A 72,089-nucleotide genomic window follows, 5' to 3' on the forward strand; every position below is an offset into this window, starting at 1 on the left:
ATTCCATTGGGTAGTTGTCTTGGGAAAGAAACTACCCATAATTGGAATCCTTCGGAACCTTGGGAAAGGAATGATGGATTCATGCTAGAAAAGCTTTCTAACAGTGAATTGGATTGGGATTTGGATGGATATTGTGACATGTAATCCTACCAAATTGTGGTTCATGAAACTATGTGGTATAATCAGTGATCGAGCATCATCTCTTCTTATGAACATTTAAATCAAGGGATTGGGAATTTGTTTGTTTTTAGAGAGAATTGGTGAGCCAAGGAATTGGGATCCAATCATATAAGATTGCCAAGCAAGATTCAATGAATGCATTGGTTAAGGAAGAGATGAAAATGTTTTGATTCGGAGATTTCAATATCTCCTGACCCCAATGAACCCCTCTTTCTGATCTACACTTTCTATTTACATTCTGCAAATTTCAATTCATGCAATCACCCCAAGTCCCTTTTAATTTCAGCAATTTACTTCCTCGCACCTTAATTCTCGAAATTTAAGTTTATGCAAATTTCAATTCCTTGCAATTTACGTTTCCTGCCACATTTACTTTATGCAAATTCACATCCAAAAGTTGATTCTGCTCAACTAAACAAACTTCTAATTCGAATTGCTCATTCAACCAATCCTTGTGGGATTCGACCTCACTCTATTGTGAGTTTTTACTTGACGATAACCGGTGCACTTGCCGGAAGGAATTTTGCCGTTCGTGCAATTTCCTAAATCGTAGCATAACAAGTTTATGCAACATCAGGTCTAAACCTTGTCTGTGGTATTCTGAGTAGGATTCAATGATTGAATGACAGTGACGAGCTTCAAACTCCTGAAGGCTGGGTGTTAGTGACAGACGCAAAAGAATCAATGGATTCTACTCCAACCTGATTGAGAACCGACAGATGATTAGTCGTGCCGTGACCGGGTGCGTTGAACATTTTTACTGAGAGGACGGGACTGTAGCCACTGACAACGGTGATGCCCAACATACAACTTGCCATGGAAAGGAGTAAGAAGGAATGGATGAAGACAGTAGAAAAGCAGAGAGACGGAAGGGACAAAGCATCTCCATTCGCTTATCTGAAATTCTCACCAATGAATTACATAAGTATCTCTATCTTTATGCTTTATTCATATATCATTCATAACCATTTGAATCTGCCTGACTAAGATTTACAAGGTGACCATAGCTTGCTTCATACCAACAATCTCTGTGGGATCAACCCTTACTTGCATAAGGTTTATTACTTGGACGACCCAGTGCACTTGCTGGTTAGTTGTGCGAAGTTGTGATAAAGAGTTGAGATTTCAATTGAGCGTACCATGTTGATGGTGCCATTGATGATCACAATTTCGTGCACCAAGGAGCAGAGAAAGTAAAATACAGAGAGTAGTGTTATTTTCCAACTTCCAGAACTGCTCAAATAATTCAAAGCTACTCCTATATATACTACTCTTCTCAGCTTCTAGTTGGCTCTTCAAGTCTTGGACCTTTGGATCTTGAAATTGAAGTAGTTCTCTTCTTCATTTGTGCTTGGTTTTACTTGCAGAGAGAAAGTGTGAAGTGGGCAGAGACTTTAGCGCAGGACGTTAGGGGTGTTAACGTTTAGTGAAAGTATGAGTTCGAGAACGTTAGTGACACTCAACATTGTCACTAACGTTCCAATGTACCCCTTTGCCTCACGTTAGAGCCCACGTTAACTAGGTTAACGTGGCTTCTAACGTGGCCTTGCCAACCTTCGAGAACGTTAGTGACACTTAACATTGTCACTAACGTTCCAGTGTTCCCCTATGTTCCACGTTAGAGTCCACGTTAACTAGGTTAACGTGGCTTCTAACGTGGCCTTGCCAACCTTTGAGAACGTTAGTGACACTCAACATTGTCACTAACGTTCCAATGTGCCCCTATGTCTCACGTTAGAGTCCACGTTAACTAGGTTAACGTGGCTTCTAACGTGGCCATTCTTAGCCATCCCCAACGTTAGTGACAATGTTGAGTGTCACTAACGTTGGCTCATCTTTCACTCATCAACGTTAGCTTCCACGTTAACTAAGTTAACGTGGAAGTTAACGTGGCTCCTTGGGGGTTTTGTGGGTGCTTCCAACGTTAGTGACAATGTTGGGTGTCACTAACGTTGTCGACCACCCTTGCCTCTTACGTTAGCTTCCACGTTAACCAAGTTAACGTGGTACATTGCACCTTAGGCCAACGTTAGTGACAATGTTGAGTGTCACTAACGTTGGCTTCCTTCCCCCTTTTAACGTTAGAGGCCACGTTAACTAAGTTAACGTGGACTCTAACGTGGCCACTTATGATCATTGGCCACCGTTAGTGATAATGTTAAGTGTCACTAACGTTGGCTCAAAGTCCCTTCTTCACGTTAGAGTTCACGTTAACTTAGTTAACGTGACTCTTAACGTGGGCAATGATGGCTTCGAGAGCGTTATTGGCATTCACTTTTCTCATTAACTTTGCAAGTCACCTCTTATTCCACGTTAGTGGTCACGTTAATTAGATTAACATGACTGTTAAGTGGTTCTTCCTTGCTTCATTTGGTCCTGAAATCAAGCAATAGAGTACATCAAAGTTCTAGTCCAAGTACAATTTGTCACTAAATTCATGCAAAATCCTCATAAAATCATGTAAAATGCACAATGTATGCTTGAATCAAGGTGTAAGTGAATATCTACCCAAAACTAGCTTATTTCCTAAGGAAATGCATGAAACTACCCTAAAAATAGTAAAGAAAAGGTCAGTGAAACTGGCCAAGATGCCCTGGCATCACAACACCAAACTTAAAGTTTGCTTGTCCCTAAGCAAGTACTGGAACAAGAGAATGATGAATGAAATGCCAAGAGAAATGAGTCATTCTTGTGGAAGTCATGTCACTGATTTTATGGTGGTTTCATGCATAGCAACTTAGGTTCATTCCATTACTAGCTTTCAGACCTTTATCATGTCCTAAGAACACTGGCTTTGCTTACATCCCATGAGACTTTTATTGATCCTTTATTGTCATTTCAGGGCTTATTTGTGTTCTTCAGGCTAGGTGCTCTGTAAGGGGGCAACTCTTTAAGATAAGCTTTCAGCCAACACTCCCGAACCAGTTGGTTCAAGGTGCTAGGTGTTAAGACACCCCTAAGGACTTACTCCCTCAAGTCTCTCCCCCATACATACACACCATAGGCATCTGGTTCATTTATTTTCCTTCTTGAGACCTTGGTGTCCAGCACCTCTTTGGGTTACTAAATGCTCTGTAGTGAGGGTTACTCTTGATAGTGGACTTTCAGCTGATAATCCCGAGTTAGTTAACCCAAGTTACCAAGTGATAAGGCACCCCTAAGAGCTTATTCATCCAAGTAAATCCCTCACACAGGAACACCACAGACACATGCCTCAAGATTAAAACCATTGGTGCCTAGCCTTATTGCTTACTCTTTTTCTTTTGTTTTTCACTTTAAGTGTTCTTTCCCTTTCTCTTATTAGGATCTTGTTATTTACTTAGTCTCATGGGTATATTCAAAGCAAAGTACTCAGGACAGATAGTTGTCTTCCCACCTTATGGTTGAACCAACTTAGCTAACTTATGATCACACTAAAGACTCATGAATGCACTTCCATATTATGAACTCCACTCTGGTCTTTTTAAAATACAATCATTCTCTTTTCATTTGATTTAAAAGACAAGCATACAATAAGTAAAGATATGATGCAGTAACATAAAGACTAGCAAGCATAGACTTTTTCAACAGAAAACTTAAATTGCATAATTCAAAGTTGTTCAAACTAGTATGGAAGCATGTTCTATTTCATACAAGATCTTCCTTATTTCAAAATGGAAAAAGAGAGACCAAAGAAGGAGCTCCACCACCTTTTACTCATGTGGTTGCCCATGCTCTCCTTCTTGCTTGTCCTCTTGGTGTTTTTCTTGAGTGCTTGTGCTCCCACTTCCTTTGCCTTTCCCAAGCAGTTTCTTCCAGAAGCCAGCATCTTCCATCTTCTTCTTTAGTGTGTCCTTCTGCTGTTTCACCTTCCTTTCTTCTTGTTCAACAAACTCTTTTTGGACCTCATCATATGTGGGAATGGCATAATGTAGATGATGCATATTGCTGGACATGTAGTTCAACCTGGCCTGAGTGTTTACGTTGAACTCCTCCCTATGTAACTGCCTTCCTTCATTCAGCACATTGAACTCATTGAATGATTTCATTTGAGCTAGTTGCCGCTGGTTGAGTTCTTGAAGACGTTTATCTTTACGCTCTTGCCTCTCAGTAACTTGGTGGATGGCTTGAGTGAATTGGGAGTATTGCTCCTGTTGCTGCTCCATGTGTTGTTTCTGCCACTTTTCTTGTTGTCTCATCCAGTTGGACTGAATGTGAAGTATTTCCTCTTGTCCCTCCATATGTCTCATTCCCAAATCTTCAATGGCTCTTAGAAGGTGAGTCATATTTAGGTTGGCTGGGTCATGATGCTCTTCTTGTTGATATTCTTCCTGATGATATTCCTCTTGATGAGTCCCTTCCTTGGCTTTTTGCTTTCCTATATGTGGCCTTCTTTGTTGCTGAGCAGGTGTGGTATAGACCAATCGCTCGAGTGTAACTGGCCTCCCTAGGTTCACCCAGTCTGGATTGCTGTCCTCAAATACTACCTTGGCCTTGTTGCACAACCTGAGAATGGTGCTAGGGTACCAGAGCCTGGCACCTGAATCAGCCTTCTCAGCTGAATCTTGAATCCCCTCAGCGATGAGTTCATGCACATTTATCTCCCCACCCTGTACTAAGCAATGCACCATAGTAGCTCGATTGATGTTTACCTCTGAATTATTTGCAGCTGGTAGAATGGACCTCCTAACAAGTTCAAACCACCCCTTGGCTTCAGGGCTAAGGTCTCCCCTCTTGATGAACTTAGGTCTCCCATCTGCGTACCTCTCCCAATCAGCTGCTATAACACAGATGTCCATCACTATCTCTGTGAGCTCATCATTGATAGCTGGCCTCATCAAAATGAGGTGATTTCAGGTGAAGAGCTCTTGTTATGGCATTTGGGCTAAAGTCCACCTCCTTTCCTCTCACATAGCTTTTGAAAGTTGGGGCCTTGGTCTTGTCTTCTCTTAATACATTTGCATAGAATTCTTTGATGAGGTTTCCATTAATCTTTCCCTCTGGACTTGTGAGCAATTGCCACCCTCTCTCTTCGATTTTCTCCCGAATCTGTGGTGACTCATTTGCATTGATTTGGAAGATTAATTCTGGCAATATCTTTCTGACCCTTATCCGCTCAAATTCACGCTCATGAAAGGCAGTTTTGAATCTCTTCTCATCGAATGGAACACTCTCCATGGGTTCCTTTCTCTTTTGCCTCTTTGAGCTTGATGATGCCATGAATTTGAATTGCTATTTTGAGGTGATTTGAGGATACGGATAGGTGAAGAATGGGTTGGCTAGGACAAATTGGGATGAAGGGGTTTAGCACGCCAAAAGTATGAAGTGTGGAGAGTGGGGATTTGAATGTGAGGAGTGAGGCTGCACTAAGGTTCCCTTATATTGGGAGATCATGAGAGAACGGGAGGTGTGGATTGCAAGAATGGTTGCTTGATGGACGGTTGGGGTTGTGCATGAAGGAAGGACAAGGATCATCACTTAATGAGAGTGAATGGTTCGGTCTTCAAGGGTCTCCTTTCTTCAATGTTGCATGGCAACGTTTCCCCATGCGTTCCTTCTTGAGACAAGTGTGTAGTTCTCTTCATGAAGTGGCCGAACCTCCCCCATTTAATTGTCCAATCAATCCCCATCAATGCTCCTTTTCTTTTCCTTATAAAGACAAAATAAGAAAAGTAAAACATAATATTTAAAAAGACAATTTAGCCTTTACGGCTATAACTAATAAAGAAAAGAAAAGATTAGATTGTTTATTTATGAATTTCAACTAACTAACTAACTATTGGTGGGTCCTTATGTGCATTTTGGTGGCACCATGGGGTGACACCAAACTTAGTTTGGAGCACTGTGATGAAAAGTTTTTATTCAAAGCTCCCAAGACTAGCATGCATCTTGGTTTGCTTTGAACACCAAACTTGTTCCTTACTATATGCTGCACAAGAAGGTTTTCACCAAGTGTTTGTCAAGGTTGGGTTGAAATTCATAAATATTGACTTATTCAGTATCTTCTAAAATCATATAAAACATGGGTTGCCTCCCATGAAGCGCTTCTTTAGTGTCACTAGCTTGACGTTTCTCCCTCATCAGGGTGGTTGGTAATGCTTGAAGTCCTCCCCTCTTGTTGTGGACTTGTATCCATTGGTTGTATCAATGATCTCTACATGTTCCAGGGAAAGAACTCTGTTGATTGTGAAGACCTTAGGTAACTGAGATGGTACAGTAGGGAGATTAGGGGGAATATCTGGGAAGTAAGCTGAGATCACTCTATCCCCTGGAGAAAAGTCTTCCGTAGGGATTTTTTTGTTCCTCCACCTCCTTGGTACCTTCTTCCTTGTGTCTTTTGATATTGCCTTGCTCTTGCTGACTTCTTCCTCTAAGGGGGTTTTGATGTTGTCTTCACATCCCTCTAGAGGTTTAGGTTCCTCCAACTTTTTCTTGAGCTGTGGTGGTTGCTGTTTCCCTTGTTTATCAACCAAAGGGGTCTCCAGATAGGTTGGGTGTGCTTCAGTACTTGCTTCCTCCTTCAACATCTCATTATGATCTTTGCTTGGTTCCTTGTGCTCTTGGTCTGCTTCTTGTAAAAATTTGAAGATATTAAAGCTGAGTCGTTCATCATGGATCCTCAATATTAGCTCCCCTTGCTCCACATCTATGAGTGCTCTGGCTGTAGCTAGGAAGGGTCTTCCCAATATGATTGGGTGAGTGTGACTCTCTTCCATGTCCAGGATGACAATGTCTGTTGGGAGAAAGTATTTCCCAACCTTTAGCAACACATTTTCCACCACTCCTATTGCTTGCTTTTGAGTCTTGTCAGCCAGTCTGATGACCACATCTGTGGGCATTATCTCATTGATTTGCAGCCTCTTTACCAAGGATAATGGCAGTAAGTTGATGCTTGCCCCTAAATCACAGAGTGCTCTATCGAACATTATTTCTCCTATGGCACAGGGGATGTGAAAACTCCTTGGGTCTTTTCTTTTTGCAGGCAACTCAAGTTGAATAAGGGCATTACATTCCTTGTTCAACACTATAGTTTGGCCTCCTTTGAGTGAGCTTTTCCTGGGAAGAAGTTCCCTCATATACTTGATGAATGCAGGCATTTGTTGGATGGCCTTGATGAATGGTATGTGATGAGCGGATAATTTATACGCTTTTTGGCATTATTTTTAATATGTTTTTAGTATGATTTAGTTAGTTTTTAGTATATTTTTATTAGTTTTTAATTAAAATTTACTTTTCTGGACTTTACTATGAGTCTGTGTGTTTTTCTGTGATTTCAGGTATTTTCTGGCTGAAATTGAGGGATCTGAGCAAAAATCTGATTCAGAGGCTAAAAGGACTGCAATTGCTGTTGGATTCTGACCTCCCTGCACTCGAAGTGGATTTTCTGGAGCAACAGAAGCCCAATTGGCGCGCTCTCAACGGCTTTGGAAAGTAGACATTCTGGGCTTTCCAGCAATGTATAATAGTCCATACTTTGCCCAAGATTTGTTGGCCCAAACTGGCGTTGCAAATCAGCTTCAGAATTCCCAGCGTTTAACGCTGGAACTGGCATAGAAATTGGAGTTAAACGCCCAAGCTGGCATAAAAGCTGGCGTTTAACTCCAGAAAGAGCCTCTACACGAAAATGCCTCAATGCTCAGCCCAAGCACACACCAAGTGGGCCCGGAAGTGGATTTTTCTGTCATTTACTCATTTCTGTAAACCCTAGGTTACTAGTTCACTATTAATAGGATCTTTTGACATTGTATCTGGGCCTCATGACACTTTACACGTTTCTCATTGTATCTTCTACAGCATGAGTCTCTAAACCCCATGGTTGGGGGTGAGGAGCTCTGCTGTGTCTTGATGGATTAATGCAATTACTACTGTTTCTTATTCAATCATGCTTGCTTCCGTTCTAAGATATCACTTGTTCTTAACCCGGATGAATGTGACCCGTGACACTCATCATATTCTCAACTATGAACGCGTGCCTGACAATCACCTCCGTTCTACCTTAGATTGAGTAGATATCTCTTGGATTCCTTAATCAGAATCTTCGTGGTATAAGCTAGAATTGATGGCGGCATTCAAGAGAATCCGGAAGGTCTAAACCTTGTCTGTGGTATTCTGAGTAGGATTCAATGATTGAATGACTGTGACGAGCTTCAAACTCGCGATTGTGGGGCGTTAGTGACAGACGCAAAAGAATCACTGGATTCTATTCCGACATGATCGAGAACCGACAGCTGGATAGCCGTGCCGTGACAGGGTGCGTTGAACATTTCCACTGAGAGGATGGGAGGTAGCCATTGACAACGGTGAAACCCTACATACAGCTTGCCATGGAAGGAGCCTTGCGTGTTTAAAGAAGAAGACAGTAGGAAAGCAGAGGTTCAGAAGACAGAGCATCTCCAAAACCTCAACCTATTCTCCATCACTGCAATTCAAGTACCTGTTTTATGTCTTTTGCTTTTTACAATCAATCCTGATAATCTTTGATATCCTGACTAAGAGTTACAAGGTAACCATAGATTGCTTCAAGCCGACAATCTCCGTGGGATCGACCCTTACTCACGTAAGGTATTACTTGGACGACCCAGTGCACTTTCTGGTTAGTTGTGCGGGATTGCAAAGTGTGATTGCAATTTCGTGCACCAAGTTTTTGGCGCCGTTGCCGGGGATTGTTCGAGTTTGGACAACTGACGGTTTATCTTGTTGTTTAGATTAGGACTGTTTTATTTTTGTTGGTTTAGAGTCTTTTATTTAAGTATAATTTCATATTTTAAGTTTGGTGTCAATTGCATGCTTTTGTTTTTCTTTTAATTTTCGAATTTGCATGTCCTTAGTCCCTGTTTGATCTTTAAAAATTCTAAGTTTGGTGACTTCTTTGTGTTTTCCTTTAGATTTTCAAAAATTAGTGTTTGATTTTCTAAAATTTTAAGTTTGGTGTCATTTTGTTGTTTTTCTCTTTCCTCATTTCAAAAAAAAAAATCAAATCTTTTTCAAAATAATTTTCAATCATATCTTTTTAATTGCCAATTCCAAAATCTTTTTAATTAGTTGATTGATTTAGTTTTCAATTTGCTTTGATTTTGTTTTTTCTTTTAGTTTTCGAAATCTTATTCTATTTTCCTTTTGTTTTATTTTATTATTTTCGTTTTTTTTTAAAAAATAATAATAATAATCTACTTGCAATCCATATCATTTCCCTTTCTCTATCATGGACCTAAGTGGAATTGAGCAGTCCAGAAGGACTTTGGGGTCATATGCTAACCCCATTACAGCTGCATATGGGAGTAGCATCTGTATACCTCCCATCAAAGCAAGCAGCTTTGAGCTAAACCCTCAACTCATTATCATGGTGCAACAAAATTGCCAGTATTCCGGTCTTCCACAGGAAGAACCTACTGAGTTTCTGGCAGAATTCTTACAAATTGCTGACACAGTACGTGATAAAGAGGTGGATCAGGATGTCTACAGATTATTACTGTTTCCATTTGCTGTAAAAGATCAAGCTAAAAAGTGGTTGAATAACCAACCTGCAGCAAGCATAAAGACATGGAAACAGTTATCAGACAAATTCCTAAATCACTTTTACCCTCCAAAAAGGATGACACAGCTAAGGCTGGACATCCAAGGCTTTAAACAAGAGGATAAAGAATCCCTTTATAATGCCTGGGAGAGGTATAGAGGTATGCTAAGAAAATGCCCCTCTGAAATGTTTTCAGAGTGGGTACAGTTAGACATCTTCTACTATGGGCTTACAGAAAAAGCTCGGATGTCTCTAGACCACTCAGTTGGTGGATCTATACATATGAAGAAGACGATTGAGGAGGCTCAAGAGCTTATAGATACTGTTGCTAGAAATCATCATTTGTACTCTAGCAATGAGTTCTCTACAAAAGAAGAAGTTATGGCAGTAGCCACTGATCCTAATCCTCAAGAACAGATGGTTGAGCTTAATCAGCAACTACACCTGATGACAAAACAGTTAGCAGAATTTAAAGAGATGCTCCAAGAAACTAAAATTGCTAACAAGAACATAGAATCACAGTTGAATCAGACAAAACAGCAGCTATCTAAACAAATAACAGAAGAATGCCAAGCAGTTCAACTGAGGAGTGGGAAGACATTGAATAACACTGCTCAAAGTAGCAAAAAGTCAATAAAGGAACAATTGACAGAGGATAGCCAAACCACTATCCAAAATCCCTCTGAGGACAGTAAGAGCCCAGAGAGGAATACTATTGGCGTTCAAACGCCAGAAAAGGGGGGAAAGCTGGCGTTAAACGCCCATTCTCTGCCCAGTTCTGGCGTTCAAATGCCAGAAAAGGGGGAAAAGTTGGCGTTAAACGCCCATTTTCCACCCAATCCTGGCGTTCAAACGCCAAAGGGGAACCAGACACCTGAGAGTGCTGATAGTAACCCCTCTAAAAAGGCTTCTCCAACCACCTCTGTAAGGAATAAACCTGCAGCAACTAAGGTTGAAGAATATAAAGCCAGGATGCCTTATCCTCAGAAACTCCGCCAAGCGGAACAGGATAAGCAATTTGCCCGCTTTGCAGACTATCTAAGGACTCTTGAAATAAAGATTCCGTTTGCAGAGGCACTTGAGCAAATACATTCTTATGCTAAGTTCATGAAAGAGATCTTAAGTCATAAGAAGGATTGGAGAGAAACTGAAAAAGTGTTTCTCACTGAAGAATGCAGTGCAGTCATTCTGAAAAGCTTACCAGAAAAGCTTCAAGATCCAGGAAGCTTTATGATACCATGCACATTAGAAGGTGCTTGCACCAAGACAGCCCTGTGTGACCTTGGAGCAAGCATCAATCTAATACCTGCATCCACTATCAGAAAGCTTAGGTTGACTGAAGAAGTCAAACCAACCCGGATATGCCTCCAACTTGCTGATGGCTCCATTAAATATCCATCAGGCATAATTGAGGACATGATTGTCAAGGTTGGGCCATTTGCCTTTCCAACTGACTTTGTAGTGCTGGAAATGGAGGAGCACAAGAGTGCAACTCTTATTCTAGGAAGACCTTTCCTAGCAACTGGACGAACTCATTGATGTACAAAAAGGGGAAATAACCCTGAGAGTCAATGAGGATGAGTTCAAGTTGAATTGTCAAAGCTATGCAGCATCCAGACACATCAATGACTGCATGAGCACTGATATTATTGACTCTTTGGTGGAGGAGGTCAATATGACTGAAAGTCTTGAATCAGAACTAGATGACATCTTTAAAGATGTTCAGCCTGATCTGGAGGAACTAAAGGAAATAAAAGAAATTCTGAAAATTCCTCAGGAAGAAGATAAGCCTCCTAAACCAGAGCTTAAACCACTACCACCATCCCTGAAATATGCATTTCTGGGAGAAGGTGACACTTTTCCAGTGATCATAAGCTCTGCTCTAAATCCACAGGAAGAGGAAGCACTAATTCAAGTGCTAAGGACACACAAGACAGCTCTTGGGTGGTCCATAAGTGATCTTAAGGGCATTAGCCCAGCAAGATGCATGCACAAGATCCTATTGGAGGATGATGCTAAGCCAGTGGTTCAACCACAAAGGCGGCTAAATCCAGCCATGAAGGAGGTGGTGCAGAAAGAGGTCACTAAGTTACTAGAGGCTGGGATTATTTATCCTATTTCTGATAGCCCCTGGGTGAGCCCTGTCCATGTTGTCCCTAAGAAGGGAGGCATGACAGTGGTTCATAATGAAAAGAATGAACTAGTTCCTACAAGAACAGTTACAGGGTGGCGCATGTGTATTGACTACAGAAGGCTCAATACAGTCACCAGAAAGGATCATTTTCCTTTACCATTCATAGACCAAATGCTAGAGAGACTAGCAAGTCATGAATACTACTGCTTTTTAGACGGCTACTCAGGTTACAACCAAATTGCAGTAGATCCTCAGGACCAAGAGAAAATAGCATTTACATGTCCTTCTGGAGTATTTGCCTACAGAAGGATGCCTTTTGGTCTGTGTAATGCACCTGCAACCTTTCAGAGGTGCATGCTCTCTATCTTCTCAGATATGGTAGAGAAATTTCTGGAAGTCTTCATGGATGACTTTTCAGTATTTGGAGACTCATTCAGCTCCTGCCTTAACCATCTAGCACTTGTTCTGAAAAGATGCCAAGAGACCAACCTAGTTTTAAACTGGGAAAAATGTCACTTTATGGTGACTGAAGGAATTGTCCTTGGGCATAAAATTTCAAACAAAGGAATAGAGGTGGATCAAGCTAAAGTTGAAGTAATTGAAAAATTACCACCACCTACCAATGTTAAGGCAATCAGAAGCTTTCTGGGGCATGCAGGATTCTACAGAAGGTTCATAAAGGATTTTTCAAAAATTGCCAAACCTCTGAGTAATCTGCTAGCTGCTGACACTCCATTTATTTTTGATAATGAGTGTCTGCAGGCGTTTGAAACTCTGAAAGCTAAGCTGGTGGTGGACGAAATTGTGATCCATATTCTTTGTATTTGTATGAAATCATTATTATGGCACCGGTTGAATTCACAACTCCGTTCAACTAACCAGCAAGTGTATTGGGTCGTCCAAGTAATAAACCTTACGTGAGTAAGGGTCGATCCCACAGAGATTGTTGGTATTAAGCAAGCTATGGTCACCTTGTAAATCTCAGTTAGGTAGATTAAATTTGTTTATGGTTTCGAAAATAGAAATAAGAAAATAGAAATAATAAAAGGGATAGAATACTTATGCAGATTCATTGGTAGGAATTTCAGATAAGTGAATGGAGATACTGTATGGCTCAAGAACGCTTACTTTCCTATTGCTTCAACTCAATCCTTCTTACTCTTTTCCATAGCAAGCTGTGTATAGGGGTTCACTGTTCGACGATGGCTACTTTGTATCCTCTCTGGAAAATGGTCCTATGCGCTGTCACTCGCATGGCTAATCGTCTGGAGGCATCACACTGGCCGAAGGCTACATCCCATCCTCGCAGTGAAAACTACGCTCACGCGCTCTGTCACAGCACGGCTAATCACTGGTTGGTTCCCACTCCTGCTGGAATAAAATCCCTTGATTCTTTTGCGTCTGTCACTAACGCCCAGCACTTGCGAGTCTGAAGCACGTCACAGTCATTCATTACCGGAATCCTACTCGGAATACCACAGACAAGGTTAGACTTTCCGGATTCCCAGGATCCTACTCGGAATACCACAGACAAGGTTAGACTTTCCGGATCCTCATGAATGCCGCCATCTATCTAGCTTATACCACAAAGATTCTGTTGGGGAATCTAAGAGATACACATTCAAGCTCGGTTGCATGTAGAACGGAGGTGGTTGTCAATCATGCGCGTTCATAGGTGAGAATGATGATGAGCGTCACATAATTATCACATTCATCATGTTCTTGGGTGCAAATGAATATCTTGGAATAAGAATAAGAGAGAATTGAATAAAAAGTAATAGTAATTTGTATTGAAACTTGAGGTACAGCAGAGCTCCACACCCTTAATCTATGGTGTGCAGAAACTCCACCGTTGAAAATACATAAGTAAAAGGTTCAGGCATGGCCGAATGGCCAGCCCCCCCTAAAACGTGATCAATAGCCTCTTAGGATGAAGAATAAAACAAAACTGAGACCAAAGATGAAACGTGGTCAAAAGACATCTAATACAATAGTTAAATGTTCTATTTATAATAAACTAGCTCCTAGGGTTTACATGAGTAAGTAATTGATGCATAAATCCACTTCCGGGGCCCACTTGGTGTATGCTTGGGCTGAGCTTGATCAATCCATGAGCTGAGGCTTCTCTTGGAGTTGAACTCCGAGTTATGACGTGTTTTGGGCGTTCAACTCCGGATCATGACGTTTTTCTGGCGTTTAACTCCAGACAGCAGCATGTACTTGGCGTTCAACGCCAAGTTACGTCATCAATTTCCGAATAAAGTATGGACTATTATATATTGCTGGAAAGCTCTGGATGTCTACTTTCCAACGCCGTTGAGAGTGCGCCAATTGGAGTTCTGTAGCTCCAGAAAATCCATTTCGAGTGCAGGGAGGTCAGATTCCAACAGCATCAGCAGTCCTTTTGTCAGCCTTTTTCAGAGTTTTGCTCAAGTCCCTCAATTTCTGCCAGAATTTACCTGAAATCACAGAAAAACACACAAACTCATAGTAAAGTCCAGAAATGTGAATTTAACATAAAAACTAATGAAAACATCCCTAAAAGTAGCTTGAACTTGCTAAAAACTACCTAAAAACAATGCCAAAAAGCGTATAAATTATCCGCTCATCACAACACCAAACTTAAATTGTTGCTTGTCCCCAAGCAACTGAAAATCAAATAGGATAAAAAGAAGAGAATATACTATAAATTCCAGAATATCAATGAATATTAATTATAATTAGATGAGCGAGACTTGTAGCTTTTTGCTTCTGAACAGTTTTGGCATCTCACTTTTTCCTTTGAAGTTTAGAATGATTGGCTTCTCTAGGAACTTAGAATTTCGGATAGTGTTATTGACTTTCCTAGTTAAGCATGTTGATTCTTGAACACAGCTACTTATGAGTCTTGGCTGTGGCCCTAAGCACTTTGTTTTCCAGTATTACCACCGGATACATAAATGCCATAGACACATAACTGGGTGAACCTTTTCAGATTGTGACTTAGCTTTGCTAAAGTCCCCAGTTAGCGGTGTCCAGAGCTCTTAAGCACACTCTTTTGCTTTGGATTACGACTTTAACCACTCAGTCTCAAGCTTTTCACTTGGACCTTCATGACACAAGCACATGGTTAGGGACAGCTTGATTTAGCCGCTTAGGCCTGGATTTTATTTCCTTGGGCCTTCCTATCCATTGATGCTCAAAGCCTTGGATCCTTTTTACCCTTGCCTTTTGGTTTTAAGGGCTATTGGCTTTTTCTACTTGCTTTTTCTTTTTCTTTCTATTTTTTTCGCCAAAAATATTTTTTTTCGCAAGCTTTCTTTTTCACTGCTTTTTCTTGCTTCAAGAATCAATTTCATGATTTTTCAGATCATCAATAACATTTCTCTTTGTTCATCATTCTTTCAAGAGCCAACAATTTTAACATTCATAAACAACAAGATCAAAAGACATATGCACTGTTCAATCATACATTCAGAAAACAAAAGTATTGTCACCACATCAATATAATTAAACTAAATTCAAGGATAAATTCGAAATTCATGTACTTCTTGTTCTTTTGAATTAAAACATTTTTCATTTAAGAGAGGTGAAGGATTAATGGATTTTATTCATAGCTTTAAGGCATGGTTACATACTAATGATCATGAAATAAAGACACAAAACATAGATAAACACAATATTAAAAACTGAAAAATAGAAAGAAATAAAGAACAAGGAATGAATCCACCTCTAGTGGCGTCTCCTTCTTGAAGGTCCAACAATGTCCTTAAGCTCTTCAATGTCCCTTCCTTGCCTTTGTTGCTCCTCCCTCATTGCTCTTTGATCTTCTCTTATTTCTTGGAGAATGATGGAGTGCTCATGATGTTCCACCCTTAATTGTTCAACATTGTGGCTCAAATCTTCTAAGGAAGTGTTGAGTTGTTCCCAATAATTGTTGGGAGGAAAGTGCATCCCTTGAGGCATCTCGGGGATTTCTTGATGATGAGCTTCCTCATGCATCTCTTGAGAACCGTGAGGGGTCTCTCTTGCTTGCTCCATTCTCTTCTTGGTGATGGGCTTATCCTCTTCAATGAGGATGTCTCCTTCTATGATAACTCCAGCTGAGTAACATAGATGACAAATAAGGTGAGGAAAAGCTAGCCGTGCCATGGGTGAAGGCTTGTCGGCTATTTTGTAGATTTCATTGGAGATGACCTCATGAACTTCTACTTCCTCTCCAATCATGATGCCATGAATCATGATGGCCCGATCCACAGTAACTTCAGATCGGTTACTAGTAGGAATGATGGAGCGTTGAATGAACTTCAACCATCCTCTTGCTACAGGCTTGAGGTCCAGTCTTCTTAGTTGGACTGGCTTGCCTTTGGAGTCTCTCTTCCATTGAGCTCCTTCCACACAAATGTCCATAAGGACTTGGTCCAACCTTTGATCAAAGTTGACCCTTCTAGTGTAGGGGCGTTCATCTCCTTGCATCATAGGCAAGTGAAATGCCAACCTCACATTTTCCGGACTAAAATCCAAGTATTTCCCCCGAACCATTGTGAGATAATTCTTTGGACTCGGGTTCATACCTTGATCATGGTTCCTAGTGATCCATGCATTGGCATAGAACTCTTGAACCATTAAGATTCCGACTTATTGCATGGGGTTGGTTAAGACTTCCTAACCTCTTCTTCGGACTTCATGTCGGATCTCCGGATACTCATTTTTCTTGAGCTTGAAAGGGACCTCGGGGATCACCTTCTTCTTTGCCACAACATCATAGAAGTGGTCTTGATAGCTCTTGGAGATGAATCTTTCCATCTCCCATGACTCGGAGGTGGAAGCTTTTGTCTTCCCTTTTTCTTTTCTAGAGGATACTCCGGCCTTAGGTGCCATTGATGGTAATGGAAAAACAAAAAGCTTATGCTTTTACCACACCAAACTTAAAATATTGCTCGCCCTCGAGCAAGAGAAGAAAGAAGAGAAGAAGAAGAAGAAGAAAAGATGGTAGAGAGGGAGAGAGGTGGGTTCGGCTAAGTGAGAGAAGAGGGGTTTGTGTGTATTCGGCCATTTAGGGTGGGAATGGGTGGGAAATTGGTTTTGAATTTTTGAAGGTAGGTGGGGTTTATGGGGAAGAGTGGATGGATGTGAGTGGTGAATGGGTTGATTGGGAAGAGTGTTTATTGGGAAGAGAGATTCAGAGATTGAAGTTGTTGGGAAGTGTGACATGGGAAAGAGAAATCACAAAAATAGGATTAGGAGGTAAGGTGGGAATATGTTAGGTGGGGATCCTGTGGGGTCCACAGATCCTGAGGTGATCCTGTGGGGTCCACAGATCCTGAGGTGTCAAGGAATTCTATCCCTGCACCAAATAGGCATGTAAAATGCCTTCGTGCATCATTCTGGCGTTTAAACGCCCATTGGTGCACATTCTGGGCGTTCAACGCCCATGTAAAGCATGTTTCTGGCGTTGAACGCCAGTTTCATGCTTGTTACTGGCGTTCAGCGCCAGTTTTTCTTCTTTAGGCACATTCCTGGCGTTCAGCGCCAGAATGTTGCTTGTTTCTGGCGTTCAGCGCCAGAATGATGCTCTGTTCTGGCGTTGAACGCCAGCCAGATGCATCTTACTGGCGTTGAACGCCAGCCTGTGCGTCCTCCAGGGTGCGAATTTTTTTCTGCTGTTTTTTACTCTGTTTTTAATTTTTTTGATTTTTTTTTCGTGACTCCTCATGATCATGTACCTAATAAAACATAAAATACAAATAATATAGAATAAAATAAAAATTAGATAAATAAAATTGGGTTGCCTCTGGTGCGCGAAATTGTGAACAATACTTTTCACAACTCTCATAATCCCTGGTCATGAACTCCAAAAGACTTGGTGGTTCAATTCCATGGCATTACACAACTTCGCACAACTAACCAGCAAGTGCACTGGGTCGTCCAAGTAATACCTTACGTGAGTAAGGGTCGATCCCACGGAGATTGTCAGCATTGAAGCAAGCTATGGTCATCTTGTAAATCTTAGTCAGGCAAACTCAAATGTATATGGTAATGAACGAAAATAACATAAAAGATAAAGATAGTGATACTTATGTATATCATTGGTGTAAGAGCTTCAGACAAGCGTATGAAGATGCCTTCCCTTCCGTCTCTCTGCTTTCCTACTGCCTTCATCCAATCCTTCTTACTCCTTTCCATGGCAAGCTCGTGTAGGGTTTCACTGTTGTCAGCAGCTACCTCCCATCCTCTCAGTGAAAATACGTCCCTGATGCTCTGTCACAGCATAGGCTAATCATTTGTCGGTTCTCATTCAGGCCGGAATAATATCCATTGATACTTTTGCGTCTGTCACTAACGCCCTAGCCTGCTAGGAGTTTGAAGCACGTCACAGTCATTCAATCATTGAATCCTACTCAGAATACCACAGACAAGGTTAGACCTTCCGGATTCTCTTGAATGCCGCCATCAGTTCTTGCCTATACCACGAAGACTCTGATCTCACGGAATGGCTGGCTCGTTTGTCAGGCGAGCACTCGGTTGTCAGGCGATCAACCATGCATCGTGTTATCAGGAATCCAAGAGATATTCACTAAGCCTCAGATGCTTGTAGAACAAGAGTGGTTGTCAGTCACCTTGTTCATGGGTGAGAATGGTGATGGGCGTCAATCATCACCTTCATCAAGTTGAAGAACAAGTGATATCTTGGACAAAGAACAAGCGAATTGAATAGAAGAACAATAGTAATTGCATTAATACTCGAGGTACAGCAGAGCTCCACACCTTAATCTATGGTGTGTAGAAACTCCACCGTTGAAAATACATAAGCATAAGGTCTAGGCATGGCCGAATGGCCAGCCTCCCAATGATCTAAGATAGCATAAAACGAAGATAGCTACCAAAGTCTCTTTTGATTACAATAGTAAAAGGTCCTACTTATAGATAACTAGTAGCCTAAGGTGTACAAAGATGAGTAAATGACATAAAAATCCACTTCCGGGCCCACTTGGTGTGTGCTTGGGCTGAGCAATGAAGCATTTTCGTGTAGAGACTCTCCTTGGAGTTAAACGCCAGCTTTAGTGCCAGTTTGGGCGTTTAACTCCCAATTAGGTGCCAGTTCCGGCGTTTAACGCTGGAATTTCTTGAGGTGACTTTGAACGCCGGTTTGGGCCATCAAATCTTGGGCAAAGTATGGACTATTATATATTGCTGGAAAGCCCAGGATGTCTACTTTCCAACGCCGTTGAGAGCGCGCCAATTCGGTTTCTGTAGCTCCAGAAAATCCACTTCGAGTGCAGGGAGGTCAGAATCCAACAGCATCTGCAGTCCTTTTGAGTCTCTGGATCAGATTTTTGCTCAGATCTCTCAATTTCAGCCAGAAAATACCTGAAATCACAGAAAAACACACAAACTCATAGTAAAGTCCAGAAAAGTGAATTTTAATTAAAAACTAATAAAAATATACTAAAAACTAACTAGATCATACTAAAAACATACTAAAAACAATGCCAAAAAGCATACAAATTATCCGCTCATCACAACACCAAACTTAAATTGTTGCTTGTCCCCAAGAAACTGAAAATCAAATAAGATAAAAAGAAGAGAATATGCAATGAACTCCAAAAACATCTATGAAGATCAGTATTAATTAGATGAGCGGGGCTTTTAGCTTTTTGTCTCTGAATAGTTTTGGCATCTCACTCTATCCCTTGTAATTCAGAATGATTGACTTCTTTAGGAACTTAGAATCCAGATAGTGTTAATGATTCTCCTAGTAAAGTATGATGATTCTTGAACATAGCTATTTATTGAGTCTTGGCTGTGGCCCAAAGCACTCTGTCTTCCAGTATTACCACCGGATACATACATGCCACAGACACCTAATTGGGTGAACCTTTTCAGATTGTGACTCAGCTTTGCTAAAGTCCCCAATTAGAGGTGTCCAGGGTTCTTAAGCACACTCTTATTGCCTTGGATCACAACTTTATTTCTTTCTTTTTCTTTCTTCTCTTTTTTTTTTCTTTTCTTCTTTTTTTTTTTTTCGTTTGCTTCCTTCTTTTTCTTGCTTCAAGAATCATTTTTAATGATTTTTCAGATCCTCAGTAACATGTCTCCTTTTTCATCATTTTTTCAAGAGCCAATATTCATGAACCACAAATTCAAAAGACATATGCACTGTTCAAGCATACATTCAGAGAACAAAAGTGTTGCCACCACATCAAATTAATTAAACTACTATAAAATTCAGAATTCATGCAATTCTTTTCTTTTTCAATTAAGCACGTTTTTATTCAAGAAAGGTGATGGATTCATAGGACATTCATAACTTTAAGGCATAGACACTAAGACACTAATGATCACAAGACACAAACATGGATAAACATAAGCATAAAATTCGAAAAACAGAAGAATAAAGAACAAGGAAATTAAAGAACGGGTCCACCTTAGTGATGGCGGCTCTTTCTTCCTCTTGAAGATCCTATGGAGTGCTTGAGCTCCTCAATGTCTCTTCCTTGTCTTTGTTGCTCCTCCCTCATGATTCTTTGGTCTTCTCTAATTTCATGAAGGATGATGGAGTGTTCTTGATGCTCCACCCTTAGTTGTCCCATGTTGGAACTCAATTCTCCTAGAGAGGTGTTTAGTTGCTCCCAATAATTTTGTGGAGGAAAGTGCATCCCTTGAGGTATCTCAGGGATCTCATGATGAGAGGGGTCTCTTGTGTGCTCCATCCTTTTCTTGGTGATGGGCTTGTCCTCATCAATGGGGGTATCTCCCTCTATGTCAACTCCAACTGAATAACAGAGGTGACAAATGAGGTGAGGAAAGGCTAGCCTTGCTAAGGTAGAGGACTTATCCGCCACCTTGTAGAGTTCTTGGGCTATGACCTCATGAACTTCCACTTCTTCTTCAATCATGATGCTATGGATCATGATAGCCCGGTCTATGGTAACTTCGGACCGGTTGCTAGTGGGAATGATTGAGCGTTGTATGAACTCTAACCATCCTCTAGCCACGGGCTTGAGGTCATGCCTTCTTAATTGAACCGGCTTGCCTCTTGAATCTTGCTTCCATTGTGCGCCCTCTTCACATATGATTGTGAGGACTTGGTCCAACCTTTGATCAAAGTTGACCCTTCTTGTATAAGGATGCTCATCTCCTTGCATCATAGGCAAGTTGAACGCCACCCTCACACTCTCCGGACTAAAATCCAAGTATTTCCCCCGAACCATAGTGAGATAATTCTTTGGATTCGGGTTCACACTTTGGTCATGGTTCTTTTTGATCCATGCATTGGCATAGAACTCTTGAACCATCAAGATTCCGACTTGTTGAATGGGGTTGGTGAGTACTTCCCAACCTCTTCTTCGGATCTCATGGCGGATCTCCGGATATTCACCCTTTTGAGTGAAAAGGGGACCTCGGGGATCACCTTCTTCAAGGCCACAACTTCATAGAAGTGGTCTTGATGCACCCTTGAGAGGAATCTATCCATCTCCCATGACTCGGAGGTGGAAGCTTTTGCCTTCCCTTTCCTCTTTCTAGAGGTTTCTCTGGCCTTGGATGCCATAATGGTTATGAAAAAGCAATGCTTTTACCACACCAAACTTAAAATGTTTGCTCGTCCTCGAGCAAAAGAAGAAAGAAGAGAGTAGAAGAAGAAGAAATGAGGAAGAGGGAGAAGGTGGTGTGTTCGGCCAAGAAGGGAAAGAATGGGTGTTTAGGTTGTGTGAAAATGAAGGGTTGAAGAAGGGTATATATAGGAGAGAGGGGGGGTAATGGTTCGGCCATTATGGGGTGGGTTTGGGAGGGAAAGTGGTTTGAATTTGAAGGGTGAGGTTGGTGGGGATTTATGAAGGATGGATGTGAGTGGTGAAGAGAAAGATGGGAGTTGATAGGTGAAGGGTTTTTGGGGAAGAGGTTTTGAGGTGATTGGTGAGTGGGGGAAGAAGAGAGAGAGTGGTGGTGGGGTCCTGTGGGGTCCACAGATCCTGTGGTGTCAAGGAAAAGTCATCCATGCACCAAGTGGCATCAAAATTCACGTTTTGAGCCATTTCTGGCGTTAAACGCCGGGCTGGTGCCCATTCCTGGCGTTTAACGCCAGGTTGTTGCCCTTTACTGGCGTTTAACGCCAGTCTGGTGCCCCTTTCTGGCGTTAAACGCCCAGAATGGTGCCAGACTGGGCGTTAAACGCCCAACAGCTAGCATTACTGGCGTTTGAACGCCAGCTTCTTCTCCTCCAGGGTGTGCTGTTTTTCTTCCTGTTTTTCATTCTGTTTCTGCTTTTTTCATTGTTTTTGTGATTTCTTATGATCATCAACCTAAAAAAAGATAAAATAACAAAAGAAAATAGTTAACTATAAAACATTGGGTTGCCTCCCAACAAGCGCTTCTTTAATGTCAGTAGCTTGACAGATGGCTCTCATGGAGCCTCACAAATGATCAGAGCAATGTTGGAACCTCCCAACACCAAACTTAGAGTTTGAATGTGGGGGTTCAACACCAAACTTAGAGTTTGGCTGTGGCCTCCCAACACCAAACTTAGAGTTTGACTGTGGGGGCTCTGTTTGTCTCTGATTTGAGGGAAGCTCTTCAAGCTTCCTCTCCATGGTGACAGAGGGATATCCTTGAGCCTTAAACACCAAGGATTCTTCATTCACTTGAATGATCAATTCTCCTTTATCAACATCAATCACAGCCTTTGCTGTGGCTAGGAAGGGTCTGCCAAGGATGATGGATTCATCCATGCACTTCCCAGTCTCTAGGACTATGAAGTCAGTAGGGATGTAATGGTCTTCAACTTTTACCAGCACATCCTCTACAAGTCCATAGGCTTGTTTTCTTGAGTTGTCTGCCATCTCTAGTGAGATTTTTGCAGCTTGCACCTCAAAGATCCCTAATTTCTCCATTACAGAGAGGGGCATGAGGTTTACACTTGACCCTAAGTCACACAAGGCCTTCTTGAAGGTCATGGTGCCTATGGTACAAGGTATAGAAAACTTCCCAGGATCCTGCCTCTTTTGAGGCAGTTTCTGCCAAGACAAGTCATCCAGTTCTTTGGTGAGCAAAGGTGGTTCATCCTCCCAAGTCTCATTTCCAAATAACTTGTCATTTAGCTTCATGATTGTTCCAAGGTATTTAGCAACTTGCTCTTCAGTGACATACTCATCCTCTTCAGAGGAAGAATACTCATCAGAGCTCATGAATGGCAGAAGTAAGTCCAATGGAATCTCTATGGTCTCATTTTGAGCCTCAGATTCCCATTGTTCCTCATTGAGGAACTTAGAGGAGATTGGTGCACGCCCATTGGGGTCTTCCTCAGTGGCGTCCACCTCCTCTCTTTCCTCTCCATATTCGGCCATGGTTATGGCTTTGCACTCTCCTTTTGGATTTTCTTCTGTATTACTTGGGAGAGTACTAGGAGGGAGTTCAGTAATTTTCTTGCTCAGCTGTCCCACTTGTCCTTCCAAATTTCTGATGGAGGACCTTGTTTTATTCATGAAACTTTGAGTGGTTTTGATTAGATCAGAGACCATTGTTGCTAAGTCAGAGGTATTCTGCTTAGAACTCTCTGTCTGTTGCTGAGAAGATGATGGAAAAGGCTTGTTGGTGCCAAGCCTGTTTCTTCCACCATTATTGTTATTGAAACCTTGTTGAGGTCTCTCTTGATTCTTTCATGAGAAATTTGGGTGATTTCTCCATGAAGAATTATAGGTGTTTCCATAGGGTTCTCCTAGGTAATTCACCTCTTCCATTGAAGGGTTCTCAAGATCATAAGCTTCTTCCTCAGATGAAGCATCCTTAGTACTGCCAGGTGCATTTTGCATTCCAGACAGACTTTGAGAAATCACGTTGACTTGTTGAGTCAATATCTTGTTCTGAGCCAATATGGCATTCAGAGTGTCAATCTCAAGAACTCCTTTCTTCTGATTAGTCCCATTGTTCACAGGATTCCTTTCAGAAGTGTACATGAATTGGTTATTTGCAACCATTTCAATTAGCTCTTGAGCTTCTGTAGGCGTCTTCTTCAAATGAAGAGATCCTCCAGCAGAGCTATCCAGAGACATCTTGGATAGTTCAGAGAGACCATCATAGAAAATACCTATGATGCTCCATTCAGAAAGCATGTCTGATGGACATCTTCTGATTAATTGTTTGTATCTTTCCCAAGCTTCATAGAGGGATTCTCCATCCTTCTGTCTGAAGGTTTGGACTTCCACTCTAAGCTTACTCCATCTTTGAGGTGGAAAGAACTTTGCCAAGAAGGCATTGACTAGCTTTTCCCAAGAGTCCAGGCTTTCTTTAGGTTGAGAATCCAACCATATTCTAGCTCTGTCTCTTACAGCAAAAGGGAATAGCATCAGTCTGTAGACCTCAGGGTTAACCCCATTAGTCTTGACTGTGTCACAGATTTGCAAGAATTCAGCTAAGAACTGATGAGGATCTTCCATTGGAAGTCCATGGAACTTGCAATTCTGTTGCATTAGAGAAACTAATTGAGGCTTAAGCTCAAAGTTGTTTGCTCCAATGGCAGGGATAGAGATGCTTCTCCCATAGAAATCAGGAGTAGGTGCAGTGAAGTCACCCAGCACCTTCCTTGCATTGTTGGCATTGTTGTTGTTTTCGGCTGCCATGTCTTCTTCTTCTTTGAAGAATTCGGTCAAGTCCTCTAAAGAGAGTTGTGCTTTAGCTTCTCTTAGCTTTCTCTTCAAGGTCCTTTCAGGTTCAGGATCAGCTTCAACAAGAATGCCTTTGTCTCTGCTCCTGCTCATATGAAAGAGAAGAGAACAAGAGAAATGTGGAATCCTCTATGTCACAGTATAGAGATTCCTTGAAGTGTCAGAGGAAAAGAAAAATAGAAGAAAGAAGGTAGAAGAATTCGAACTTGATGAGATAGGGTTCGAATTGTGCATTAAGGAGGAGTAGTACTCCATAAATAGAAGGATGTGGGAAAGAGGGAAGAGGATTTTCGAAAATTAATTAGAAAGATGTTAAAAACATTTTAAAAAATTGATTGATAATTTTCGAAAATTGAAAGTGGAAAAGAAATCAAGTGATTTTTGAAAAAGATTTTGAAATTAGAAATCAAAAAGATTTGATTGAAAACTATTTTGAAAAAGATGAGGTTAAAAAGATTTGATTGAGAAGTTATGGTTAAAAAAATGTGATTGAGAAGATATGATTTGAAAACAATTTTAAAAGATATGTTTTGAAAATAATTTTAAAAGATTTGATTTGAAAATTAGTGACTTGCCTAACAAGAAAAGATATGATTCAAACATAAAACTTTCCTTAACAGAAAAGGTGATGACGTGTCATCATATACCCATTTTTCAAGCTAATTTCACTTGTTTTGTTAGTTTTTATACACTTTCTTGCATCCTAAGTAAGTGATTTGGAATGAAAATGCATAAGTTCTTTAAATCAAGCAACCACCATGAATTTAATGTTAATCATTGAGGTTTGAGCTCATTTTAATTGAATTTTAATTGATTTATAAGCCTCTTGAATTTAGTGATACTTTGAGTGGTTGTTTTGGTTTATTGTAGGTGAAGAAAAGAAAAAAAAAGAAAAAAAAACGTGGCCTAAAGAAAGCGTGACCCAAGGAGAAGGAAGCGTGGTTAAAGGGATGAGAAGTGTGCCGCATGGAAGGGAGGAAGCAAACATTGCCCTCCACAAGGGCACACTGCCCTCTAGGAGGGCAACATAAGGAAACAAGCTTGAGAAGCAATTCTGCCCTGCCCTCCTCAAGGGCAATGTCGGGCTCACAAGGGCAGAATCATGATGAAGCAAAGTGAGGATGAAGCAAATTTTGGCTAAGTTAAAATCTGGGCGCTCACAGCATGACCATGCCTACTTCAAAGGGCTATAACTTGAGCTACAGACGTCCGATTGATGTGCTTCTAGTTGCGTTGGAAAGCTGACATTCAGAGCTTTCCAACGATATATAGAAATCCATATTTGGCGTCCAATTGAGGTAGGAACGAAAGGCATCTTTAAGGGCCAAAAATAAGCAAAAATAAACCAAGGAAATTATAGTAGCGTGTTTGCCTCCTCCATGATTCGAACACGGGACAAGCATTTTGGAAACATTGCCCTGCCCTTGGCGCGGGCAGGGCAGCATTTGGATGGCACACAAATGTGGCGCACCAAGAAGCATCGCGCGCACCAAGCTTCGTCCCTGGCAGCACCAACCGCGCGCACCAACACAAATCTGGCGCATCATACTTTTCTGCCCTGCCCTTGGCGCGGGCAGGGCAGCGTTTCACGCATCAGGCTGCACCATGGCCACACCAAGCTCGCACATTGCCGCACCAAATCCACGCACCATGCACCAACTTTCTGCCCTGCCCTCCACAAGGGCAGGGCAGCCTCCTGGAAGCTAATTTCTCATGGGCTGAAAATTGGATTAAAAATCCAATTTAATTCATTTCTTCACCAAATCAAAGGCCCATCAAAATTCCAAAATCCAAGAATAGAAAGTGTATAAATAGGAGCTAGTTTTATGTAATTGGGGGGCTGGAGACTTTATTTTTGAATTTTCCTTTCTACTTGCATTGTAATTTTGAACTTTGGAATTTCTTAGAGAATTAGGAAGGAGAATTGATCTCTCTTCTTCCTGGTTCCTTCTTGAACACTCTTTACTTTTCTTGCTTTGGATCTTGGGTGAAGAATTGAAGAACTTCTATTTCAATCTCACCTTGAGATCTCTTCTTTAATTTTCTGCATAATTGAATTTACTTTCGGTTCATTTCTTCTTCTGTGTTTTCTGCAATTTGCTTTCCTTTACTTCTTCTGCAATTGTTCTTGTTGGATCAAGGAAGGATTTGAGATCTAGACTTGTTATCTAGTCTCCTCCAATCCTGAGATCTTCAATCACTTTTAATTTGCTGCAACTTAAGCACTGCTTTTCTGTTTAGAATTCTTCAAGCAATTTCCATTTTCTGTTTAGATCTGTTGCATGATTTTGCACCTTTTACTTCTCTGTTTGATTGCTATTTACACTTTCCTGTTGAATTTTAATTTCCAGCACCCAACCCCCTTTACTTTTCATGCAATTTACATTTCTTGCAATTTAAGTTTCAGTTATTTTACGTTCTTGTTATTTAAGTTACTTGCAATTTTACTTTCTGCAACTTTAAATTCCCTGTCATTTACAATTCTGTTGGCTACGATTTCACTCAATTTCACTTCAATGTTAGCTTGACTAAACTAATCACCCACTAAAGTTGCTTGATCCATCAATCCCTGTGGGATCGACCTCACTCTTGTGAGTTATTACTACTTGATGCGACCTGGTACACTTGCCGGTGAGTTTTGTGTTGGATCGTTTTCCACACATCAAGTTTTTGCAAAAACTTGATGTGTGGAAAACGATCCAACACAAAACTCACCGGCAAGTGTACCGGGTCGCATCAAGTAATAATAACTCACATGAGTGAGGTCGATCCCACAGGGATTGAAGGATTGAGCAATTTTAGTTTAGTGGGTGATTTAGTCAAGCGAATCAAGTTTTGGTTGAGTGATTTGTGTTTAACAGAAATTAAATGACAGTAAATGTAAAGGGGGAAGGGAGAAATGCAGTAAATTGAAGAACAGAATTGTAAATGTGCAGAATCTTAAATAGCAAGAAAGTAAATGACTGAAACTTAAAGTGCAAGAAACTTAAATTGCAGTAACTTAAATGGCAAGAAAGATAAATTGCTAGAAAGTAAAAGGGAATTGAGGAATGGGATTGTAAGAGCTAAACAAAGAAGAAGTAAATTGCAGTAAATGGTTGAGCAGAAAGTAAATCAGCAACAATTAGCATTCAAACTGAATTTAAATGAAATATAGCAAAGGTTCACAGAAGAACCAAAAGTGAAATTGTGATCTCAGGATTCCAAGGGCTTAGGTAGCAGATCCTAAAACCCAATTTCCTTCCCAGATCTGAATTAACTAAGCAATTGACAGAAAATTAAAGAAGAAACAATTGAAGAACAGAATTTGAATTCAATTATGTAGAAAACAAAGTGCAAAGAGCTTGAATGGGAATTGGGACAGAATTTCCCCAATTTCACACACCCAATACTTAGAAAACAGAAGAGTAGAATTGCCCAAGTGAATTGAGGAAGGAGATCAATCAATTCTCCCTTGATCCTCTTGGTGCTCGGACAAATCTCTCAAGAAAGCTCAAAGATAAAATTCAAAAGCTCAAAATGAAAGCAAAAATTCAAAGCTCAAAGTAAAGGTAGCTAAAGGTCCTAATTACATCAAACTAAGTCCTATTTATACACTTTCTATTCTTGGATAATGGGATTTGGATGGGCTTTTGGATTGGTGAAGAAATGAATTCAAATGAATTTTTAATTTGAATTTTGGCCCAAAAACCACTCCCAGGAGGCTGCCCTGCCCTTGTGGAGGGCAGGGCAGAAAATTGATGCATGGTGGTGTGATTTGGTGCGGCCTTGGTGCTGCGTGGTGCGCGTTTGGCACGAGTTTGGTGCGCCAGAGGCTGCCCTGCCCGCGCCAAGGGCGGGGCAGAAAATGTTGATGCGCCAGATTTGAGGAGCGCGCGTGCGCGCGATGCACGTTGGTGCGTGGGACGCTGCCCTGCCCGCGCCAAGGGCAGGGCAGGAAGTTTGATGCGCCAGATTGAGGAGCGTTGCGCGCGGTTGGTGCGCAAGGAACAAACTTGGTGCGCCAGCTTTTGAATTTTGGTGCGCCAGCTTCAAATGCTGCCCTGCCCGCGCCAAGGGCAGGGCAGAGTTGCCATATTGCACGCCCGTGTTCGAACCTGGGCGGACGCACGCTTCTCATTTTTTTGCTTGGTTTCTTGGCACGGCAATCAACCTTAGAGCTTGGCTTCCTCATGGTTCCTTGTTCGAACCTTGTAGCTTGCATGGGTGACCTTTTCTCTTTGATTTTCTTCCTTATGGAGCCCGATTCTGCCCTCCACAAGGGCAGGGCAGAGTTTGCTTTCTCTTGGCTCCAAGGCACCATTTTGTGCTCTGCCCTTGGAGTGGGCAGGGCAGAGTTGCTTATTCTTGTTGGGTCACCTAATGTTGCCCTCCTAGAGGGCAGTCTGCCCTTGTGGAGGGCAATGTTGCTTCTCCCTTAGCATGCGGCACGCTCTTTCTTGATTCGGCCACGCTTTCCTTTTCTTGGCTACACTTCTTAGGCCACGCTTTTCATTTTCTTTTCTTTTCTTCACCTACAATAAACCAAAACAACCACTCAAAGTATCACTAAATTCAAGAGGCTTATAAATCAATTAAAATTCAATTAAAATGAGCTCAAACCTCAATGATTAACATTAAATTCATGGTGGTTGCTTGATTTAAAGAAGTTATGCATTTTCACTCCAAATCACTAACTTAGGATGCAAGAAAGTGCATAAATGCTAACAAAACAAGTGAAATTAGCTTGAAAAATGGGTATATGATGACTTGTCATCACAACACCAAACTTAAACCTTGCTTGTCCCCAAGCAAGCATCAAAACTAAGAGTAAATGAAGTGAATAAGAAAAGAGTATATATCCTTATTATGCAGATAGCAGAACTTCAATTTATGGGGCATTTATGCAGACAAAGGCAACTCAATTATTGTTGCTGCTACATAATACATATCTTTCTTCAAAGGCTTGCTAAACTTGCTGTTATAAGACTCACCTTTTGATTCCTCCCTTGCTAACTTTTCTTGGCTTACAATGCTTTAACGAGCTTTTTATTCTTTTAGAGGTTGGGTGTCAAATGCTGCAGCATAGCCTTTGGCTTTATTTTCTTTTCTTTTGCTCAACATCTTTCCACCACAGACACTTAGCTCACTAATTCTTCCTAGGATCATTGATGCCCAGCATCTCTTTGGATCACTAAGTGCTTTGTATCTAAGTTGCTCTTTATTGTGGATTTTCAATTGGCCATCCCAAATCAGTTGATCTAAGTGACCGGGTTTCAAAATACCCCTTAGAATTTACTCATCCAAGCAGATCTCAGTACAAGAACACCACAGGCATTTGTCCTAAGGTTCAAGCCATTGGTGTCCAACCTTTATTCTTTGTTTTTCTTGCCATTTTGGCTTTTTCTTTCCTTCTTCTTTCTGTTTTTGTTACCAAGGGTGCTTCATTATTGATAAAAGTCTTTGTAACAGCAAGCTAACTTACAATTGAATGAGAATGATATTATGCAACACTTATTTCATGAGTTATACATTTAATCAAGCACATATGCCACCACCAACTTCCATTCATACTTATGCAACATTGGATATTTTACTTTTCAATTCAAACCAAACTCTTTTATTTAAGCATATGGGAAACAAAGCAATTTTCAAGCTAAATGATGGATACAAGCATTATGCAGACTTGGCATTTTTCACAATCAATTTCACTTGTAGCTAACTGAACGCTTTAGCAAGAAATAAAATGGCTTCCAGATTCGAAACATCACACAGCAACAAGGATTAAGTTTAGATACAACCTTTGAAGTTGCAGCCCTTTGATTTTTCTTTCTGCTGTGTTCCCTTTGAGTCAAAATACATAGTGTCTTCAATTGTTGATTCATGTCCTGCATAATCCTCAAAGTTGCTTGCTTCTCAAGCTCTTAATTATATGGTCAGTAAGCATAATACTGAGTGTGGCTCCTGGATTGATTTTGGTGTGTGAACACCAAACTTAATTGTTTTGCCACTGTCCCAGATGTAACAAGTTAACCATATTTGAAACCATGTGTTCTTGCTAAAGGTTAATGGAATAAAAGCTAGAAACCAATTCAACAGTTGAATAATGTGTTTGATTACTTGGAGCTAGAATCATGCAAGAGGTGAGAATGTATTAAATGATCTTTTTGGTGGAACACCAAACTTAGAAGTTTTCATTCTCCCTCAAATTGTTTTGGTGTGCAACACCAAACTTAGCTCCTTGCAATCCACACCAATTACTCAACATTTTATTGAAAAGCTATGAAAAGAAACTACCTCAGGTTGGGTTGCCTCCCAACAAGCGCTCTTTTATTGTCATTAGCTTGACATCTTCATTTTTGTTTATCATGGAGGTCGAAAATCACAGTGCCTTAGCTTGTCTGTCTTCACTATGAACTTCCTTCCGGTTTCCTCTTTGATGACTTCTATAGATTCTTGTGGAAGAATCTTAGTTACAGTGTAGTGATCATACAACTGTGGGGATACCTTCACGGTTTGACCATTGATCATTACTCGATCCCCTAGTGAAACCCTCCAGTGGGGTTTTCTGCTTGTCTTTAGTTCTCTCATCTGCCTCTTTTTGAAGGAATTCTTTGTTGTGTCTTTCTTGGCTGGTACTTCCTTTCTCATTGTCTTCTATGATCCCTTTCCATCCTTCCTTCTTTGTAGCATCTTCATTATTGGTTGGTTTATCTTTACTGGCTTTGAAGAAAGTATTTGGTTTCTTCTCACCCATTTCTGCAAGGTGCTTTGCCAATTGAGCTATCCGCTCCTCAATTCCTCTTATTAACATCTCTTGGTTCCTTGTTGTTTCTTCTTGATGTTTCATCATTCTCTCCATTAGGATCTCCAAGTTTGTGATTCTCTGAGAGTCTTGTGAGGTTGGTTGGTTATGACATGTTGAAGGTAGGAAGGGTGGGTGTGGTGGTGGAATGTAGTGGTTGTTATTGTTGTAATGGTATTTTTGATGATTTATGAAGTTCGGGTTGTTGTAATGGAATTCTCTTGGTCTGTGATTTTGGTACTCACTCCTTCTCCAGTTGAGATGGGTTTGGGAGTGTCTGTGTTGTAGGTATTGGCTTTGGGTGGTATTGGTGGGTGGGGGATGTTGATTGGTTGTGGTCATGGAATTGTCCTGGTGAAAACTTCCTTGTTCTTGATGTTGAGGCTCCCTCATTCTCAGATAAGAGTGAGGTCTCCATGGTGGAAATTTGGCACTCACTGCAGCAGACAACTCTATGTTTTGCGGTGGTTGATGGTGCATTTGTTTGTTTTGGTCTTTGAACGCATTCACCCCTTCAATATTTGCCACTTCTTCCTTGGAGATTGCACTGTGTGTTTTCTCAGATGGATGTTGGTTGTTGACTCCTTTGTCATTGAAGTCTGTAACTCCTTGAGCATTTGTTGTTGTTTTGAGTAAGCCATCTGAGAAGTAGTCCACTGCTTTTCTTGTTTCTGGGGTCAACCCTTCATAGAAAACCCGGAAGCCCACTTTATCAGTTGCTCTCTTGTATCTTTCCCAGGCCTTGAAGAGTGGTTCTTCGTCCCCTTGTATGAATAGATGTTCCTCCTCTTTTAGCTGGATGATCTGTTTGGATGAGGCGAATTTGGCCAGAAATTTGGTGACCAAATCATCCCAACTAGTAATACTTCCTTAGGGAAAAGTTTCAAACCATTGTGCAGCTTCACCCTTCAATGAGAAGGGAAATAACAGAATCTTATAAGTGTCACGATCTGAACCATCGGTTCTGACTGCATTGCATGTCTTTAGAAAAGTGGTTATGTGCTGCTGAGGATCTTCTGATGGACTTCCGTCAAAAGAGCAATTGTTCTTTATGAGTGTAATGAGGGGTGGCTTCATGTCATGATACCCTTTGTCTGTAGAGACTTGATTCCCTGTGATATGCAAACAATCAGGATGACCAAACAACAACACGCTTGAGAATTTAAGTGCAGTTATTTGAGATAAATTGTTAGTGAGTTAGTAGAGGTAATTTCTCGAACAGTTAGTGTGTTAGTGAGAGTTAGAATAACAGAAAAGAAAAAATGCTTAATCTAGACCTCCACTTCACTTAATCATTGTCAATCTACTTCAATCCCCGGCAACGGCGCCAAAAACTTGATGTGTGGAAAACGATCCAACACAAAACTCACCGGCAAGTGTACCGGGTCGCATCAAGTAATAATAACTCACATGAGTGAGGTCGATCCCACAGGGATTGAAGGATTGAGCAATTTTAGTTTAGTGAGTGATTTAGTCAAGCGAATCAAGTTTTGGTTGAGTGATTTGTGTTTAACAGAAATTAAATGACAGTAAATGTAAAGGGGGAAGGGAGAAATGCAGTAAATTGAAGAACAGAATTGTAAATGTGCAGAATCTTAAATAGCAAGAAAGTAAATGACTGAAACTTAAAGTGCAAGAAACTTAAATTGCAGTAACTTAAATGGCAAGAAAGATAAATTGCTAGAAAGTAAAAGGGAATTGAGGAATGGGATTGTAAGAGCTAAACAAAGAAGAAGTAAATTGCAGTAAATGGTTGAGCAGAAAGTAAATCAGCAACAATTAGCATTCAAACTGAATTTAAATGAAATATAGCAAAGGTTCACAGAAGAACCAAAAGTGAAATTGTGATCTCAGGATTCCAAGGGCTTAGGTAGCAGATCCTAAAACCCAATTTCCTTCCCAGATCTGAATTAACTAAGCAATTGACAGAAAATTAAAGAAGAAACAATTGAAGAACAGAATTTGAATTCAATTATGCAGAAAACAAAGTGCAAAGAGCTTAAATGGGAATTGGGACAGAATTTCCCCAATTTCACACACCCAATACTTAGAAAACAGAAGAGTAGAATTGCCCAAGTGAATTGAGGAAGGAGATCAATCAATTCTCCCTTGATCCTCTTGGTGCTCGGACAAATCTCTCAAGAAAGCTCAAAGATAAAATTCAAAAGCTCAAAATGAAAGCAAAAATTCAAAGCTCAAAGTAAAGGTAGCTAAAGGTCCTAATTACATCAAACTAAGTCCTATTTATACACTTTCTATTCTTGGATAATGGGATTTGGATGGGCTTTTGGATTGGTGAAGAAATGAATTCAAATGAATTTTTAATTTAAATTTTGGCCCAAAAACCACTCCCAGGAGGCTGCCCTGCCCTTGTGGAGGGCAGGGCAGAAAATTGATGCATGGTGGTGTGATTTGGTGCGGCCTTGGTGCTGCGTGGTGCGCGTTTGGCACGAGTTTGGTGCGCCAGAGGCTGCCCTGCCCGCGCCAAGGGCGGGGCAGAAAATGTTGATGCGCCAGATTTGAGGAGCGCGCGTGCGCGCGATGCACGTTGGTGCGTGGGACGCTGCCCTGCCCGCGCCAAGGGCAGGGCAGGAAGTTTGATGCGCCAGATTGAGGAGCGTTGCGTGCAGTTGGTGCGCAAGGAACAAACTTGGTGCGCCAGCTTTTGAATTTTGGTGCGCCAGCTTCAAATGCTGCCCTGCCCGCGCCAAGGGCAGGGCAGAGTTGCCATATTGCACGCCCGTGTTCGAACCTGGGCGGACGCACGCTTCTCATTTTTTTGCTTGGTTTCTTGGCACGGCAATCAACCTTAGAGCTTGGCTTCCTCATGGTTCCTTGTTCGAACCTTGTAGCTTGCATGGGTGACCTTTTCTCTTTGATTTTCTTCCTTATGGGGCCCGATTCTGCCCTCCACAAGGGCAGGGCAGAGTTTGCTTTCTCTTGGCTCCAAGGCACCATTTTGTGCTCTGCCCTTGGAGTGGGCAGGGCAGAGTTGCTTATTCTTGTTGGGTCACCTAATGTTGCCCTCCTAGAGGGCAGTCTGCCCTTGTGGAGGGCAATGTTGCTTCTCCCTTAGCATGCGGCACGCTCTTTCTTGATTCGGCCACGCTTTCCTTTTCTTGGCTACACTTCTTAGGCCACGCTTTTCATTTTCTTTTCTTTTCTTCACCTACAATAAACCAAAACAACCACTCAAAGTATCACTAAATTCAAGAGGCTTATAAATCAATTAAAATTCAATTAAAATGAGCTCAAACCTCAATGATTAACATTAAATTCATGGTGGTTGCTTGATTTAAAGAAGTTATGCATTTTCACTCCAAATCACTAACTTAGGATGCAAGAAAGTGCATAAATGCTAACAAAACAAGTGAAATTAGCTTGAAAAATGGGTATATGATGACTTGTCATCACAACACCAAACTTAAACCTTGCTTGTCCCCAAGCAAGCATCAAAACTAAGAGTAAATGAAGTGAATAAGAAAAGAGTATATATCCTTATTATGCAGATAGCAGAACTTCAATTTATGGGGCATTTATGCAGACAAAGGCAACTCAATTATTGTTGCTGCTACATAATACATATCTTTCTTCAAAGGCTTGCTAAACTTGCTGTTATAAGACTCACCTTTTGATTCCTCCCTTGCTAACTTTTCTTGGCTTACAATGCTTTAACAAGCTTTTTATTCTTTTAGAGGTTGGGTGTCAAATGCTGCAGCATAGCCTTTGGCTTTATTTTCTTTTCTTTTGCTCAACATCTTTCCACCACAGACACTTAGCTCACTAATTCTTCCTAGGATCATTGATGCCCAGCATCTCTTTGGATCACTAAGTGCTTTGTATCTAAGTTGCTCTTTATTGTGGATTTTCAATTGGCCATCCCAAATCAGTTGATCTAAGTGACCGGGTTTCAAAATACCCCTTAGAATTTACTCATCCAAGCAGATCTCAGTACAAGAACACCACAGGCATTTGTCCTAAGGTTCAAGCCATTGGTGTCCAACCTTTATTCTTTGTTTTTCTTGCCATTTTGGCTTTTTCTTTCCTTCTTCTTTCTGTTTTTGTTACTAAGGGTGCTTCATTATTGATAAAAGTCTTTGTAACAGCAAGCTAACTTACAATTGAATGAGAATGATATTATGCAACACTTATTTCATGAGTTATACATTTAATCAAGCACATATGCCACCACCAACTTCCATTCATACTTATGCAACATTGGATATTTTACTTTTCAATTCAAACCAAACTCTTTTATTTAAGCATATGGGAAACAAAGCAATTTTCAAGCTAAATGATGGATACAAGCATTATGCAGACTTGGCATTTTTCACAATCAATTTCACTTGTAGCTAACTGAACGCTTTAGCAAGAAATAAAATGGCTTCCAGATTCGAAACATCACACAGCAACAAGGATTAAGTTTAGATACAACCTTTGAAGTTGCAGCCCTTTGATTTTTCTTTCTGCTGTGTTCCCTTTGAGTCAAAATACATAGTGTCTTCAATTGTTGATTCATGTCCTGCATAATCCTCAAAGTTGCTTGCTTCTCAAGCTCTTAATTATATGGTCAGTAAGCATAATACTGAGTGTGGCTCCTGGATTGATTTTGGTGTGTGAACACCAAACTTAATTGTTTTGCCACTGTCCCAGATGTAACAAGTTAACCATATTTGAAACCATGTGTTCTTGCTAAAGGTTAATGGAATAAAAGCTAGAAACCAATTCAACAGTTGAATAATGTGTTTGATTACTTGGAGCTAGAATCATGCAAGAGGTGAGAATGTATTAAATGATCTTTTTGGTGGAACACCAAACTTAGAAGTTTTCATTCTCCCTCAAATTGTTTTGGTGTGCAACACCAAACTTAGCTCCTTGCAATCCACACCAATTACTCAACATTTTTATTGAAAAGCTATGAAAAGAAACTACCTCAGGTTGGGTTGCCTCCCAACAAGCGCTCTTTTATTGTCATTAGCTTGACATCTTCATTTTTGTTTATCATGGAGGTCGAAAATCACAGTGCCTTAGCTTGTCTGTCTTCACTATGAACTTCCTTCCGGTTTCCTCTTTGATGACTTCTATAGATTCTTGTGGAAGAATCTTAGTTACAGTGTAGTGATCATACAACTGTGGGGATACCTTCACGGTTTGACCATTGATCATTACTCGATCCCCTAGTGAAAACCCTCCAGTGGGGGTTTTCTGCTTGTCTTTAGTTCTCTCATCTGCCTCTTTTTGAAGGAATTCTTTGTTGTGTCTTTCTTGGCTGGTACTTCCTTTCTCATTGTCTTCTATGATCCCTTTCCATCCTTCCTTCTTTGTAGCATCTTCATTATTGGTTGGTTTATCTTTACTGGCTTTGAAGAAAGTATTTGGTTTCTTCTCACCCATTTCTGCAAGGTGCTTTGCCAATTGAGCTATCCGCTCCTCAATTCCTCTTATTAACATCTCTTGGTTCCTTGTTGTTTCTTCTTGATGTTTCATCATTCTCTCCATTAGGATCTCCAAGTTTGTGATTCTCTGAGAGTCTTGTGAGGTTGGTTGGTTATGACATGTTGAAGGTAGGAAGGGTGGGTGTGGTGGTGGAATGTAGTGGTTGTTATTGTTGTAATGGTATTTTTGATGATTTATGAAGTTCGGGTTGTTGTAATGGAATTCTCTTGGTCTGTGATTTTGGTACTCACTCCTTCTCCAGTTGAGATGGGTTTGGGAGTGTCTGTGTTGTAGGTATTGGCTTTGGGTGGTATTGGTGGGTGGGGGATGTTGATTGGTTGTGGTCATGGAATTGTCCTGGTGAAAACTTCCTTGTTCTTGATGTTGAGGCTCCCTCATTCTCAGATAAGAGTGAGGTCTCCATGGTGGAAATTTGGCACTCACTGCAGCAGACAACTCTATGTTTTGCGGTGGTTGATGGTGCATTTGTTTGTTTTGGTCTTTGAACGCATTCACCCCTTCAATATTTGCCACTTCTTCCTCGGAGATTGCACTGTGTGTTTTCTCAGATGGATGTTGGTTGTTGACTCCTTTGTCATTGAAGTCTGTAACTCCTTGAGCATTTGTTGTTGTTTTGAGTAAGCCATCTGAGAAGTAGTCCACTGCTTTTCTTGTTTCTGGGGTCAACCCTTCATAGAAAACCCGGAAGCCCACTTTATCAGTTGCTCTCTTGTATCTTTCCCAGGCCTTGAAGAGTGGTTCTTCATCCCCTTGTATGAATAGATGTTCCTCCTCTTTTAGCTGGATGATCTGTTTGGATGAGGCGAATTTGGCCAGAAATTTGGTGACCAAATCATCCCAACTAGTAATACTTCCTTGGGGAAAAGTTTTAAACCATTGTGCAGCTTCACCCTTCAATGAGAAGGGAAATAACAGAATCTTATAAGTGTCACGATCTGAACCATCGGTTCTGACTGCATTGCATGTCTTTAGAAAAGTGGTTATGTGCTGCTGAGGATCTTCTGATGGACTTCCGTCAAAAGAGCAATTGTTCTTTATGAGTGTAATGAGGGGTGGCTTCATGTCATGATACCCTTTGTCTGTAGAGACTTGATTCCCTGTGATATGCAAACAATCAGGATGACCAAACAACAACACGCTTGAGAATTTAAGTGCAGTTATTTGAGATAAATTGTTAGTGAGTTAGTAGAGGCAATTTCTCGAACAGTTAGTGTGTTAGTGAGAGTTAGAATAACAGAAAAGAAAAAATGCTTAATCTAGACCTCCACTTCACTTAATCATTGTCAATCTATTTCAATCCCCGGCAACGGCGCCAAAAACTTGATGTGTGGAAAACGATCCAACACAAAACTCACCGGCAAGTGTACCGGGTCGCATCAAGTAATAATAACTCACATGAGTGAGGTCGATCCCACAGGGATTGAAGGATTGAGCAATTTTAGTTTAGTGAGTGATTTAGTCAAGCGAATCAAGTTTTGGTTGAGTGATTTGTGTTTAACAGAAATTAAATGACAGTAAATGTAAAGGGGGAAGGGAGAAATGCAGTAAATTGAAGAACAGAATTGTAAATGTGCAGAATCTTAAATAGCAAGAAAGTAAATGACTGAAACTTAAAGTGCAAGAAACTTAAATTGCAGTAACTTAAATGGCAAGAAAGATAAATTGCTAGAAAGTAAAAGGGAATTGAGGAATGGGATTGTAAGAGCTAAACAAAGAAGAAGTAAATTGCAGTAAATGGTTGAGCAGAAAGTAAATCAGCAACAATTAGCATTCAAACTGAATTTAAATGAAATATAGCAAAGGTTCACAGAAGAACCAAAAGTGAAATTGTGATCTCAGGATTCCAAGGGCTTAGGTAGCAGATCCTAAAACCCAATTTCCTTCCCAGATCTGAATTAACTAAGCAATTGACAGAAAATTAAAGAAGAAACAATTGAAGAACAGAATTTGAATTCAATTATGCAGAAAACAAAGTGCAAAGAGCTTGAATGGGAATTGGGACAGAATTTCCCCAATTTCACACACCCAATACTTAGAAAACAGAAGAGTAGAATTGCCCAAGTGAATTGAGGAAGGAGATCAATCAATTCTCCCTTGATCCTCTTGGTGCTCGGACAAATCTCTCAAGAAAGCTCAAAGATAAAATTCAAAAGCTCAAAATGAAAGCAAAAATTCAAAGCTCAAAGTAAAGGTAGCTAAAGGTCCTAATTACATCAAACTAAGTCCTATTTATACACTTTCTATTCTTGGATAATGGGATTTGGATGGGCTTTTGGATTGGTGAAGAAATGAATTCAAATGAATTTTTAATTTGAATTTTGGCCCAAAAACCACTCCCAGGAGGCTGCCCTGCCCTTGTGGAGGGCAGGGCAGAAAATTGATGCATGGTGGTGTGATTTGGTGCGGCCTTGGTGCTGCGTGGTGCGCGTTTGGCACGAGTTTGGTGCGCCAGAGGCTGCCCTGCCCGCGCCAAGGGCGGGGCAGAAAATGTTGATGCGCCAGATTTGAGGAGCGCGCGTGCGCGCGATGCACGTTGGTGCGTGGGACGCTGCCCTGCCCGCGCCAAGGGCAGGGCAGGAAGTTTGATGCGCCAGATTGAGGAGCGTTGCGCGCGGTTGGTGCGCAAGGAACAAACTTGGTGCGCCAGCTTTTGAATTTTGGTGCGCCAGCTTCAAATGCTGCCCTGCCCGCGCCAAGGGCAGGGCAGAGTTGCCATATTGCACGCCCGTGTTCGAACCTGGGCGGACGCACGCTTCTCATTTTTTTGCTTGGTTTCTTGGCACGGCAATCAACCTTAGAGCTTGGCTTCCTCATGGTTCCTTGTTCGAACCTTGTAGCTTGCATGGGTGACCTTTTCTCTTTGATTTTCTTCCTTATGGAGCCCGATTCTGCCCTCCACAAGGGCAGGGCAGAGTTTGCTTTCTCTCGGCTCCAAGGCACCATTTTGTGCTCTGCCCTTGGAGTGGGCAGGGCAGAGTTGCTTATTCTTGTTGGGTCACCTAATGTTGCCCTCCTAGAGGGCAGTCTGCCCTTGTGGAGGGCAATGTTGCTTCTCCCTTAGCATGCGGCACGCTCTTTCTTGATTCGGCCACGCTTTCCTTTTCTTGGCTACACTTCTTAGGCCACGCTTTTCATTTTCTTTTCTTTTCTTCACCTACAATAAACCAAAACAACCACTCAAAGTATCACTAAATTCAAGAGGCTTATAAATCAATTAAAATTCAATTAAAATGAGCTCAAACCTCAATGATTAACATTAAATTCATGGTGGTTGCTTGATTTAAAGAAGTTATGCATTTTCACTCCAAATCACTAACTTAGGATGCAAGAAAGTGCATAAATGCTAACAAAACAAGTGAAATTAGCTTGAAAAATGGGTATATGATGACTTGTCATCAAAAGGCAAAAAATGTTCAATCAAATCATTAATTGTTAGTAAGTATCTTTGAAAAAGGAAAGAAATTGATTTTGAAAACATTTGATTGAAAAGATATGATTTGAAAAAGATTTGATTTTGAAAAGCTTTGAAAACTTGAAAAAAATTGATTTGAAAACAAAATCTTCCCCCTAGCACCATCCTGGCGTTAAACGCCCAGAATGGTATACATTCTGGCGTTTAACGCCCAAAATGCTACCTCTTTGGGCGTTAAACGCCCAACCAGGTACCCTGGCTGGCGTTTAAACGCCAGTCTTCCTTCTTCACTGGGCATTTTTGAATGCTCAGCTTTTTCTGTATAACTCCTCTGCAGCATGTTCTGAATCTTCAATTCTTTGTATCATTGACTTGAAAAGACACAAATTAAAAGTATTTTTGGATTTTTAATAATCAAAATGCAATAAGAATCAAATAACAATGCATGCAAGACACCAAACTTAGCAGTTTGTATACTACTAACACTATATGAGACACATAAACACTCAAGCCAAAAGAATTCAAAGATCAAAACAAAGAAATATATGCATGGATTCGAAAAATATAACAAAAACATGCATTTGACACCAAACTTAAGATGAGACTCTAGACTCAAACAAGAAATATTTTTGGATTTTATGATTTTATTTTTTTTGATTTTTTTTTTTTTGTGTTTTTCGAAAATTAAGTGAGAAAAGATATCAAAATTCTTAATGAGAATTCCAGGAATCAGTGCAATGCTAGTCTAAGACTCCGGTCCAGGAATTAGACATGGCTTCACAGCCAGCCAAGCTTTCAAAGAAAGCTTCGGTCCAAAACACTAGACATGACCAAAGGTCAGCCAAGCCTTGGCAGATCACTGCTCCAAAAGCAAAATTGATGAAAATCAACAAGCTCTTGTGGTGATAGGTTGAAACCTCGGTCCAATCAGATTAGACATGGCTTCTCAGCCAGCCAGATTTCAACAAATCATCATGAAACTCTAGAATTCATCTTCAAGAATTTCGAAAAAAAATAAATACCTAATCTAAGCAACAAGATGAACCGTCAGTTGTCCAAACTAGAACAATCCCAGGCATTGTTACCAAAAGCTTGCTCAAAACTTGAACAATCCCCGGCAACGGCGCCAAAAACTTGGTGCTTGTTGCCGGATCAGAAATTTGGCACTGATGTTACCGGACAAAAAGCTTGCTCAAAACTTGAACAATCCCCGGCAACGGCGCCAAAAACTTGGTGGGCGAAATTGTGAACAATACTTTTCACAACTCTCATAATCCCTGGTCATGAACTCCAAAAGACTTGGTGGTTCAATTCCATGGCATTACACAACTTCGCACAACTAACCAGCAAGTGCACTGGGTCGTCCAAGTAATACCTTACGTGAGTAAGGGTCGATCCCACGGAGATTGTCAGCATTGAAGCAAGCTATGGTCATCTTGTAAATCTTAGTCAGGCAAACTCAAATGTATATGGTAATGAACGAAAATAACATAAAAGATAAAGATAGTGATACTTATGTATATCATTGGTGTAAGAGCTTCAGACAAGCGTATGAAGATGCCTTCCCTTCCGTCTCTCTGCTTTCCTACTGCCTTCATCCAATCCTTCTTACTCCTTTCCATGGCAAGCTCGTGTAGGGTTTCACTGTTGTCAGCAGCTACCTCCCATCCTCTCAGTGAAAATACGTCCCTGATGCTCTGTCACAGCATAGGCTAATCATCTGTCGGTTCTCGTTCAGGCCGGAATAATATCCATTGATACTTTTGCGTCTGTCACTAACGCCCTAGCCTGCTAGGAGTTTGAAGCACGTCACAGTCATTCAATCATTGAATCCTACTCAGAATACCACAGACAAGGTTAGACCTTCCGGATTCTCTTGAATGCCGCCATCAGTTCTTGCATATACCACGAAGACTCTGATCTCACGGAATGGCTGGCTCGTTTGTCAGGCGAGCACTCGGTTGTCAGGCGATCAACCATGCATCGTGTTATCAGGAATCCAAGAGATATTCACTAAGCCTCAGATGCTTGTAGAACAAGAGTGGTTGTCAGTCACCTTGTTCATGGGTGAGAATGGTGATGGGCGTCAATCATCACCTTCATCAAGTTGAAGAACAAGTGATATCTTGGACAAAGAACAAGCGGAATTGAATAGAAGAACAATAGTAATTGCATTAATACTCGAGGTACAGCAGAGCTCCACACCTTAATCTATGGTGTGTAGAAACTCCACCGTTGAAAATACATAAGCATAAGGTCTAGGCATGGCCGAATGGCCAGCCTCCCAATGATCTAAGATAGCATAAAACGAAGATAGCTACCAAAGTCTCTTTTGATTACAATAGTAAAAGGTCCTACTTATAGATAACTAGTAGCCTAAGGTGTACAAAGATGAGTAAATGACATAAAAATCCACTTTCGGGCCCACTTGGTGTGTGCTTGGGCTGAGCAATGAAGCATTTTCGTGTAGAGACTCTCCTTGGAGTTAAACGCCAGCTTTAGTGCCAGTTTGGGCGTTTAACTCCCAATTAGGTGCCAGTTCCGGCGTTTAACGCTGGAATTTCTTGAGGTGACTTTGAACGCCGGTTTGGGCCATCAAATCTTGGGCAAAGTATGGACTATTATATATTGCTGGAAAGCCCAGGATGTCTACTTTCCAACGCCGTTGAGAGCGCGCCAATTGGGCTTCTGTAGCTCCAGAAAATCCACTTCGAGTGCAGGGAGGTCAGAATCCAACAGCATCTGCAGTCCTTTTGAGTCTCTGGATCAGATTTTTGCTCAGATCCCTCAATTTCAGCCAGAAAATACCTGAAATCACAGAAAAACACACAAACTCATAGTAAAGTCCAGAAAAGTGAATTTTAATTAAAAACTAATAAAAATATACTAAAAACTAACTAGATCATACTAAAAACATACTAAAAACAATGCCAAAAAGCATACAAATTATCCGCTCATCAGCCTCCCAACAAGCGCTTCTTTAATGTCAATAGCTTGACAGTGGCTCCCATGGAGCCACAAGGTGATCAGGTCAATGTTGTATAGTTGCCAACACCAAACTTAGAGTTTGGATATGGGGTTTTAACACCAAAGTTAGAGTTTGGTTGTGGCCTCACAACACCAAACTTAGAGTTTGATTGTGTGGGCTCTTCTTGACTCTGAACTGAGAGAAGCTCTTCATGATTACTCTCTTTTGTCACAGAGGGATGGCCATGTGCCTTAAACACAAGGTAGTCCCCATTCAATTGAAGGGCTAATTCACCTCTGTTGACATCTATCACAGCTCCTGTTGTGGCAAGGAAAGGTCTTACAAGGATGATGCATTCATCCTCTTCCTTCCTAGTGTCTAAGATTATGAAATCAGCAAGGATGTAAAGGCCTTCAACCTTTACTAGCACGTCCTCTACTATTCCATAAGCCTGTCTCAATGACTTGTCTGCCAGTTGTAATGAGAACAAGGCAGGTTGTACCTCAATGATCCCCAGCTTCTCCATTACAGAGAGTGGCATAAGATTTATCCCTGACCCCAGATCACACAGAGCTTTTTCAAAGATCATGGTGCCTATGGTACAAGGTATTAAGAACTTGCCAGGGTCTTGCTTCTTTTGAGGTAGAATTTTCTGAATCCAAGTATCCAGAGGTTCACTTTCCCAAGTCTCATTACCAAACAACTTGGCATTCAGCTTCATGATAGCTCCTAAATATTGAGCAACTTGCTCTCCAGTTACATCTTCATCCTCTTCAGAGGATGAATAGTCTTCAGAGCTCATGAATGGTAGAAGGAGATTTAATGGAATCTCTATGGTCTCTATATGAGCCTCAGATTCTTTTGGATCCTTAATAGGAAACTCCTTCTTGCTTGAGGGACGTCCCAAGAGGTCTTTCTCACTAGGATTTTCGTCCTCCTCCTCCCCTATGCATTCGGCCATATTGACTATGTCAATGGCTTTGCACTCTCCTTTTGGATTCTCTTCTGTATTGCTTGGGAGAATACTGGGAGGAGTTTCAATGACTTTCTTACTCAGCTGGCCCACTTGTGCCTCCAGATTTCTAATGGAGGATCTTGTTTCACTCATGAAACTGAAAGTGGCCTTTGACAGATCAGAGACTACATTGGCTAAATTAGAGGTGTTTTGTTCAGAATTCTCTGTCTGTTGCTGAGAAGATGATGGATATGGCTTGCTATTGTTCAGCCTGTTGCGTCCACCATTGTTAAAGCCTTTGTTGAGGCTTTTGTTGATCCTTCCATGAGAAATTTGGATGATTTCTCCATGATGAGTTATAGGTGTTTCCATAAAGTTCACCCATGTAATTAACCTCTGCCATGGCAGGGTTCTCAAGATCATAAGCTTCTTCAGAAGCTGCCTCTCTAGTACTGTTGGATGCATGTTACCATCCATTCAGATTTTGAGAGATCATGTTGACCTGTTGAGTCAACACTTTGTTCTGAGCCAATATGGCATTCAGAGTATCAATTTCAAGAACTTCTTTCTTCTGAGGTATCCCATTGTTCACGGAATTCCTCTCAGAAGTGTTCATAAACTGGTTATTTGCAACCATGTCAATGAGTTCTTGAGCCTCTTCAGGCATTTTCTTCAGGTGAATGGATCCACCTGCAGAATGGTCCAATGACATTTTCGAAAATTCAGAGAGACCATAATAAAATATATCTAATATGGTCCATTCTGAAAACATGTCAGATGGACATCTTTTGGTCAGCTGCTTGTATCTTTCCCAAGCTTCATAGAGGGATTCACCATCTTTTTGTTTGAAGTTTTGAACATCCACTCTCAGCTTGTTCAGCTTTTGAGGAGGAAAGAATTTATCCAAGAAGGCTGTAACCAGCTTATCCCATGAGTCCAGGCTATCCTTGGGTTGTGAATCCAACCATATTCTAGCTCTGTCTCTTACAGCAAAAGGGAAAAGCATGAGTCTGTAGACTTCAAGATCAACTCCATTCGTCTTTACAGTCTCACAGATCTGCAAGAACTCAGTTAAAAACTGATAAGGGTCTTCAGATGGAAGTCCATAAAACTTGCAGTTTTGTTTCATTAAGGCAACTAGCTGAGGTTTCAGCTCAAAGTTGTTGGCTCCAATGGCAGGAATGGAGATGCTTCTTCCATCAAACTTGGACGTTGGCTTTGTGAAGTCACCAAGCATTCTCCTTGCATTATTATTATTTTCGGCTGCCATCTCCTTCTCTTGTTCGGAAATTTCTGAAAGGTTGTTTCTGGATTGTTGTAATTTAGCTTCTCTTAATTTTCTCTTCAAAGTCCTTTCAGGTTCTGGATCAATTTCAACAAGAGTGCCTTTGTCCCTGTTCCTGCTCATATGAAAGAGAAGAAAACAAGAAAAGAAAGAGGAATCCTCTATGTCACAGTATAGAGATTCCTTTATGTTAGTAGAAAAAGAAGGGAGTAGAAGAATGAAGAAGAATGGATTCGGATTTATGGATGAAGAGAGGTGAAGAGAAGTGTTAGTAAACAAATAATTAAATAGAAGAAGAAAAGAGAAAGAGAATTTCGAAAATAATTTTAAAAAGGGGTTAGTGATTTTCGAAAATTAGAGATAAATATAATTGAAATTAAAATTATTAATTAATTAAAAAGAATTTTTGAAAAAGAAAGAGGTATTTTCGAAAATTAGAGAGGGAGAAGTAGTTAGGTGGTTTTGAAAAAGATAAGAAACAAACAAAAAGTTAGTTAGTTGATTGAAAAAGATTTGAAATTAAAATTTAAAAAGATAAGAAGATAAGAAGTTAGATAAGATATTTTGAATTCAAATTTTGAAAAAGATAAAATTTTGAGAAGGATAAGATAAAAAGATAAGATAAAAGTTTTAAGAAAAAGATATTTTGAAAAAGATTTAATTTTTAAAATGACTTAACTAACAAGAAACTACAAGATAAGATTCTAGAATTTACAGATTGAACCTTTCTTAACAAGAAAGTAACAAACTTCAAATTTTTGAACCAATCACATTAATTGTTAGCTAATTTTCGAAAATTAGATATAAAAGCTAAGAAAAAGATTTTTGAAAAATAATTTTTAAAATTTTCGAAAATAATAAAAAAATGAAAAAGATATGATTTTTGAAAAATATTTTGAAAAGATAAGATTTTTAAAATTGAAATTTTGACTTGACTTGTAAGAAACAACTAATTTTAAAAAATTTTTGACCAAGTCAACCCAAAATTTCGAAAATTTGGAGGGAAATAAGGAAAAGATATTTTTTTGATTTTTGAATTTTTAATTATGAGAGAGAAAAACAACAAAAAATACTCAATGCATGAAATTTTTAGATCAAAACTATGAATGCATGCAAGAATGCTATGAATGTCAAGATGAACACCAAGAACACTTTGAAGATCATGATGAACATCAAGAACATAATTTTGAAAAATTTTTTATGCAAAGAAAATATGCAAGACACCAAACTTAGAAGTCTTTAATGCATGGACTCTAACAAACGAAAAATGCATATGCAAAACAACAAAAAACACAAAACAAGAACAACTTGAAGATCATGAAGAACAGCATTTACATGTCCTTCTGGAGTATTTGCCTACAGAAGGATGCCTTTTGGTCTGTGTAATGCACCTGCAACCTTTCAGAGGTGCATGCTCTCTATCTTCTCAGATATGGTAGAGAAATTTCTGGAAGTCTTCATGGATGACTTTTCAGTATTTGGAGACTCATTCAGCTCCTGCCTTAACCATCTAGCACTTGTTCTGAAAAGATGCCAAGAGACCAACCTAGTTTTAAACTGGGAAAAATGTCACTTTATGGTGACTGAAGGAATTGTCCTTGGGCATAAAATTTCAAACAAAGGAATAGAGGTGGATCAAGCTAAAGTTGAAGTAATTGAAAAATTACCACCACCTACCAATGTTAAGGCAATCAGAAGCTTTCTGGGGCATGCAGGATTCTATAAAAGGTTCATAAAGGATTTTTCAAAAATTGCCAAACCTCTGAGTAATCTGCTAGCTGCTGACACTCCATTTATTTTTGATAATGAGTGTCTGCAGGCGTTTGAAACTTTGAAAGCTAAGCTGGTGGTGGACGAAATTGTGATCCATATTCTTTGTATTTGTATGAAATCATTATTATGGCACCGGTTGAATTCACAACTCCGTTCAACTAACCAGCAAGTGTACTGGGTCGTCCAAGTAATAAACCTTACGTGAGTAAGGGTCGATCCCACAGAGATTGTTGGTATTAAGCAAGCTATGGTCACCTTGTAAATCTCAGTTAGGTAGATTAAATTTGTTTATGGTTTCAAAAATAGAAATAAGAAAATAGAAATAATAAAAAGGATAGAATACTTATGCAGATTCATTGGTAGGAATTTCAGATAAGCGAATGGAGATACTGTATGGCTCAAGAACGCTTACTTTCCTATTGCTTCAACTCAATCCTTCTTACTCTTTTCCATAGCAAGCTGTGTATAGGGGTTCACTGTTCGACGATGGCTACTTTGTATCCTCTCTGGAAAATGGTCCTCTGCGCTGTCACTCTCATGGCTAATCGTCTGGAGGCATCACACTGGCCGAAGGCTACATCCCATCCTCGCAGTGAAAACTACGCTCACGCGCTCTGTCACAGCACGGCTAATCACTGGTTGGTTCCCGCTCCTGCTGGAATAAAATCCCTTGATTCTTTTGCGTCTGTCACTAACGCCCAGCACTTGCGAGTCTGAAGCACGTCACAGTCATTCATTACCGGAATCCTACTCGGAATACCACAGACAAGGTTAGACTTTCCGGATTCCCAGGATCCTACTCGGAATACCACAGACAAGGTTAGACTTTCCGGATCCTCATGAATGCCGCCATCTATCTAGCTTATACCACGAAGATTCTGTTGGGGAATCTAAGAGATACACATTCAAGCTCGGTTGCATGTAGAACGGAGGTGGTTGTCAATCACGCGCGTTCATAGGTGAGAATGATGATGAGCGTCACATAATTATCACATTCATCATGTTCTTGGGTGCGAATGAATATCTTGGAATAAGAATAAGAGAGAATTGAATAAAAAGTAATAGTAATTTGTATTGAAACTTGAGGTACAGCAGAGCTCCACACCCTTAATCTATGGTGTGCAGAAACTCCACCGTTGAAAATACATAAGTAAAAGGTTCAGGCATGGCCGAATGGCCAGCCCCCCTAAAACGTGATCAATAGCCTCTTAGGATGAAGAATAAAACAAAACTGAGACCAAAGATGAAACGTGGTCAAAAGACATCTAATACAATAGTTAAATGTTCTATTTATAATAAACTAGCTCCTAGGGTTTACATGAGTAAGTAATTGATGCATAAATCCACTTCCGGGGCCCACTTGGTGTATGCTTGGGCTGAGCTTGATCAATCCATGAGCTGAGGCTTCTCTTGGAGTTGAACTCCGAGTTATGACGTGTTTTGGGCGTTCAACTCCGGATCATGACGTTTTTCTGGCGTTTAACTCCAGACAGCAGCATGTACTTGGCGTTCAACGCCAAGTTACGTCATCAATTTCCAAATAAAGTATAAACTATTATATATTGCTGGAAATCTCTGGATGTCTACTTTCCAACGCCGTTGAGAGCGCGCCAATTGGAGTTCTGTAGCTCCAGAAAATCCATTTCGAGTGCAGGGAGGTCAGATTCCAACAGCATCAGCAGTCCTTTTGTCAGCCTTTTTCAGAGTTTTGCTCAAGTCCCTCTTAGGATGAAGAATAAAACAAAACTGAGACCAAAGATGAAACGTGGTCAAAAGACATCTAATACAATAGTTAAATGTTCTATTTATAATAAACTAGCTCCTACGGTTTACATGAGTAAGTAATTGATGCATAAATCCACTTCCGGGGCCCACTTGGTGTATGCTTGGGCTGAGCTTGATCAATCCACGAGCTGAGGCTTCTCTTGGAGTTGAACTCCGAGTTATGACGTGTTTTGGGCGTTCAACTCCGGATCATGACGTTTTTCTGGCGTTTAACTCCAGACAGCAGCATGTACTTGGCGTTCAACGCCAAGTTACGTCGTCAATTTCCGAATAAAGTATGGACTATTATATATTGCTGGAAAGCTCTGGATGTCTACTTTCAAACGCCGTTGAGAGCGCGCCAATTGGAGTTCTGTAGCTCCAGAAAATCCGTTTCGAGTGCAGGGAGGTCAGATTCCAACAGCATCAGCAGTCCTTTTGTCAGCCTTTTTCAGAGTTTTGCTCAAGTCCCTCAATTTCAGCCAGAATTTACCTGAAATCACAGAAAAACACACAAACTCATAGTAAAGTCCAGAAATGTGAATTTAACATAAAAACTAATGAAAACATCCCTAAAAGTAGCTTGAACTTGCTAAAAACTACCTAAAAAAATGCCAAAAAGCGTATAAATTATCCGCTCATCAGCTGGTCACAGCACCAGTCATCTCTGCACCAGACTGGACATTACCATTTGAACTAATGTGTGATGCCAGTGACCATGCCATTGGTGCAGTACTGGGACAAAGGCATGGTAAGCTTCTGCACGTCATTTACTATGGCAGCCGTATTCTAAATGATGCACAGAAGAACTACACAACCACAGAAAAGGAGTTACTTGCAGTGGTTTATGCCATTGACAAGTTCAGATTTTATTTAGTAGGATCAAAAGTGATTGTGTACACTGACCATGCTGCTCTTAAATATCTACTCACAAAGCAGGATTCAAAACCCAGGCTCATAAGATGGGTGTTGCTTCTGCAAGAGTTTGATATAGAAATAAGAGACAGAAAAGGGACAGAGAATCAAGTGGCTGATCACTTGTCCCGGATAGAACCAGTAGCAGGAGCATCCCTCCTTCCTACTGAGATCTCTGAAACCTTTCCGGATGAGCAATTGTTTGCTATTCAGGAAGCTCCGTGGCTTGCAGACAGTGCAAACTATAAGACTCAAGGTTCTCCTTCTGTAACCATGGAGAGGAAGCATGAAGAGCTTCTCTCAAAACAGAGTCAAACAGAGCCCCCACAGTCAAACTCTAAGTTTGGTGTTGGGAGGCCACCACCAACTTCTAAGTTTGGTGTTGAACCCCCACATTCAAACTCTAAGTTTGGTGTTGGGAAGTTCCAACATTGCTCTAAACATCTGTGAGGCTCCATGAGAGCCCACTGTCAAGCTACTGACATTAAAGAAGCGCTTGTTGGGAGGCAACCCAATGTTATATTTATTATTTTCCTTTGTTATTTTATGTTTTCTATAGGTTGATGATCATGGAAAGTCACAAATTCAATTGAAAAAGCAGAAACAGGATGAAAAACAGAAAGAAAAATAGCACACCCTGGAGGAAAACCTTGCTGGCGTTTAAACGCTAGTAAGGGCAGCAAATGGGCGTTTAACGCCCAGTCTGGCACCATTCTGGGCGTTTAACGCCAGAAAGGGTCACCAGACTGGCGTTAAACGCCAGGAATAGGCACTAAGCTGGCGTTAAACGCCAGAAATGGGCACCAGCCCGGCGTTTAACGCCAGAATTGGCAGAAAGAGCATTTTTGCTCGCCACTTGGTGCAGGGATGAATTATCCTTGACACCTCAGGATCTGTGGATCCCACAGGATCCCCACCTACCCCACCACTCTCTCTCTTCATTCCTCTTTTGCTCGAGGACGAGCAAACCTTCTAAGTTTGGTGTGGTAAAAGCGTTGCTTTTTGTTTCTCCATAACCATTTATGGCACCTAAGGCCGGAGAAACCTCTAGAAAGAGGAAAGGGAAGCCAAAAGCTTCCACCTCCGAGCCATGGGAGATGGAAAAATTCATCTCAAGGGATGCACTTTCCTCCACAAAACTATTGGGAGCAAATTAACACCTCCCTAGGAGAATTGAGTTCCAACATGGGACAACTAAGGGTGGAGCACCAAGAACATTCCATCCTCCTCCATGAAATTAAAGAAGATCATAGAATCATGAGAGAGGAGCAACAAAATCAAGGAAGAGACATTGAGGAGCTCAAGCACTCCATAAGATCTTCAATAGGAAGAACAAGCCGCCATCACTAAGGTGGACCCGTTCTTTAATTTCCTTGTTCTTTATTTTCTTGTTTTTCGAATTTCATGCTTATGTTTATCCATGTTTGTGTCTTGTGATCATTAGTGTCTTAGTGTCTATGCCTTAAAGTTATGAATGTCCTATGAATCCATCACCTCTCTTAAATGAAAAATGCTTTAATTACAAAAGAACAAGAAGTACAGGATTTCGAATTTATCTCTGAAACTAGTTGAATTAGTTTGATGTGGTGACAATACTTTTTATTTTCTGAATGAATGCTTGAACAGTGCATATGTCTTTTGAATTTGTTGTTTTAATAATGTTAAAATTGTTGGCTCTTGAAAGAATGATGGAAAAGGAGAACTGTTATTGAGGATCTGAAAAATCATCAATTGATTCTTGAAGCAAGAAAAAGCAGTGATTCAAAAAAAACGAAAAAAAAAAGAAATAGAAGAGAAAAAGAAAAAGCAAGCAGAAAAAGCCAATAGCCCTTTAAACCAAAAGGCAAGGGTAATAAAAAAGATCCAAGGCTTTGAGCATCAGTGGATAGGAGGGCCTACAGGAATAACATCCTAGCCTAAGCGGCTAAACCAAGCTGTCCCTAACCATGTGCTTGTGGCGTGAAGGTGTCAAGTAAAAACTTGAGACTGAGCGGTTAAAGTCGTGATCCAAGGTAAAGAGAGTGTGCTTAAGAACCCTGGACACCTCTAATTGGGGACTCTAGCAAAGCTGAGTCACAATCTGAAAAGGTTCACCCAATTATATGTCTGTGGCATGTATGTATCCGATGGTAATACTGGAAGACAGAGTGCTTTGGGCCACGGCCAAGACTCATTAAGTAGCTGTGTTCAAGAATCATCATACTTAACTAGGAGAATCAATAACACCATCTGGATTATGAGTTCCTAAAGAAGCCAATCATTCTGAATTTTAAAGGATAAAGCGAGATGCCAAAACTGTTCGGAAGCAAAAAGCTACTAGTCCCGCTCATCTAATTGGAACTATGTTTCTTTGATATTTTGGAGTCTATAGTATATTCTCTTCTTTTTATTCTATTTTGATTTTCAGTTGCTTGGGGACAAGCAACAATTTAAGTTTGGTGTTGTGATGAGCGGATAATTTATACGCTTTTTGGCATTATTTTTAATATGTTTTTTAGTATGATTTAGTTAGTTTTTAGTATATTTTTATTAGTTTTTAATTAAAATTTACTTTTCTGGACTTTACTATGAGTCTGTGTGTTTTTCTGTGGTTTCAGGTATTTTCTGGCTGAAATTGAGGGATCTGAGCAAAAATCTGATTCAGAGGCTAAAAGGACTGCAGTTGCTGTTGGATTCTGACCTCCCTGCACTCGAAGTGGATTTTCTGGAGCTACAGAAGCTCAATTGGCGCGCTCTCAACGGCTTTGGAAAGTAGACATCCTGGGCTTTCCAGCAATGTATAATAGTCCATACTTTGTCCGAGATTTGATGGCCCAAACCGGCGTTGCAAATCAGCTTCAGAATTCCCAGCGTTTAACGCTGGAACTGGCATAGAAATTGGAGTTAAACGCCCAAACTGGCATAAAAGCTGGCGTTTAACTCCAGAAAGAGCCTCTACACGAAAATGCTTCAATGCTCAGCCCAAGCACACACCAAGTGGGCCCGGAAGTGGATTTTTCTGTCATTTACTCATTTCTGTAAACCCTAGGTTACTAGTTCACTATTAATAGGATCTTTTGACATTGTATTTGGGCCTCATGACACTTTACACGTTTCTCATTGTATCTTCTACAGCATGAGTCTCTAAACCCCATGGTTGGGGGTGAGGAGCTCTGCTGTGTCTTGATGGATTAATGCAATTACTACTGTTTCTTATTCAATCATGCTTGCTTCCGTTCTAAGATATCACTTGTTCTTAACCCGGATGAATGTGATGACCCGTGACACTCATCATATTCTCAACTATGAACGCGTGCCTGACAATCACCTCCGTTCTACCTTAGATTGAGTAGATATCTCTTGGATTCCTTAATCAGAATCTTCGTGGTATAAGCTAGAATTGATGGCGGCATTCAAGAGAATCCAGAAGGTCTAAACCTTGTCTGTGGTATTCTGAGTAGGATTCAATGATTGAATGACTGTGACGAGCTTCAAACTCGCGATTGTGGGGCGTTAGTGACAGACGCAAAAGAATCACTGGATTCTATTCCGACATGATCGAGAACCGACAGCTGGATAGCCGTGCCGTGACAGGGTGCGTTGAACATTTCCACTGAGAGGATGGGAGGTAGCCATTAACAACGGTGAAACCCTACATACAGCTTGCCATGGAAGGAGCCTTGCGTGTTTGAAGAAGAAGACAGTAGGAAAGCAGAGGTTCAGAAGACAGAGCATCTTCAAAACCTCAACCTATTCTCCATCACTGCAATTCAAGTACCTATTTTATGTTCTTTTGCTTTTTACAATCAATCCTGATAATCTTTGATATCCTGACTAAGAGTTACAAGGTAACCATAGCTTGCTTCAAGCCGACAATCTCCGTGGGATCGACCCTTACTCACGTAAGGTATTACTTGGATGACCCAGTGCACTTGCTGGTTAGTTGTGCGGGATTGCAAAGTGTGATTGCAATTTCATGTACCAGTATGTTCACATGCAGAGATGCAAACAAGTCTAGGAACCTTGAGTATATTCTCTTCCCCACAGCACCATTGAGCAGTTGGGGAAATGGTGCATAGAGCTTAAGTAACTCTTGTTGTGAGATTTCTGGTTCTTGGTGATCTCTATCCTCCTCCTCTGTTGAGTTGTCTTCAGGCTGTTGGGAGAGTTTGCTTTGCTTGTCTTCATCCTCTTGATCACTTGTAGTGATCATTTTGCAATATTCCCATCTTACTTTCTTTGCTTCTCCTCTTGGGTTTTTCTCCGTATCACTTGGGAAGCCATCAGTCGGTTTGGGAATCTTCTTAGCTAAGCATCCCACTTGAAATTCCAGCTTCTTGATGGCCTCTCCCTGGTTCTTAATATTGGCTCACACCTCCTCTTTGAACACCTTGTTTTCTTGAATCTCTTGGCATATTCCTTCAAGTAAGGTTTCAATCTTAGAGAGCTTGTCATCAAATGATGGTGGATTGGGATTAGAGGTGGAAGGATGAGAGGTGTTGTTTTAGTTTTGATATGGGTGTGGAGAAGTGTTGTTGTGGGGGTGTTGATATTTCCTCTGTGTGAATTGTTGATGAGCTGCATTGTTGTTGGAGTTGTAACGTCTCTGGTCTTGGCTTTGATCTTGCTGATTCCCCCACCCAAAGTTTGGGTGGTTCCTCCATCCAGAGTTATAGGTTTTGGAGTATGGATCATGGTTCTGTCTAGGTGAATTCCCAATGTAGTTGGCTTGCTCAAGATTATCCTCTGCCTCTTCATCCATTCCTTCTTGGGTTGTTGATGAAGTGGTGATGGCTGCCACTTGGTTCCTCTCCATCTTCTTGGTGAGGTCAGCTAGCTGCTTGGTGATCATCTTGTTTTGGGCTAACAGTGCATCCATGCAGTTCAGCTCTATTACTCCTCTAGTGTTACTTCTTTCAGAGGCATAGAAGTAGTCATTCTCAGCAACTGTTTCGATGACATCTATGGCTTCATCAATGGTTTTCTTCTTGTTCAAAGAGCCTCCTGATGAATGATCCACAGCCTTCTTTGACTCATAGAAAAGACCTTCATAGAAGATGTGAAGTTGGACCCACTCATTGAACATCTCTGGTGGGCATCTCCTTGTTAGGTCTTTGAACCTTTCCCAAGCTTCATAAAGTGTCTCCCCATCTTGCTATCTGAACGTCTGCACTTCAGTTCTCAGCCTATTGATCCTTTGAGGGGGGTAAAACCTTGCCAAAAACTTATTCACTACCTCTTCTCAATTTGTCAGGCTTTCTTTTGGGAAGGATTCAAGCCATTTGAATGCCTTGTCCCTGAGTGAAAAAGGGAACAATAGCAGCCTATAGACATCCTGGTGGACTCCATTGGACTTCACTGTGTCACAAATCCTCAAGAAGGTGGTCAAGTGTTGATTCGGATCTTCTTGAGCACCTCCTCTAAATGAGCAATTATTCTGCACAAGAGTGATGAGCTGAGGTTTTAGCTCGAAATTGTTGGCATGTATGGTGGGCTTCTGAATGCTGCTCCCACAGTTTCCAGGATTAGGATTGATATAGGATCTTAAGACTCTTCTATCCTCCCCAGCATGATTTGCTCTACCTCCTCCCTCATGGTTATTGGTGGACGAAATTGTGATTTCTATCTTTTGAGCTTTAGTATGTACACAACTCCGTTCAACTAACCAGCAAGTGCACTGGGTCGTCCAAGTAATACCTTACGTGAGTAAGGGTCGATCCCACGGAGATTATTGGTTTGAAGCAATCAATGTTATTTTATTTGGCTTAGTCAGGATACCAATAGGATTCTTTAGCCTCGTATTTTCGTTGCCAATTAGAGCGTAGAATAAATAGTTATTACTTTAATAATAGAGAATAAAAGCGTTACTTGTTGTGCAGTAATGAGGAATATGTTGGAGTTTTGGAGATGCTTTGTCCTTTGAATTTCTACTTTCCCTAGGCGTCCTTTTCTCACACGCATTGTTCCTTCCATGGCAAGCTCTATGTAGGGTGTCACCGTTGTCAATGGCTACTTCCCATCCTCGCAGTGAAAGCTATGCACGCACTCTGTCACAGTACGGCCAATCACCGGTTGGTTCCCGCTCCTACTGGAATAGAATCCCTCTTTTGCGTCTGTCACTAACGCCCAGCAGGTTAAAGTCTGAAGCACGTCACAGTCATTCAATCCCGGAATCCTACTCGGAATACCACAGACAAGGTTTAGACTTTCCGGATTCTCATGAATGCCGCCATCAATCCGGCTTATACCACGAAGATTCTGTTGGGGAATCTAAGAGATATTCATTCAATCTGATGTAGAACGGAGGTGGTTGTCAGGCACATGTTCATGGATTGAGGAAGGTGATGAGTGTCACGGATCATCACCTTCTCCACAGTTAAGCGCGAATAAACATCTTAGATAAGAACAAGCGTGTTTGAATGGAAAACAAAGGAATTGTATTAAATCATCGAGACGCTGCAGAGCTCCTCCCCCAACAATGGAGTTTAGAGACTCATGCCGTCACAAAGTATGTAATTCAGATCTGAAAATAGCATGAGGTTCCAAGATAAGTCTGTAAAAGTTGTTTAAATAGTAAACTAGTAACCTAGGTTTACAGAATATGAGTAAACTAAGATAATTGGTGCAGAAATCCACTTCTGGGGCCCACTTGGTGTGTGCTGGGGCTGAGACTAAAGCTTTCCACGTGTAAAGGCCTTTCTTGGCGTCAAACTCCAGGTTTTGACGTGTTTTGGGCGTTCAACTCCGGATCATGACGTTTTTCTGGCGTTTAACTCCAGACAGCAGCATGTACTTGGCGTTCAACGCCAAGTTACGTCGTCTATCCTTGCGCAAAGTATGGACTATTATATATTGCTGGAAAGCCCTGGATGTCTACTTTCCAACGCCGTTGAGAGCGCGCCAATTGGACTCCTGTAGCTCCAGAAAATCCATTTCGAGTGCAGGGAGGTCAGGATCCAACAGCATCAGCAGTCCTTTTTCAGCCTAAGTCAGATTTTTGCTCAGCTCCCTCAATTTCAGCCAGAAAATACCTGAAATCACAGAAAAACACACAAACTCATAGTAAAGTCCAGAAATATGATTTTTGCCTAAAAACTAATAATAATTAACTAAAAACTAACTGAAACATGCTGAAATCTACATGAAATTACCCCCAAAAAGCGTACAAAATATCCGCTCATCACAACACCAAACTTAAACTGTTGCTTGTCCTCAAGCAACTAGATAAATAAAATAGGTTTTAACAGAAATAAAGAAGTAATAATATTTTAGAGTTTTAAATGAAGCTTAGATTCTTATTAGATGAGCGGGGCTTGTAGCTTTTTGTTTCTGAACAGTTTTGGCATCTCCCTGTATCTTTTAAATTTCAGAATGATTGGCATCCTTAGGAACTCAGAATTCAGATAGTATCATTGACTCTCCTAGTGTAGTATGTTGATTCTTGAACACAGTTATTTTATGAGTCTTGGCTGTGGCCCTAAGCACTTTGTTTTCCAGTATTACCACCAGATACATAAATGCCACAGACACATAACTGGGTGAACCTTTTCAGATTGTGACTTAGCTTTGCTAAAGTCCCCAGTTAGTGGTGTCCAGAGCTCTTAAGCACACTCTTTTGCTTTGGATCACGACTTTAACCACTCAGTCTCAAGCTTGTAACTTGGACCTGCATGCCACAAGCATATGGTTAGGGACAGCTTGGTTTAGCCGCTTAGGCCTGGATTTTATTTCCTTGGGCCCTCCTATCCATTGATGCTCAAAGCCTTGGATCCTTTTTTTTTTTTTTTTTTTTTAGCTAGTGCTCATGGCTTGTTTTTTTTTTTTTTTTTGAACTGCTTTTTCTTGCTTCAAGAATCAATTTCATGATTTTTCAGATCATCAATGATATTTTTCGTGTTCCTCATCCTTTCAGGAGCCAATATTCATCAAATTCAAAGTACAATTTATGCACTGTTCAAGCATTCATTCAGAGAACAACAAGTATTGCCACCACATATAATTAATTATAGTCTTTATTACTAAGAACTCAAAAATATAAATTACTTCTTTATTCTAAAAAAAAAAAAAATCTACTACTTTATTCATGCCTGATGATGATGAGAAAGATAAATTATAGCTTAATTGGAAATAAAATCAAAATAGATATGCTAAGTACTACTACTCCTATATAACTTCTAAGGTAAAATCTTATAATAATACTATCACAGAGTTAAAGCTGGAATTAGAACTTAACAACCTGTATTTTGGGAAGTGGATGTTCCTTTAGTCTGTGGGATGCCTTCAAGAATTAATTTCTGATGCTTCAGCTCCCTTAAGTTCACATCCTTGCTCTTCCTGTTCTCTTAGGTGCCATGATCTTAATGAGTTTTAGCTCAGTGATCATGGCAAATCACACCAAACTTAGAGGTTTGCTTGTCCTCAAGCAAAAGAAAGGAAAGGAGAGGAGTAGAAGGAGAGGTATTTTCATAAAAAGATAAGATGAGTTGAAAAAGATTTGAAAAAGATTTAGATTGGAAAAAAGATTTGGGCTTATAAATTAAGATATATTTGATATTTTGAAAAAGGGATATTAGAAATTAGGATTTTTAGAACTCTAATTTGGGATGAGAGATGATAATTTGAAATATGTTGGTGCAAGAAATCATGAATTGAAACATAAAAATTTGGAAAAAATATAAAGAAAAACGAAATTGTACCTCCTCCCACCATCCTGGCGTTAAACGCCCACATGGTGCATGGTTTGGGCGTTTAACGCCCATGTGATGCTTCTCCTGGGCGTTCAACGCCCATGTGATGCTTCTTTCTGGCGTTGAACGCCAGGAAGTCCTTCTTTACTGGGCGTTTTTCTAAACGCCCAGAATGCTAGCAGATTGGCGTTAAACGCCCAGAAGGTGCATCTTTCTGGCGTTTAACGCCCAGAAGATGCTCCTTTCTGGCGTTTAACGCCCAGAAGGCTACCCTTACTGGCGTTAAACGCCCAGTGGGTGCTTCTTTTGGGCGTTTAACGCCCAAAGTGTTTCTTACTGGCTTTTTCATGCCAGTGAACTTCCAAATTTCTCTGTAACTCTTGGGACTTCAGTTAATTTGTTATTTCACCTTTGAAGATACTTAGACCTAAACCTGTAAAGAAAGAAAATTTATTTAATTAGTAATTAAACTTTGTATATGGCTGGGTTGCCTCCCAGCAAGCGCTTCTTTAATGTCATTAGCTGGACTATCACTGATTCTTCAATTAAGTCTCAGTCTTGAGCATTCTTGCTCAAAATTGCCTTCAAGATAATGTTTAACTCTTTGTCCATTGACAATGAACTTTTTGTTAGAGTCATTATCATGAAGCTCTATGTAGCCATATGGTGATACACTTGTAATTACATATGGACCTCTCCACCGGGATTTTAATTTCCCGGGGAATAATTTGAGCCTAGAGTTAAATAGCAGAACTTTCTGCCCTGGTTTAAAGACTCTGGATGACAATTTCTTATCATGCCATTTTTTTGCTTTTTCCTTGTAAATTTTTGCATTTTCAAAAGCATTGAGTCTAAACTCTTCTAGCTCATTTAACTGGAGCAATCGTTTTTCTCCAGCTAATTTGGCATCAAGGTTCAGGAATCTGGTTGCCCAGTAGGCCTTGTGTTCCAGTTCCACTGGCAAGTGACACGCCTTTCCATACACAAGCTGGTATGGAGAGGTCCCTATAGGGGTCTTAAATGCTGTTCTGTATGCCCACAGAGCATCATCCAAGCTTCTTGCCCAATCCTTTATGCGGTTAATTACAGTCCGTTCCAGGATTCTTTTAAGTTCTCTATTTGAGACTTCTGCCTGCCCATTAGTCTGTGGGTGATATGGAGTAGCCACCCTGTGGTTGACTCCATAACGGACTAGAGCAGAGTAGAGCTGCTTATTACAGAAATGAGTACCCCCATCACTGATTAACACTCTGGGGATACCAAATCTGCTGAAGATATGTTTCTGGAGGAATTTTAACACTGTTTTAGTGTCATTAGTGGGTGTTGCAATAGCCTCCACCCATTTGGATACATAATCCACTGCCACCAGAATATAGGTGTTTGAGTATGATGGTGGGAAAGGTCCCATGAAGTCAATACCCCATACATCAAACAACTCAATTTCCAAGATTCCTTGTTGAGGCATAGCATAACTGTGGGGCAGGTTGCCTGATCTCTGGCAACTATCACAGTTAAGCACAAATGCTCGAGAATCTTTATAGAGAGTAGGCCAGTAGAAGCCACTCTGGAGGACTCTTGTGGCTGTTCGTTCACTTCCAAAGTGTCCTCCATACTGTGATCCATGGCAATGCCAAAGGATCTTCTGTGCTTCTTCTTTAGGCACACATCTACGGATTACTCCGTCTGCACATCTCTTAAAGAGATATGGTTCATCCCAGAGATAGTATTTTGCATCTGTGATTAATTTCTTTGATTGCACCTTACTGTACTCCTTGGGTATGAATCTCACTGCCTTGTAGTTTGCAATGTCTGCAAACCATGGCACTTCCTGGACGGCTAGTAATTGCTCATCCGGAAAGGTTTCAGAAATTTCAGTGAGAGGGAGGGACGCCCCTTCCAGTGGTTCTATTCGGGACAGGTGATCTGCTACTTGATTTTCTGTCCCTTTTCTGTCTCTTATTTCTATATCAAACTCTTACAGAAGCAGCACCCATCTGATGAGTCTGGGTTTTGAATCTTGCTTTGTGAGTAGATATTTAAGAGCAGCATGATCAGTGTACACAATCACTTTTGATCCTACTAAGTAGGATCTGAATTTGTCAATGGCGTAAACCACTGCAAGTAGCTCTTTTTCTGTGGTTGTGTAATTCTTCTGTGCATCATTTAGCACACGGCTGGCATAGTAAATGACATGCAGAAGCTTGTCATGCCTTTGCCCCAACACTGCACCAATGGCATGGTCACTGGCATCACACATTAATTCAAATGGTAATGTCCAGTCTGGTGCAGAGATGATTGGTGCTGAGACCAATTTAGCTTTCAGGGTCTCAAATGCCTGCAAACACTCTTTATCAAAGATAAATGGCGTGTCAGCAGCTAGCAGGTTGCTCAGAGGTTTGGCGATTTTTGAAAAGTCCTTTATAAACCTCCTATAGAATCCTGCATGCCCCAGAAAGCTTCTGATTGCCTTAACATTAGCAGGTGGTGGTAATTTTTCAATTACCTCTACTTTAGCTTGGTCCACCTCTATCCCCTTGTTCGAAATTTTGTGCCCAAGGACAATTCCTTCAGTCACCATAAAGTGACATTTTTCCCAGTTTAAAACCAGGTTAGTCTCTTGGCATCTTTTCAGAACAAGTGCTAAATGGTTAAGGCAGGAGCTGAATGAGTCTCCAAATACTGAAAAGTCATCCATGAAGACTTCCAGGAATTTTTCCACCATGTCAGAGAAAATTGAGAGCATGCACCTCTGAAAAGTTGCAGGTGCATTGCACAGGCCAAATGGCATCCTTCTGTATGCAAATACTCCAGATGGGCATGTGAATGCCGTTTTCTCCTGATCTTGGGGATCTACTGCAATTTGATTATAACCTGAATATCCATCCAGGAAGCAGTAGTATTCATGACCTGCTAGTCTTTCTAGCATCTGGTCTATGAATGGTAAAGGAAAATGATCCTTTCTGGTGGCTGTATTGAGCCTTCTGTAATCAATGCACATACGCCACCCTGTAACTGTCCTTGTAGGAACCAGTTCATTTTTTTCATTATGAACCACTGTCATGCCACCTTTCTTAGGGACAACTTGGACAGGGCTCACCCAGGGGCTGTCAGAGATAGGATAAATAATCCCAGCCTCCAGTAATTTAGTGACCTCTTTCTGCACCACTTCTTTCATAGCTGGATTCAGCCGCCTTTGTGGTTGAACCACTGGTTTGGCGTCATCCTCCAACAAGATCTTGTGCATGCATCTGGCTGGGCTAATGCCCTTGAGATCACTGATGGACCACCCAAGAGCTGTCTTGTGTGTCCTTAGCACTTGAATTAGTGCTTCCTCTTCCTGTGGCTCTAAGGTAGAGCTTATAATTACAGGAAAGGTTTCACCTTCTCCCAGAAATGCATATTTCAGGGATGGTGGCAATGGTTTGAGCTCGGGTTTTGGAGGTTTCTCCTCTTCTTGAGGGATTTTCAGAGGTTCTATTATCTTCTCTGATTCCTCCAAATCAGGCTGAACATCTTTAAAGATGTCCTCTAGCTCTGATTCCAAACTCTCAGCCATATTGACCTCTCTTACCAGAGAATCAATAATATCAACACTCATGCAGTCATCATGGGTGTCTGGATGTTGCATTGCTTTGACAACATTCAACTTGAACTCCTCCTCATTGACTCTCAAGGTTACTTCCCCTTTTTGGACATCAATGAGGGTTCGGCCAGTTGCTAGGAAAGGTCTTCCTAGAATGAGAGTTGCACTCTTGTGCTCCTCCATTTCCAGCACCACAAAGTCAGTAGGAAAGGCAAATGGCCCAACCTTGACAATCATGTCTTCAATCACGCCTGATGGGTATTTAATGGAGCCATCAGCAAGTTGAAGACATATCCTGGTTGGTTTGATTTCTTCAGTTAAACCAAGCTTTCTGATAGTAGATGCAGGTATTAGGTTGATACTTGCCCCAAGGTCACATAGAGCTTGCTTGGTGCAATTACCTTCTAATGTGCATGGTATCATAAAGCTCCCAGGATCTTTAAGCTTCTCAGGTAAGCTTTTCAGAATGACTGCACTGCATTCTTCAGTGAGGTAAACCTTTTCAGTCTCCCTCCAATCCTTCTTATGACTTAAGATCTCTTTCATGAACTTAGCATAAGAGGTATTTGCTCAAGTGCTTCTGCAAACGGAATCTTTATTTCAAGAGTCCTGAGATAGTCTGCAAAGCGGGCAAATTGCTTATCCTGTTCCGCTTGGCGGAGTTTTTGAGGATAAGGCATTTTGGCTTTGTATTCCTCAACCTTAGTTGCTGCAGGTTTATTACCTACAGAAGTGGGTTGGGAAGCCTTGTTATCAGCACTTGTATGTGACTGATTCCCTACTGGCATTTGAATACCAGAGGTAGGAGCTGGAGTGGCGTTAGACGCCACTTCCTTGCTTGTTACTGGCGTTTGAACGCCAGAACCATGCTCCTTTTGGGCGTTCAACGCCAGATTCAAGCTTGTTTCTGGCGTTGAACGCCAGGAATCAGCATGGTCTGGGCGTTCAGCGCCAGCTTTATCCCTTTCTGGGCTCTGCTTGTCCTCAGAGGGATTTTGATTAGCTATTCGTTCATGTCCCTGCTTCTTGCTGCTTTGAAGTGGGGTATTTAATGTTTTCCCACTTCTTAATTGAACTGCTTGGCATTCTTCTGCTATTTGTTTTGACAGTTGTTTTTCTGTTTGCTTTAATTGCACTTCCATGTTCCTGTTTGCCATTCTTGTTTCCTGTAATATCTCCTTGAATTCGGCTAGCTGCTGAGTTAGAAAGTCTAATTGCTGATTAAATTCATTAGCCTGATCCACCGGACTGAGTTCTGCAGTTACTGTTTTAGCTTCTCCTTTCATGGAGGATTCACTGCTTAGATACATATGCTGATTTCTGGCAACTGTATCAATAAGCTCTTGAGCTTCTTCAATTGTTTTTCTCATGTGTATAGATCCACCAGCTGAGTGGTCTAGAGAAATCTGAGCTTTTTCTGTAAGCCCATAGTAGAAGATGTCTAATTGCACCCACTCTGAAAACATTTCAGAGGGGCATTTTCTTAGCATCTCTCTGTATCTCTCCCAAGTATCATAAAGGGATTCATTATCTCCTTGTTTGAAGCCTTGGATGCTTAGCCTTAGCTGTGTCATCCTTTTTGGAGGGAAATAGTGATTCAGGAATTTTTCTGACAGCTGTTTCCATGTTTTTATGCTGTTCTTAGGCTGGTTATTTAACCACCTCTTAGCTTGATCTTTTACAGCAAATGGAAACAGTAATAGTCTGTAGACATCCTGATCTATTTCCTTATCATGTACTGTATCAGCAATTTGCAGAAATTGTGCCAGAAACTCTGTAGGTTCTTCATGTGGAAGACCAGAGTACTGACAGTTTTGCTGCACCATGATAATGAGCTGAGGATTCAGCTCAAAGCTACTAACTCCAATAGAGGGTATACAGATACTACTCCCATATGAAGCAGTAGTGGGGTTAGCATATGACCCCAGAGTCCTCTTGGACTGTTCATTCCTACTTGCTTCCATGATTGAATACAAGTTGAGAATTTATAGTTTGAAATATGGTGATGGAATAAATAAAAGTGGAATATATAAAAATATTTTTTTTTAAGTAAAATAAAAACGAAATAAATAAAAGAAAGTGGAAATATTTTTGAAATTGAAAATTGAATTTTTAATGTAAAATTTTCGAAAAAGTAGTTTTAAAATTGGTTAGAAAATAATTTTTTTTTTTTTTAATTTTGAATTTTATGATGAAAGAGAAAAACACACAAAAGACACAAGATTTAAAATTTTTAGATTTAGTGCTCCTTATTTTCGAAAATTTTTTGGAGGGAAAACACCAAGGAACACCAAACTTAAAAATTTTAAGATCAAGACACAAGAACAACTCAAGAACACTTTGAAGATCCACAAGAACACCAAGAACAAAAGTAAGAACACCAAACTTAAAAATTTTAGAAAACTTTAATAAAATTTTCGAAAATTATATTAAAACTAACAAGAAAACACCAAACTTAAAGTTTGGCACAGGATTAAATCAAGAAAAATTATTTTTGAAAAAGATTTTAAAAAAAAGAAGATACCCAATTGCCAAGAACATAAGCCAACGCTCTAGCCAACTGAGTTAAAAATGTAACGTATTTTAACGATGTATAAATTTTTTTTTTTTTGTGGATAAAAGTATAATTTTTTTAAAAGTTAATGTTTTGAAAAAGCACAAGAAAAACAAGAAAAGACACAAAACAAGAAAAACTCAAGATTAAACAAGAAAAATAACCAAGAACAACTTGAAGATCAATGAAGAACAAGAATACTAACACGAAAATTTTAAAGAAAATATACAATATGCAATTGACACCAAACTTAGAACAAGACACTAGACTCACGAAAAACTAACAGTTAATAAGGAAAAAGTAATATTTTCGAAAAATATTTTTGAAAAGGGAATAAAAGACTCAAATTTAATGACTCTGTAACATCAATACTATATTCCTAATCTAAGAAATAAAATAAGCCTTCAATTGTTCAAACTCAATAATCCCCGGCAACGGCGCCAAAAACTTGGTGGACGAAATTGTGATTTCTATCTTTTGAGCTTTAGTATGTACACAACTCCGTTCAACTAACCAGCAAGTGCACTGGGTCGTCCAAGTAATACCTTACGTGAGTAAGGGTCGATCCCACGGAGATTATTGGTTTGAAGCAATCAATGTTATTTTATTTGGCTTAGTCAGGATACCAATAGGATTCTTTAGCCTCGTATTTTCGTTGCCAATTAGAGCGTAGAATAAATAGTTATTACTTTAATAATAGAGAATAAAAGCGTTACTTGTTGTGCAGTAATGAGGAATATGTTGGAGTTTTGGAGATGCTTTGTCCTTTGAATTTCTACTTTCCCTAGGCGTCCTTTTCTCACACGCATTGTTCCTTCCATGGCAAGCTCTATGTAGGGTGTCACCGTTGTCAATGGCTACTTCCCATCCTCGCAGTGAAAGCTATGCACGCACTCTGTCACAGTACGGCCAATCACCGGTTGGTTCCCGCTCCTACTGGAATAGAATCCCTCTTTTGCGTCTGTCACTAACGCCCAGCAGGTTAAAGTCTGAAGCACGTCACAGTCATTCAATCCCGGAATCCTACTCGGAATACCACAGACAAGGTTTAGACTTTCCGGATTCTCATGAATGCCGCCATCAATCCGGCTTATACCACGAAGATTCTGTTGGGGAATCTAAGAGATATTCATTCAATCTGATGTAGAACGGAGGTGGTTGTCAGGCACATGTTCATGGATTGAGGAAGGTGATGAGTGTCACGGATCATCACCTTCTCCACAGTTAAGCGCGAATAAACATCTTAGATAAGAACAAGCGTGTTTGAATGGAAAACAAAGGAATTGTATTAAATCATCGAGACGCTGCAGAGCTCCTCACCCCCAACAATGGAGTTTAGAGACTCATGCCGTCACAAAGTATGTAATTCAGATCTGAAAATAGCATGAGGTTCCAAGATAAGTCTGTAAAAGTTGTTTAAATAGTAAACTAGTAACCTAGGTTTACAGAATATGAGTAAACTAAGATAATTGGTGCAGAAATCCACTTCTGGGGCCCACTTGGTGTGTGCTGGGGCTGAGACTAAAGCTTTCCACGTGTAAAGGCCTTTCTTGGCGTCAAACTCCAGGTTTTGACGTGTTTTGGGCGTTCAACTCCGGATCATGACGTTTTTCTGGCGTTTAACTCCAGACAGCAGCATGTACTTGGCGTTCAACGCCAAGTTACGTCATCTATCCTTGCGCAAAGTATGGACTATTATATATTGCTGGAAAGCCCTGGATGTCTACTTTCCAACGCCGTTGAGAGCGCGCCAATTGGACTCCTGTAGCTCCAGAAAATCCATTTCGAGTGCAGGGAGGTCAGGATCCAACAGCATCAGCAGTCCTTTTTCAGCCTAAGTCAGATTTTTGCTCAGCTCCCTCAATTTCAGCCAGAAAATACCTGAAATCACAGAAAAACACACAAACTCATAGTAAAGTCCAGAAATATGATTTTTGCCTAAAAACTAATAATAATTAACTAAAAACTAACTGAAACATGCTGAAATCTACATGAAATTACCCCCAAAAAGCGTACAAAATATCCGCTCATCAGTTATTAGCCTCTTCTTCATGTTGGTTTTCCATGTTGCCTTCCATGTTTAGTTCAAAGTATTCCTCCTCCTCTTCAGCACCGATTGCACGTTTTCCAATTGCTTCCCTCCTTAATCTAAGGAAGGTCCTCTCTGGTTCAGAATCAAAGGAAGTTAAAGCCCCGCTTCTTCTCCCTGTCATACAACCAACAAGTACAAGCAAGTAACAATATATGCAGATAGTATTGATGTCAGAATTACTGTTAGTTGTGAGTGATGCAATATATCAAACAGTTAGTGGGTTAGTAAACTGAATGGCAATAACAAATAACATGAAAGAGTAGAGGGGGAAGGGAAGAAGTTAACTAAGACAGAAAGTAAATTACTCAAACAGAAAATTAAATCAACAAACAAAAAAAATGCTCAATCTAGTGATCTCCTAATTTAATCATTGTTGATGCACAATCAATCCCCGGCAACGGCGCCATAAACTTGATGCAGGTGGAAATTGTCTCTCAACAAATTTCCTTTGGCAAGTGTACCGAATTTGTCGTCAAGTAAAAACTCACAATAGAGTGAGGTCGAATCCCACAGGGATTGATTGATCAAGCAACTTTAATTAGAAGAATGTTCTAGTTGAGCGAATTCAGAATTTGGGTTGAGATTTGCAAAAAATAAAATGGCGGGAATGTAAATGACGGAAAAAGTAAATGCTAGAATTAAACGGCTGAAAGTAAATGACTGAAAGTAAATTGCAGAATTGTAAATGGGAATGGGGTGTTTGCTCATGAAAGTAAACGCAGAAATTAAAGAGAATGGGTGAGATCAGAATTGGGGAGTTCATTGGGCGCATGAGATGTTGCAATTCTCCGGATCAAGTTCATTTTCATCTCTTCCTCAATCAATGCACTCATTGATCTCCTTGGCAATCTTAATTGATTGAATTATAATTTCTTGCAATTCAATCTCTCAAATCTTGATCAATAGCCAATTCCTTGGTCAATTGCTCATGAGAAGAGATGAAGTGTGGTCACTGATTATACCACATGCATTTCCCAAATCAAGTATTGAGAGGATTATAGTCACATATCCATCCAAACCCAGTTTGGTCCAGCATGAGAAAGCATTTCTAGCTTGATCTCTTCATTCCTCTTTCAAGGCTCAGAAGAGATCCAAGTTTGAATAGTTTCTTTTCCAAGATAACTACCCAATGGGATGAAGATCGAAAGCTTTCAAGTAAAATCAAGAGAGAAGATAGAAGAAGAATAATGAAAACTAGTATTGATCCATCAAATTATAATAGAGCTCCCTAACCCAATGAAAGGGGTTTAGTTGTTCATAGCTCTAGAAAATGAAAATAAAGATGGAGAATACATCATGGAACTAGAGGAGCAGAGAAAGTAAAATACAGAGAGTAGTGTTATTTTCCAACTTCCAGAACTGCTCAAATAATTCAAAGCTACTCCTATATATACTACTCTTCTCAGCTTCTAGTTGGCTCTTCAAGTCTTGGGCCTTTGGATCTTGAGTTTGAAGCAGTTCTCTTCTTCATTTGGGCATGGTTTTACTTGCAGAGAGAAAGTGTGAAGTGGGCAGAGACTTTAGCGCAGGACGTTAGGGGTGTTAACGTTTAGTGAAAGTATGAGTTCGAGAATGTTAGTGACACTCAACATTGTCACTAACGTTCCAATGTACCCCTTTGCCTCACGTTAGAGCCCACGTTAACTAGGTTAACGTGGCTTCTAACGTGGCCTTGCCAACCTTCCAGAACGTTAGTGACACTTAACATTGTCACTAACGTTCCAGTGTGCCCCTATGTTTCACGTTAGAGTCCACGTTAACTAGGTTAACGTCGCTTCTAACGTGGCCTTGCCAACCTTCGAGAACGTTAATGACACTCAACAGTGTCACTAACGTTCCAATGTTCCCCTATGTCTCACGTTAGAGTCCACGTTAACTAGGTTAACGTGGCTTCTAACGTGGCCATTCTTAGCCATTCCCAACGTTAGTGACAATGTTGAGTGTCACTAACGTTGGCTCAAAGTCCCTTCTTCACGTTAGAGTTCACGTTAACTTAGATAACGTGACTCTTAACGTGGGCAATGATGGCTTCGAGAGCGTTATTGGCATTTACTTTTCTCATTAATTTTGCAAGTCACCTCCTATTCCACGTTAGTGGTCACGTTAATTAGATTAACGTGACTGCTAAGTGGTTCTTCCTTGCTTCCTTTGGTCCTAAAATCAAGCAATAGAGTGCATCAAAGTTCTAGTCCAAGTCATGGATAATGCAACATACAATTTGTCACTAAATTCATGCAAAATCCTCATGAAATCATGTAAAATGCACAATGTATGCTTGAATCAAGGTGTAAGTGAATATCTACCCAAAACTAGCTTATTTCCTAAGGAAATGCATGAAACTACCCTAAAAATAGTAAAGAAAAGGTCAGTGAAACTGGCCAAGATGTCCTGGCATCAGATAAAGAAAAGAAAATAACATATAAAATAAGAATAATGATAAAAAAATGGAAGAAGGAGGGAAGAAAAGAAAACCTTGTTAATGGAGGTGAGAGAGAGATGGAGTGAGGGGTGGGGTAGAAGGGAGAAGGGAGAAGGGGGAGATAAGGAGGGAAAAGAAAAATTAGGATTTGGAGGAGAGAAAGATAAGATAATTTGGCAGTTTTGGGGGAGCTGTGCGACGCAAGCGACGCGGCCGCGTGGAGCACGCGTTCGCATGATTGCGCTGTAAGGTAGGTGGTGCACGAAATTGTGATCATCAATGGCGCCATCAACATGGTACGCTCAATTGCAATCTCAACTCTTTATCACAACTTCGCACAACTAACCAGCAAGTGCACTGGGTCGTCCAAGTAATAAACCTTATGCGAGTAAGGGTCGATCCCACGGAGATTGTTAGTATGAAGCAAGCTGTGGTCACCTTGTAAATCTTAGTCAGGCAGATTCAAATGGTTATGGATGATATATGAATAACGCATAGAATAAAGATAGAGATACTTATGTATTTCATTGGTGAGAATTTCAGATAAGCATATGGAGATGCTTTGTCCCTTCCGTCTCTCTGCTTTCCTACTGTCTTCATCCAATCCTTCTTACTCCTTTCCATGGCAAGCTGTATGTTGGGCATCACCGTTGTCAGTGGCTACAGTCCCGTCCTCTCAGTGAAAATGTTCAACGCACCCTGTCACGGCACGGCTAATCATCTGTCGGTCCTCAATCAGGTTGGAATAGAATCCATTGATTCTTTTGCGTCTGTCACTAACGCCCAGCCTTCAGGAGTTTGAAGCTCGTCACAGTCATTCAATCATTGAATCCTACTCAGAATACCATAGACAAGGTTTAGACCTTCCGGATTCTCTTGAATGCCGCCATCAATTCTAGCTTATACCACGAAGATTCCGATTAAGGAATCCAAGAGATAAACATTCAAGCATTGTTTGCTTGTAGAACGGGAGTGGTTGTCAGGCATGCGTTTATAAGTGAGAATGATGATGAGCGTCACATAATCATCACATTCATCAAGTTGTTGAGTGCGAATGAATATCTTGGAATAAGAACAAGCTGAATTGAATAGAAGAACAATAGTAATTGCATTAATACTCGAGGTACAGCAGAGCTCCACACCTTAATCTATGGTGTGTAGAAACTCCACCGTTGAAAATACATAAGAACAAGGTTTAGGCATGGCCAAATGGCCAGCCTCCCAATGATCTAAGAACTAGACGTCCAAAGATGATCTAGAGATCTGAAGTGATCAAAAGATGAAAATACAATAGTAAAAGGTCCTATTTGTAGAGAACTAGTAGCCTAAGGTTTACAGAAATGAATAAATGACATGAAAATCCACTTCCGGGCCCACTTGGTGTGTGCTTGGGCTGAGCATTGAAGCATTTTCATGTAGAGACTTCTCTTGGAGTTAAACGCCAGCTTTTGTGCCAGTTTGGGCGTTTAACTCCCATTCTTGTGCCAGTTCCGGCGTTTAACGCCGGGCATTCTTCAGCTGATTTGGAACGCCAGTTTGAGCCATCAAATCTTGGGCAAAGTATGGACGATTATACATTGCTGGAAAGCCCGGGATGTCTACTTTCCAACGCCATTAAGGGCGCACCAATTGGGTTTCTGTAGCTCCAGAAAATCCACTTCGAGTGCAGGGAGGTCAGAATCCAACAGCATCTGCAGTCCTTTTCAGTCTCTGAATCAGATTTTTGCTTAGGTCCCTCAATTTCAACCAGAAAATACCTGAAATCACAGAAAAACACACAAACTCATAGTAAAGTCCAGAAAAGTGAATTTTAACTAAAAACTAATAAAAATATAATAAAAACTAACTAAAACATACTAAAAACAATGCCAAAAAGCGTACAAATTATCCGCTCATCAGTAGGTGACGCGGTCGCGTCAGTCACGCGGTCGCGTGACTCATATTGTGTTTCTGGCGCGAGTACAGCCTCGCGGCTGCACAACTCTCTTTTCAAATTGATAAATTTGCTAAAATTGGGGTGATGCGATCGCGTGGGGCATGCGATCGCGTGAGTGGGCTTTTTAGAGGAATGTGACGCGGTCGCGTGGGTCACGTGGCCGCATGGGTAGAATTGTGCGTTCAGCATCATTCCAGCACCACTCCAGCACAATAATTGGTTGTGCACCTTTTTACGTTGAAATCCAGGGCACGCGGTCGCATGGGGCATGCGATCGCGTGGAAGGCCAGGAATCCCATGTGATGTGGACGCGTCAGTGACGCAGTCGCGTGGGACGATTTGTGCCATTGGCACGCCTTCAGCCACGCTCCGGTGTGACTCTCTGTACACTTTTTATTTTCTCACCTCTTCCTGCGACGCGGATGCGTCGCTGATGCGGTCGTGTCGCGTAGCTCTCCCTTTTTTTCCTTTTTTTATTATAAAAAGTGCGAATGCAGATGCATGAAGGTGCTAATAAAGGGAAGAGTTATTGACTAGGAAAAACTAAAGCTAAAAAGAAAAGAACAATCATACCATGGTGGGTTGTCTCCCACCTAGCACTTTGCTTTAACGTCCGTAAGTTGGACGCTCCAGTAGCTCAATCTTCTGGCCTGTGGGGATCTTCCAAGAGGAAGATCTCAAGCTCCTTATTTTTCTACAGCTTTTCTCCATGGTACAGCTTCAGACGTTGTCCATTAACTTTAATAAGTTCAGAGCGTGAAGGGTGGCTTAGGTGATAAACTCCGTATGGCTCGGCCTTCTCTACTCTGTATGGACCTTCCCATTTCGATCTCAACTTGCCTGGCCAGAGTCTTAGTCGAGATTTGTAAAGGAGGACTAAATCCCCAGGTTAGAACTCTTTCCTCCTAATGTGCTGATCATGTACAACCTTCATCTTTTCCTTGTATATTCTTGAGTTCTCATAAGCTTCTAAACGAAGGCTCTCCAGTTCTTGCAGTTGCAACTTCCTTTCAGCTCCAGCTTGCTCAATTCCCATGTTGCACTCCTTGACTGCCTAAAAGGCTCTGTGCTCTACTTC

The 72,089-nt window shown here is 40.7% G+C and overlaps 1 protein-coding gene and 1 non-coding gene across 2 annotated transcripts; one reads left to right on the top strand and one right to left on the bottom strand.

Moving 5' to 3' along the window:
* Positions 1–6,239: 6,239 nt before the first annotated feature.
* LOC130966313 (uncharacterized) lies at positions 6,240–7,256 on the bottom strand. Its single transcript, XM_057891101.1, has one exon. It carries the CDS (start codon positions 7,254–7,256, stop codon positions 6,240–6,242), a length of 1,017 nt encoding a protein of 338 aa, XP_057747084.1.
* A 37,538-nt stretch (positions 7,257–44,794) lies between these two features.
* LOC130971899 (small nucleolar RNA R71) lies at positions 44,795–44,898 on the top strand. Its single transcript, XR_009083102.1, has one exon. It is a non-coding gene; the product is annotated as a small nucleolar RNA R71 (small nucleolar RNA).
* Positions 44,899–72,089: the final 27,191 nt, after the last annotated feature.

This window comes from Arachis stenosperma, chromosome 3 (genome assembly GCF_014773155.1).
Source record: "Arachis stenosperma cultivar V10309 chromosome 3, arast.V10309.gnm1.PFL2, whole genome shotgun sequence".
Classification (NCBI taxonomy): Eukaryota; Viridiplantae; Streptophyta; class Magnoliopsida; order Fabales; family Fabaceae; genus Arachis; species Arachis stenosperma.

Bases quoted from the DNA above. Each gene is read 5' to 3' on its own strand.
- LOC130966313 (XM_057891101.1), bottom strand. From the start codon at position 7,256: ATGCCTGCATTCATCAAGTATATGAGGGAACTTCTTCCCAGGAAAAGC.